The sequence below is a fragment of the Rosa chinensis genome, chromosome 2 (assembly GCF_002994745.2).
Source record: "Rosa chinensis cultivar Old Blush chromosome 2, RchiOBHm-V2, whole genome shotgun sequence".
In the NCBI taxonomy this organism is placed as follows: Eukaryota; Viridiplantae; Streptophyta; class Magnoliopsida; order Rosales; family Rosaceae; genus Rosa; species Rosa chinensis.
In genome coordinates this window covers 73052316-73121247 of record NC_037089.1, presented here as the reverse complement: position 1 = coordinate 73121247, position 68932 = coordinate 73052316, and the positions used below count along the sequence as shown (strand labels likewise).

At 37.9% G+C, this 68932-nt stretch overlaps 10 protein-coding genes, 1 long non-coding RNA gene and 1 pseudogene across 16 annotated transcripts; 3 read left to right on the top strand and 9 right to left on the bottom strand.

The window, feature by feature from the left end:
• The window catches only part of LOC112184962, a 738-nt pseudogene extending 692 nt beyond the window's left edge, over positions 1–46 (top strand).
• Positions 47–6590: 6544 nt separating this feature from the next.
• Positions 6591–9625, top strand: LOC112189670. 3 transcript variants are annotated; one of them, XM_024329017.2, is made up of 4 exons: positions 6591–6751; positions 6961–7043; positions 8220–8412; positions 9151–9614. In XM_024329017.2, exons 2-4 carry the CDS (start codon positions 6978–6980, stop codon positions 9279–9281), a joined length of 390 nt encoding a protein of 129 aa, XP_024184785.1. In that variant the 5' UTR covers positions 6591–6751; positions 6961–6977; the 3' UTR covers positions 9282–9614. The 3 variants fall into 3 exon arrangements, with proteins under 3 accessions (XP_024184785.1, XP_024184786.1, XP_040371433.1); XM_024329018.2 differs by having other exon boundaries at positions 6596–6751; positions 6903–7043; positions 9151–9625; XM_040515499.1 differs by lacking the exon at positions 6591–6751 and having other exon boundaries at positions 6762–7043; positions 9151–9625.
• A 1139-nt stretch (positions 9626–10764) lies between these two features.
• On the bottom strand, positions 10765–15427 carry LOC112185465 (vacuolar protein-sorting-associated protein 11 homolog). The gene is made up of 6 exons (XM_024323717.2): positions 15353–15427; positions 15044–15308; positions 14723–14893; positions 14308–14631; positions 12444–14219; positions 10765–11679 (listed from the first exon to the last, which is right to left on the bottom strand). The coding sequence occupies exons 2-6, from the start codon at positions 15260–15262 to the stop codon at positions 11320–11322; spliced, it is 2850 nt and encodes a 949-aa protein (XP_024179485.1). The 5' UTR covers positions 15263–15308; positions 15353–15427; the 3' UTR covers positions 10765–11319.
• A 4961-nt stretch (positions 15428–20388) lies between these two features.
• Positions 20389–25173, top strand: LOC112185467 (zinc finger CCCH domain-containing protein 18). 2 transcript variants are annotated; one of them, XM_040513283.1, is made up of 8 exons: positions 20389–20714; positions 21871–22792; positions 22876–23043; positions 23137–23316; positions 23723–23799; positions 23938–24114; positions 24219–24339; positions 24465–25173. In XM_040513283.1, the coding sequence occupies exons 2-8, from the start codon at positions 21885–21887 to the stop codon at positions 24520–24522; spliced, it is 1689 nt and encodes a 562-aa protein (XP_040369217.1). In that variant the 5' UTR covers positions 20389–20714; positions 21871–21884; the 3' UTR covers positions 24523–25173. The 2 variants fall into 2 exon arrangements, with proteins under 2 accessions (XP_040369217.1, XP_024179488.1); XM_024323720.2 differs by having other exon boundaries at positions 20392–20714; positions 24210–24339; positions 24465–25077.
• Positions 25174–32970: 7797 nt separating this feature from the next.
• Positions 32971–33770, bottom strand: LOC112185470. Its single transcript, XM_040513285.1, has 4 exons — positions 33694–33770; positions 33531–33600; positions 33326–33424; positions 32971–33241 (listed from the first exon to the last, which is right to left on the bottom strand). The coding sequence occupies exons 1-4, from the start codon at positions 33747–33749 to the stop codon at positions 33149–33151; spliced, it is 318 nt and encodes a 105-aa protein (XP_040369219.1). The 5' UTR covers positions 33750–33770; the 3' UTR covers positions 32971–33148.
• A 575-nt stretch (positions 33771–34345) lies between these two features.
• Positions 34346–42426, bottom strand: LOC112184961. 2 transcript variants are annotated; one of them, XM_040513282.1, is made up of 10 exons: positions 42398–42426; positions 42233–42272; positions 41971–42012; positions 36654–37070; positions 36280–36492; positions 36111–36203; positions 35912–36025; positions 35154–35822; positions 34587–34856; positions 34346–34471 (listed from the first exon to the last, which is right to left on the bottom strand). In XM_040513282.1, exons 4-10 carry the CDS (start codon positions 37065–37067, stop codon positions 34418–34420), a joined length of 1827 nt encoding a protein of 608 aa, XP_040369216.1. In that variant the 5' UTR covers positions 37068–37070; positions 41971–42012; positions 42233–42272; positions 42398–42426; the 3' UTR covers positions 34346–34417. The 2 variants fall into 2 exon arrangements, with proteins under 2 accessions (XP_040369216.1, XP_024178951.1); XM_024323183.2 differs by lacking the exons at positions 41971–42012; positions 42233–42272; positions 42398–42426 and adding an exon at positions 41837–41924.
• LOC121051185 lies at positions 37089–38243 on the bottom strand. The gene is made up of 2 exons (XM_040513284.1): positions 38138–38243; positions 37089–38057 (listed from the first exon to the last, which is right to left on the bottom strand). Exon 2 carries the CDS (start codon positions 37842–37844, stop codon positions 37407–37409), a length of 438 nt encoding a protein of 145 aa, XP_040369218.1. The 5' UTR covers positions 37845–38057; positions 38138–38243; the 3' UTR covers positions 37089–37406.
• On the bottom strand, positions 38345–40843 carry LOC112184960. Its single transcript, XM_024323182.2, has 2 exons — positions 39310–40843; positions 38345–39201 (listed from the first exon to the last, which is right to left on the bottom strand). Exons 1-2 carry the CDS (start codon positions 40841–40843, stop codon positions 38345–38347), a joined length of 2391 nt encoding a protein of 796 aa, XP_024178950.2.
• Positions 42427–42623: 197 nt separating the features above from the next.
• LOC121051187 lies at positions 42624–43077 on the bottom strand. The gene is made up of 3 exons (XR_005805333.1): positions 42995–43077; positions 42807–42899; positions 42624–42662 (listed from the first exon to the last, which is right to left on the bottom strand). It is a non-coding gene; the product is annotated as an uncharacterized LOC121051187 (long non-coding RNA).
• A 4087-nt stretch (positions 43078–47164) lies between these two features.
• LOC112185469 (transmembrane protein 256 homolog) lies at positions 47165–48921 on the bottom strand. Its single transcript, XM_024323722.2, has 5 exons — positions 48762–48921; positions 48515–48585; positions 48328–48408; positions 48005–48048; positions 47165–47474 (listed from the first exon to the last, which is right to left on the bottom strand). Exons 1-5 carry the CDS (start codon positions 48799–48801, stop codon positions 47375–47377), a joined length of 336 nt encoding a protein of 111 aa, XP_024179490.1. The 5' UTR covers positions 48802–48921; the 3' UTR covers positions 47165–47374.
• A 726-nt stretch (positions 48922–49647) lies between these two features.
• On the bottom strand, positions 49648–53406 carry LOC112185466. 2 transcript variants are annotated; one of them, XM_024323719.2, is made up of 2 exons: positions 53038–53406; positions 49648–52448 (listed from the first exon to the last, which is right to left on the bottom strand). In XM_024323719.2, the coding sequence occupies exon 2, from the start codon at positions 52323–52325 to the stop codon at positions 49956–49958; it is 2370 nt and encodes a 789-aa protein (XP_024179487.1). In that variant the 5' UTR covers positions 52326–52448; positions 53038–53406; the 3' UTR covers positions 49648–49955. The 2 variants fall into 2 exon arrangements, with proteins under 2 accessions (XP_024179487.1, XP_024179486.1); XM_024323718.2 differs by having other exon boundaries at positions 49648–52434.
• A 6837-nt stretch (positions 53407–60243) lies between these two features.
• On the bottom strand, positions 60244–61349 carry LOC112185468 (F-box protein SNE). Its single transcript, XM_024323721.2, has one exon. It carries the CDS (start codon positions 61040–61042, stop codon positions 60599–60601), a length of 444 nt encoding a protein of 147 aa, XP_024179489.1. The 5' UTR covers positions 61043–61349; the 3' UTR covers positions 60244–60598.
• Positions 61350–68932: the final 7583 nt, after the last annotated feature.

Here is a 68932-nt window from a genome sequence, read left to right as displayed (position 1 = left end):
TGTATTGTATGCAGTCGGAGGACTACCCTTTCTAGTTTGGGACTAGTACAAATACACCGCTGGTCTTCTCTTTTAATAGCGCGCAACTACTAATTAATCTTTACGTACCATTTGATCTGAGCAACTACTAATTGATCTTTACATCTTTTCGCTGGAAAATTCTACAATGTGTTAACTTATGATATGCATACAATTGCTTTAAAAGTGGTAAAATGAGTCATCAAAATAGTAATATTAGTCCTCAAAGTAGTAACATGAGTCCTTAATGTCACGCCCCTGATTTTACACACATGAAAATCGATATATAATCTCATAATTATACATGCGCGATCGTTCAGCCATCAATACAAAGTACATGGAGACATATTCCCTTTACAGCAAGTACATATTGATGACCTGAACCCACAATTTCAAATATTAACCCGCTCCACAGAGACATATATTACAAAACTTACGAATTAAATTGTCAACACAAAATAAAACGTAAATGCTCCTCAAAGCTTACTACATAGCAGAAGTCATACACTGACAAAGCCAACAAAATTTGCTTCCTACTCGTTCTGCTGCCAATAAGCTACCTCAGCTTCAGCCACGATTACCCTGACCTGCATGATTAACCCCTACACCATTTGAATGATGCACCGGGTTGCCACACAATAAATCCGGTAAGCTTTTGCAAGCCCGTATAAGTAACTCATGAACGTCAATCAACAACTCACACAAATCAGCATAAGGAAAACATGCAACCATGATTCCTTCTAACATTCCATAACCTTCCCACTGAAAGGACAACATAAATCACTGCTGTGATAATGTTCTATTTGCTAACTTAACCATCAAGAAGCAATTCAAGTCTCATCTCTAGACAATAAAAGAAGAATACTCAAGGAATTCTCCTTTAACTACATACTTATGAGTCTCCAGCAACCTCGACCGTTAACCCCATAATCTATAATGGCAGACAAACTATAGCTCTATTGAAATCGTAACCACTCGTCCGGCCACGGATGTGATTACCTATTTCCTGCCTTGGTCACCATCTGCGACCTGTCACCATCTGTGACATATGGTTTTCAGACCCCGTCTGGTCTCATAATCAACATTTAGATCACCATCTGCGACCTGTCACCATCTGTGACACATGATCTTCAAAATCGTCTGGTCATGAAATCATACATCAAGGTCATCGTCTGCAACCTATCACCATCTGTGACATATAATCTTTATAGACCCTGTCTGGTCTTAAAGTCAAACGTTAAGTAAGTCGCACCTGACCTAAAAACGTTACAAACATCTAGTTTCGGCTTTCCCAATCCTTGCTCACCATCTGTGACCCTTGGTACAAAGACCAATACATCTAAAATAAGTCACGCTTGACTCAAAATGTAACATCAAGCTCAATACTTTTCAAATAATAGAAAACATCTTTTTCCACAATATTGTTTTCTGAAAAAGTCACATTCAACAATAATATGAACACCATCATGCATATTATTCATCACAATCATCCACAAGGATATATATATTTCACGTAAATATATATATATATATATATATATATATATATATATACGTATTCATTCGCTCAGGAATGCCTACTAATACCATCTATAGTTTGCAGTTAAATAATTAACGCCAAAACAATAATGGTAATTCCGTTCATAATGAACCTTGTGAGATTACTCAACTCGAACTCCCACTGCGTCTTCAATAAAGCACAAAGCCACCAATCCACAAAATAACCGTCCAGAATACTTCTTCAAGTACCTAATCACATACGGTTCCAACTTAGTGACGATTCACATTTGATTTAAGTTTGAAACCCCTGTTTTGAACTAAAATTCCCAAAGTGGCGCCAATCGAGGCAAAACCACATCCGAGACCTCCCAAAGTCTTCAGAATACTTCCACGATCGATATGTCCAAACCACAAGTCGATCGGAAGCTCGAATCCTCAAGGATCGATAAATAGATCGGTATGAAACCGTAAAAATCATAACAAATCCATTCGAACTCCAAAATTTTCATATTATATATCAAAATGCTCGCATAAATGAGTAGAACATATATAATACCAAAAATAGTTCCTTAAGTGGTCGGAACTCAATATTTTCCAAAACTCAATATTTTCCAAAACTCCCAACATCAAAAAGCTTCACCTAAGCATGCTTGCGAATTCTCATAACTAGCTCGAAGTCAGAAAACAAGCATAAATGGTCGAAAACTATCTCACAAGGTTTGGATTATTGCTCAAACTGAGTTGACCCAATTTCCACGTAAATCGATCAAAACAAACACCATAGATCCATCAAGGAGCCTTCTCTGAATTCAACCAAGGAAGCATGAAGCCATGAAGTCGCCGAGTTGTGTTTTCCGGTCGGGTCTGAAATCACCCAACTGCACCACCTTGCTGCGTCGCACACGGTGGATATCGCCGCTAGAGAACACCACAGGGACGACCAGACGGAGGAGGCGAACCAACTGACCAAGTTTCACGGCCAGAGACCGCCGCAGTTCGCCTGAAAAGCAGGGTCGGGTCGTGTCAGACTGAAAACTCAGTCACTGAAGGTATCGACTGAGAGAGAAAAGAGAGAGAAAAAAAAAGGTTTCCGGAAATGGAAACTTGAAATTATGAAAGAATTTTTTATTTTTCTCTATTTATACTAAAACGGAAACTTCTTCTGATAGCCATAACTTTCTCATACAAACTCCGATTGACACGAACATATGTCCACGAACTCGTATCGTCGCGCTCTACAACTTTTGCGAAGGAAATTTTCCGACAATCCCAACATATAAAAAGTCAAACATCACACAACCCCCCTAAACTGTGAAATTCGAATAATTATACGTACGAAAACCATTCCACTTCACAAACAACCTACGAATAAAGCACAATAACAATTATTCATACAACTGGTCCATTTTTAATTACTAAAATTACATAACAGAAATCCAGGTCATCACACTTAAAGTGGTAAATTTTCTTAGTAATATGAGTCCTGAAAATAGTAATATTAGTCCTCAAAGTGGTAACATGAGTCCTTAAAGTAGTAAATTTTCTTAGTTTACAATATGAGTCCTGAAAATAGTAATATTAGTCCTCAAAGTGAGGAATAAAAATAGTTGATGTATGAGAAATGTTAACATAAGTAGGTTTTATGTATTTTTAGGGTGTGAGGATGGTATATGTTTACCACATAACTTTTTCAATAAATTCTATTTGCCACAAATGGAGAAAGCAAGTTTGGGAGAGTGGTGATTCGTCTAAAAACAATTGGTATGATTTCTAATTTATTCGCATATATTCTTTATATGCTAAAATTTGAGGGAAACTGGTTTCTGATTCAAGTATTTGGTAATGAATTTTAACTGCTAATATATAGGTTGTTTGGGTTGCTAGCTCATGGAGAAGGATGGCACAACAACCACCATGCATTTGAGTACTCAGCTCGGCAAGGCCTGGAGTGGTGGTAAATTGATGTTACATGGTATGTAATCAAAATTCTCGAAGTTGTTGGTTTGGCGCCGGACGTTAAGCTCCCAAGTGAAACTCAGAAGAAACAAAAAGCTTTATGCAACAGAGTGAAATGATGGAAACTCAAATTTAAGCTATATATGATCAATTTTATCCTACCCCTATATATTATAATTATTGTATTAGCTCTTCTGTGTAAGATGGTCGATTGATGCTACTTTTGTAGAATCAGGCGATAAATAAATCCTTCGAAAGATGATGCTAGTAAAGATCATCATTTAAAAACATACATGCACCAACCTATAAGGTCCAGTCTCTTTTTTTTTATTATTCTTGAAGAAGAAGAAGAAGGTGAAGTAAATTAGATGTTAAAACCTTTAGAACAACTAGAGTTTACATTAATTGTCAACAACAAAGCTTTCGAAGCCTCCATTGCAACCCTAGTGGTCCAAGTGTTTGTTGTTTTTGTATTTTCTTTATTGAAAAAAAAAAACCAGTGGTCCAAGAAGCATTTACAAAGATATTATGGCCTAAGTTTGCTATTGCATATGCTACTAAGTTTGCTATTGCATATGCTACAAATTTTGATTCTCTTCAAATATGCTTGAAAATAAATCGACTAGAACTGAGTAACAATCATCTTTATGTCTTCAATGATTTTGATTAATTTCCAAGGCGGTACTATTAGTATCCCTTTTTTTTTTTTTTTTAGTAAAGCCACAAGGGCGAAATAATATATTCATCACAAGCCAGAATAGATCATTACATACTCTTTCGCTGCCATTTATAGACAGACAAGAAGCTAGTGGTAGTACCCACAAGTGGTACGTACATATAGTCCTACTCATTATACATTTAAATACATAAATGTAGCGGATACCCTCTTTTGGTACTACTCCAGTAGCGCTAGAGGTACATACGGTGGACAAAAATTCATAAGTTCCTAAAAAAGAAATTATTGTAAATAGATAAATTAAAGCATCCCTAGCTTAAACATAATGTATGCTCGTATTTTCGGCCTTCCGGTTGCATTCAATCCCAACAACTCATATCCACGCATATTTGTAGCCCCGAAAGTTTCTAAGGGCATAGGGTGTAACTCAATATAGTGCAAACTAGCTATTATTAAAGACTATACACCTCTTTTTCTTTTTCTTTTTCTTTTCGATAAAGATAGTATATATACACTTTGTTATTGCTCATTTTCTCTTTTTGAGATTCACTGGCTAAACGTGTTAACTAACTTCAAGGTCAAGGTCTCTTTGGCTCCTAATCTCTAGCTACTTCATTCTTTGGCTAATCTTCAATGAACCTCCCATCATTTTGTTATTTAACCCATTTGCTTTTGATTGGTTTGAGGGTCAACAAAGCCATCCGTGTTAAACCCTATACATATTTGTCCAATTGCATCAGTCGGTCCTCTCCTCATATTGATTAGTGCAAATCTTAATGTGGATGGCAATTATGTGAAGGAGAATTAAACTTGATAAGAAAGTCATATACTGATCAATCTGCCAGTTTGGGTCTATATAGCTCGTATAGTTTGGGCCTTCCACGTTCAAGTCTCCTAATTTGTCCATTTTTTCTTATCAAATTCGACTCATGTCTTAGTCGTGTGAAATAAAAATATTACTCTTTTGAACTCGTACTTCTTACTAGTTATGAGTCACTCTCCCTCATTATGTGTCATCCACTCATAAATCATATTTACTTATCACCTAATTCACAAGTGAGTTTATTTTTATCGACTAATGTGTTAATCGAAACTGTGAAATTTAAGTAAAATGGGGCTAGCTACTCTCATTTGAAAAAATATTGCTACAAAATTGTAATCCTAAAGATAACATTGTGAATCACAACATCGCCTATTAATTTTTAAACAATGAGATTCTAAACCCGTAACACCGAGAATATAAAAAAAAGGTGGAAAGGTAAGAATTTTTTTTTCCCGTAATATTATTTTTATGTAACATAAAATAAAAGAACACCATAGTGTATGGGAGCGAGATCAAATGGGTGAACACATAACCCCAAAATAAAGAAAGGAGAAAAAAAACTAATTAGGTTAGAAAAATAAACCTAATTTATTCCAAAAAAAAAAAAAGAAGGAAAGAAAAATAAACCTAACTAGTGACCTAATTTAGGAATTCATGCTCATTATATCATATGTGGTCTGAGATAATGATAGTTAGGGAAGTAACAGTGATTTTCATGCGCTGCCCATGCAGGTATACACTTTGTGGTATCACTAAACTCTCATATTCATTGTTCGGTCATTATTAATGATGAGATGATTTTCATTCACCGAATTTCACAGTCATTTGATTATTGTAACGTTATAATATTTAATAATATTTATTATCGATTTAACAATGCATTAAAGTTAGATACTTAAATCAATATGTTAGAATCCGTTTCGTGTTAGATTTTTAGTTCATAAAACTTGATAACAGCGTTATAATATGTAATATTATTTTTTATGTTTGTGTTAAAGTTAAGATAAATAACTCAACATAGTTGGAATCGGTTTTCTGTTTGGTTATCAATTTTCGAATTGAAAAATTTGATAACAGCTTGCAAATGATTATGAACTGTTGAAGTTTGGTTTATGGTGCAACTCGTTAAGCTCTCTATAGGCGAAGCCAGGTTTGAACTTCAAAAATATCCTTTGGCTGAGCTAAGTTTAAGCTTAAAAATAATGATTTCAACTTCAGCCAAAACTATACACCTGATGAGCTTAACTCCAGCTCTTTAACCACTCTTTTTTTTTTTAAATATAATTTTATTTTCCCCTTAACTTACTTTTTTTCTTTTGCCCAATCCTAGGCATGACCTAGTTTACTTTCTTCTTTTAGTAACAAAATGTAGTTTACTGACGAAGTGACGTTAGCTCAATAGTTAAAGCACCCACTATTTATGTACGAAATCATAAGTTCGAGTCATGATGAGAGCAGAAGTGTAACATTTTGATCCTCTTTAAATAAAAGTTAAAGAAAAAAAAAGTAGTTTACGTTTTTGTTTAATGAAATTTGGTAAAACCAGACATAAAACAATAAAAGCAAATAGTAGAGAGAGAAAGCTGAGAGTGAGCTTGATGACCGATCAGTCCCATTAAAGGACAGAAAAAAGAGTGGGCAGAAAAGCAAATGAGCCATTGAAGTTCCAGAGGCTCTCTCTCTCTCCCCCTCCTCCTCACTTTCTCTCTCCTTCTCACTTTCTCTGAAACAAATGTAGAGAATTTATACCCTCTAAATTCTCACTCACCTTCTGCACGGTAAGTCCCAAATTCCAGTTTTCTCTTACTTTCTGTTTGGTCCTCCCAGAAATAAAATTGCAACACAAAAGAAAATAAAAATCGGATCTTGGTAACTGTCAGCCAGTGCCATACTCCCAAACTCATAGAAACTATTCTTTTGTTGATAAAGATTCAATCTTTGAGGTTATTGGTTTCTGGGGACTGAGAGTCTCTGTGAATCATTGAAGGTGTTACAAAGGGGGTAATGGTTAGGGAGATGAGCAGAGAGCAGCCACCGGAGCCTCTTGATTTCTTTATTTGGACTGTTGAGGTAAAAAGTTTTAAACTTTATCTGTTTCTCGTTTTGGGTTCTATTTTTTTTTTTTTCCTGTTGTTATCATTTCTCGTTTGATAAAGTAGATCTTGTTTTGACTTTTGCTGTTTAGTTCGTATTGTGAATTATGCATATGAACTTCTTAGATTTAGGCTTTGCAATTTTGGGGGTATGTGCTTGTATGGTTGAGTTATGTTATGATTTTACTTGTTTGGGAGTTGATTGATAGCTTGCAATTCTGTAGTTCTTGTTGATGGGTTTGCTAAATGGTACAGCTTTCAGTTTAGTTTTAATTTTTGTGCAATTCACCAACTTAATGAATCCAAGGGACATATAGTTTATCATGTAATATGTGCTGGAAAAATCTAGTTAGTTAGCAAGCCCTTGAGTCTGTGAAATTCATCAACAATTTCATGGAAGTTGCGTACCCATCTCATTCTGTTATTAACAGGAAATAATTGCCTTCTGGTCACTTATCAATTCGTCCTTCCCATATTATTCTTGTTAGCCTTTAGGTGTCATAGTTCTGACTCTTCATACTTTTGAGTTTTTATCTAACCAACCTGTGTAGCTATAGGCTACCAAATGTTGCTGGTGAGCTGGTGTGATACAACTAAGTATCCTACCCAATGGAAAAGAGCTTATGACCTAAAGCATGAATTTGGTTGCTCATTGTGGTGCTAAGGATGACTCCACCGAGTTGGTTAAACTAGAATTTACAATTGATACAGTGCAGCTGTTGCATAGGGTATAAATTAGAAAACGATTATTGTGATGAAAGTTGCTTAGTTGCATCATTTTGTTTTTCTTGGTGGTTTAGAATGTCATGTAATATTGGATGATATGGATTAAACATGTTTTGTGATTTACTCAATATTAAAAGTTGAATTGCTCTAAGTTTAAGGTAGGTACTGAACTTTTAAAATGATTCTAGGCCAGCTAATACTACATCTTAGATTCTTAGGTAACTCACTTGTTAGGCTTTAAAGTACATGATTATAAAGTATTCACACGCGCCCCCCCAGAGAGGGAGGGGGGAACAATGGTGATGTGATAACATGATTTTGTCTTGCTCCATGATGAAGATCTAATAATCCAGAATGTTTATCAATCAAAAGATAAAGTACATGACTCAATGACATGCATCTCATGTGTTCTTTCCCTTGTGAACAGGATGTTGGTTTATGGTTAGAAGAGATAAATCTGGGCAGTTACCGGCAAACTTTCAAGGAGAATGGTGTCAATGGAGAGTACCTAGAAGGCATGTCTATGTTCACTACTGAGCAGATTCTTCGCTTTATAAGACGATGCCACATGAAATGGGGAGATTTTATCACACTGTGTAAGGAGCTAAGGCGAATTAAAGGTCTGCATTTTCTTCCTTTCTAAGTTTCTATGCATTTGTATGGCTGTCTTCAAAAGACACCTTTTGACTTGTGATGAGACTAGGAATGTCATTTCGTGCATTCGTCACTGGCCTCTTTACACTTTTTGGGTAGCCTGTTCATTAGAAATTTCTCAAACAGTCTTTCCATGTGGTATTCAAGAAAAGAGGATTAAAAAATAAAAAACAAGAATGCCTGTGTTTCATTTTTATTTTAAAATATTTGTTTAATCCCTACCTTTTACATTATGCAAATGTCGAAGTAGTCCTCTTCTGAAGTGGGGCATGAACACTCATGAGGTGCATCATCTTTTGAGAGTAATGCTTTCTCTTGAGAAATGGATTTCAATTAAGCCATTAAGGCTTCCTACTGAGTCTGTATCTCATATTATTTATAACAGTATAATTAATATTGCAAATTGCAAATTCAAGAAGGAAAATGTGAAAGCATATATATGTAGAGTGACTTTCACGGGACACTGGGTGGCTTGCATGCTTCATTAGTCTCATGCATTAGTATAGTCTACTGATAGCACACGCTAACATTACAAAAGTGTTACTAAACGCTTATCAAACTCTTCTCTTAATATCATTACTCAGTTATGTTTGAACCTTTCTTGACCCATGTTCCCTAGAGCTGTATTTGTGCTTTTCTCCTGTGGAATTTGTATTGCATTTAGATACCATCTGTGTGTGTGCTGAAACCAATTTTGTATCCAGTCGCTTGCCTGAAAGGAGAGCAAAAAGTCCGCAGGCCATGGTGGGCTCCGTCTTGCCTCTCAATAGTATTTGTCAAGGTGGCAAAGCGTAACAGACAATCACGCGTTGTTTCCTTGAAGCTGGAACCATAAAGGAAGATCTTATATGTACCTACCTATATATATATTTATTTTTTTTGGCTTAGTGAACAGAGTAGGAAAGTATCTTTTTCTTTCTTCCTTGAATCGATCAAGTTACCTGTTTGTTCTTTGCTGGAGAACTCTGTTTTATAGTCTTTAATGTAAACTATTACTGGTCGTTTGATCTTTATTTACTTTGAGAGCCATGGGGCAATCAACTTCTTGTTGCAAATCATCCAGCCAATGTCTGTGAAGTTAGTTTTTCCTTGTACTTCTTTCCCATTACAGTAAAAACAAGAGAGTGATGATCTACTCTGGATAATAGATTTTGATCTTCATGTTGGAATGTCGGTTCATTTTTGCAGTGTAATGAGCATCAAGTATGTAGATATTTACAATTTGACTTCAAAGTTATTGGGTCATTATTGAACTCCTCAATTCACCATCTTGAGATCTTGGGGATTTTGGAGGAATCGAGGTTAACAGTATTAGGAGTATATTTAAGTTGAGGTTTTGTTACAGGTGCATCTGCATTCTGGTTATAATTGTTTAAGCAGTCCTTCGAGTATTGCACCACATATCATTTAGTTGCATTTATCAAAATGAGGTCAAATAAGACACATGGAAGACAAAGATGACTATGATTTGATTTGGCTGTCTTTGGCATTCAAAAAGTGAAGTTGAGAGACGTGTGGTGTACAGTGTGCCCAGTTTGTTGCTGAGGCCTAACGTACTTTATATGCTAAGAAGTCGGGAAAAGCCTTTTATAAAAAATAACATGGTTTTGGTCGGAAAAAGTTCTCCCCTCCCAAAATCTTCGCCGTTAAAGGCCTCTCCATAAAAGAGTAAAACTAAACAGGAAAGCAGCTTTTTGTTGTCCCTAGTTCAATTACGTATGATCAAATAATTTCACGATAAATAAACTATAAATATTAGTTCTGATTGAGAATCCGATAACATAATATGTAATTTAACAACATTAAAAGCTCCAGTAGTACAGAATATACGCCCGACCTCCTTCGTAACCGAAAAACAGAAAACATGAAACATTATTGGATGAACAGCATGGTAGGTGGGTGAGGACAGTGATGGTCTACCACTTCTACTGTGATAATACAATGACAGAAAACGAGTCATTATCAAACCTGATAAAGCGGCCTTTTTCTTCCGCAGGTGATATAGATGTGACTTTAGAGTAGGGGCTTCCCAATTTTTGATTGAGAGCATTTCTCAATTATAAGAAAGAGACACGATCTACCATCAAGCTTATCATCATATAAAAGAAAAACCATAGATTTGAATGTAATCATGTTTGATCAAGCCACAGATATTTTGTTAAAAAAAGGACTATTTATAGCTCTAAATTCTCACACAGCATATAGACAAGGGCAACATTCTACGGAGTAGGTCAAGCTTGAAAATCATTGCTACAAGCTTAGGATTCCCTAAGAAAGAATCCAAGTAGGCACGAAATGATTTCAAAAAATAGATAGCGTACCTTCCAATCTGGACCAATTGTTCCAGTCATTAAACAGCTTGAAATCTTGAATTCATGTGCATACAGACAGGAAAGTTAATCAACTGACTTTGCTGCTCAGCAAACTAAAACAAAACAAGAAGTTACAATACCCAGTAATTCTGGTCCATCGTATCTTCCAAACACTGATTTTGATTAATGAGAATCTAAGAACCTACATAAAATCTACGAAACCCAACTGTATGTAGCCAACTACACTTACAAACTTCAAACAATGCTCTTTTCACAAACTTCAGTTTATTCTCCGAATTAATGCATATCCACAAAACTGTTTCAGGACATATCATTTTGATCTGCAAATGAACACAGAGATATAACTACCTCCAAAACTTTGGGAAACAAAGCAAGAACAGTAAAGCCCGGTCGTCCAATGCTAAAGGAAGGAGCCCAAAGTCCGCTCAATTCCATCCCATAACTCTCCAATGTCAAGCTCACATAGAGCATGGACAAAACTGAAGAAGCCTAAGAGACCTGAACAACAGTCAACAAAGCCTCATAAGCTGTTGCTGCTGATCAAGAAGAAGCACCTGTGGGTCCATTACTGGTTTTGCTAATGACCCCCTTCCCGAAATACTCAGCGATTACAGAAAAACCATCCTTCGAATTTTTAACTTGCTGGAAGAACCGATCCTGATCTTTGGAGTTTTGCTCTAAACTTGTTTTCATTTCTAGAACAGATCTGTATTCAGGAGCACATACGGGGCATTCTTTCTCATTATCACCGAGGCAACGCTGATGGAATGAGTGGATACACATAAAATGTACAGCAGGGAGATCAAGAGTGAAAGTACATGCAGTGCACTTGCTGAGCTGAAAGATCCTTGCATTTGTCCTAAGATCCTGAATTTCTTTTCTCATTGTCAATGTTGCTTCCTGAACAATTAAAGGACTCATTAGATAATCTCTCTCACAGACGCACACACCCATGAGAGCAAACAATAGATTGAATCAAAACCTAGAATGGTGGTAAGGGTACTGTTTTTTTTTTCCAATATGCACACAAATCTATTTTTTAATCATTCACTGTAACATAGCTAAAGAATCATAGAAAACTAAAGATGCCTTGTCATTTCCTTTGTCTAAAGTAGTGCTCGTTGAAGTGCTTTCAAGATATAGTTTTTCACATGCTAAGAAATTCCTTTTAAGCAAGACTTCCACTTGTTAAGAAATTTTCCAATTGAATTTCCAAAAAACAAAAAAAAAAAAATAAATAAATAAACAAAAAAGAAGAAGAAGGAAAGAAAAGAAAAGAATGAAACTTTCCAATAGTCAAATTGTCAAATGCTACCAAAATATATTTGCAGTACAATGTAATAAACCCTAAAGAAAGTCCCTATCTGTTATGTACTTATGCTATTGCTTTTGAGACATTACTGATTTTATTTGTTTATTCTTTTATTATTATTATTATTATTATTTATTCATGTTTTCCATTTTTTTCAAATTATTTTATGTTTACCCAACTAAATGCGCATGCAACCTTATTTGATAACTATTTTGACAAGATCACCATGGTGTCACTAGAAATGCTTCCAACAAAGACTTCAAGAACTTAACAATCAAAGAAAGAGGTGGTTGAAATGAAAGAAAGACGTATTATAAATAAGTTACAAATGACAGCTGCAGTAATCACCAACCTGATACTTCTCAATAGCTCGACGGTCCTCTTCAATCAGTTTTGATTCTTGTTCAAGCTTTCGAGCAATGTACTCCTTAATGACAGAGAGTGTGAGGCATGGATTTCTAGACAGTGTTTGAAGAACAATAATAGGAGGCAAGATATCATCTCTTTCTATATACGTCAAAACTTCCTTCACTTCTTTCGAACAATCTTCTCCAAGTTCACCAAAATATTTCAGCAGATCTGCCCAAAGAGTTGGGTCCCCACCCTTACCTGAATCCCCTAATCGTTTGCAGCATGCAATCAAACCTTCATGGTCATGGGCTTGCATGTAGCAAGAAATAACCTCTTTATAGAGTTTCATTTTCTCATATATATAGAGAAGCCCTTCCTTAAATTCATTCATTTCGCAGAGGATTATGGCAAGATCAACATCATAAAGTGGATGTTCCAGCTCAGACGGCCATGCACTCTTTAGCAGTCTTAGCCCTTTCTCTTGCCTTTCCATACGGTCCATTTCCTGAGTCAAGTCTTTGCCATCAGCAACAAATTTCCCATTCGACTCAGCTTTTGACATTGTGGCTGCTCCCGGTCTAATAGCCCTAACACTTATATCTCCACCATTGCTAGCTTGCGACATCAACGGGAAGTTCAAGTCATTCGACAAATACAACTCCAAGAGTGTGTTATGGATTTCTACTTGAGCAGGAGAGTCTTTGACCTTGTTGGTATACTTTTCAAGGAAAACCATAAGTGACTGAAGATGATGGATGAAGATGTTCAGGAAATCAACAGGAGATGGTAACATAGTTAAGTATGCACCATTAGTGCGTCCTCTCTTGGCTGATTCTCCATCCTCAGTGCACAGCTTCATCAGTATCTCAATTGTCTCCTCAGGCTTGTGCTCTATCAGAATCTTACCGTACTCTTTGACTGTTACTCCAGCTTGGCTTGGCTCAAGGCTTGAAATATATTGCAAGGCTTCCTCATATCTACCAAGGTCTTCAAGTAAGATCTTCAAGTACCACTCATGCTTCCCTGCCTTCTTAGCAACATACATTGCATGCTCATAGTAGTTGGTAGCACGGCAGACCCGTATTGCCGTCTCCACATCAAACCTATGTTCCCCAAGACCATCCTCACTTTTAATGAACACATTTAGCTTGTCAACATCTTTCAATTTGGTGTAGCAGTTCAATAGAAGAGTGGTATGATCTTTAGAAGCAAGCCCCTTCTCATGTAATTTCTCCAAGTAATTCGTAAGATTGTAGATTCGTTGCGCATCTAGAAACTTTTGTATAACATAAGATGGCTCAAGGTGACCAATGGTATGGATATACTGGGCCATTGCCTCATCATAATCTTGCTTGCTATAAAGATGATCACCATACTTTCTTAGCACTTCAGCAGTTGCGGCAGCATCAGCTTGCTGACTCTGGACAAGGTTAATGGCAACCGTATATAGATTCTTCTTAAAAAGCATATCTAACTTGCTCTCCATATCCTTCTCCCCAATGCACAAAGCGGACTTGTCAGCCATTATAAGTATTATGCTACCCCATTCGCAGAGCATGTGAGAAACCTCTTTTACCACAAGGCTGTGGGCAATTAAATGGTTCTTCAGGTCATATATGTTGAAAGTGTGATTACCACTTCTCTGATCTTCTATAATACACAGAAGATATCCACGAAACCAGCCTAAAAATTTCTTTTCTCCTTCAAAAGCCCAACAAGGACCACGCCCATCAACTTCATAAAAATACACAGCCTCAGGTCGACCAATTATCAACTCCTGCTCACAGTAAAATAATAAAGAAATAAATAAAAATGGTAAGATATACAAGACAATACACAGACAAAGATAACACTGAATTGCATACCCCGCGATCACTCATGGCCACACTGTTAACATTGCCTCCAATCTGATCTAGGGTTTGCCCCCTTGATGGTTGATTCTGCAAGAAGAACAAGCTCACAGAAGACGGTGTCACAGCAAACAACTGAAGGGCCTGACCATCCACTCTGAACCCCAATCCCGTGATCGAGCACTGGCTCTTGTCAGAAACATTATTCACCTGGAGCTTGAACCGGGTGATACGCTCCCGTGCAATATCCCCTTTAATGCAGTAAATGCAGCCATTATCTAATCCAATAGCTATAAGTAGTATCGGCGGCGCTTCCTCTAGCACTAAAAACGATGTAATCTGCAGTAACAAAACAATGCCTCCATTCAAAAATTCTATTCTTTCCATCAAACAAAACTCATACTGAAAAAAATTCAGTACTCAGCAGTACCTTTGCTTCAGGAAATTGGTTGGTAAAAATCCTCAAGATGCCAATGCAATCGGGGCTCGTCGAGCTCGAACCCTCGGGCTGTATCCTATCTAGGTCAAAGACCTTGAGGCACCTTGATTGCTGCGCCGAGATTTGTTCATCGTCTCCGATTGTCACCAAAAAGTTTCTTTGCTGAATTAACCAAAAATAAATTTAAAAAATTCAACATGCTAGTCCTCTCCTACCAATGAAACTAAACCGAAAAGCATCCGAAAATCGAAAGTTCAAGATTTCAATCGAGAGAAACTAAAGGATTTGAAATGATGAGGGAGAAGAAGAAACCTTGAGCTGCTGAAGGAAGAGAACGGAGGAGTGAGCTTGGAAGCCGTAGCTGAAGTGGAGGCTGCGGTCGAGGAAGCTGACGGTGCCGTCGTCGCAGCCGATCACCACCTTGCCTCGCCCGCTCGAACAGCACTCGATCTTGCCCGTTACTTCCTCGGGAATCGCGCACTTTCCCGCCAATTTCTCCTCGAAGAACTCGAATTTCCTCCACTGGTACATCGCGGCCTAGAGAGAGATCGGACGGCTCTGATTTCCGAGAGCGGAGATCGGCGGCGGCCAACTACTTGGCGCCAAAATTCTCGAGAGGAAATCAATCTCTCTCTCTCTCTCTCTCTCTGTGATCGGGTCGGGTTTACGGGAGTTACAGGAAGCAAGACGAGTGCCAAAACAGTGTTTTGGATTAGAAACAAGAGCTTCAGGACGACGCCGTTTCACTTTGAGGCAGCTTCCTTTTCCGACAATAGAGCTTGAAGACGACAACGAGTATATCGTTGAATGGAATTGGGCTCAATGTTGGACCAAGGCCCAAGACTAAACGGTGGGTATTCCACATCTTTAGGATTGGGTTTTGATACAATTGCTAATCGAGCTGATTCAAAGTTGAAATAATGTACAGCCTTGAGAACGAAGCTTGGCATAACCCATCCCAGTGATCCCACTCTTACATATATGAGAATTAAACTCATGACCTTTGGTTTACATATATTATTATGTTGGAATTATAATTTACTAATAGATCACAGCTCACCGATACTGATGATTTTATTGAATCAAATTTCGATTAGTTTCAACCGCGTTGTGTACAACTGTACATGTTGAAAATAAAGAGCCTCATATTAAAAAAATAAATAAATTAATATATAGTAAATTTAAATGTCGGTGGTTCACTGTAATTATTTATTAGCAACGAAGTCTTTTAAATAAAATCTCACATCTTCAAATGGTGGTTGAGTTGAGAACAATATCAGTGCCCCTAAGTCTTTTGAATAAATTTCACATTGATTTCTCAGTATGTTGTCTATAATCATCTCTATTTATCAATTCTTCAACCTACAATCATTCTCGACGAAACATGCTAGCACACACCTTATTTTTAAGAGACATTAATCCGAAACTTGAATGGGTCCGTGCGCCATTTTTCCTCGTAACCTAAGGTTAATAGAAATGGAAAGGCCATGGCCAAATTATAACTTTTGCTTATACAGCACAACAAGTCTAAAATACAGCACAACAAGTGTACGACGTACATTGTCGTTCATCGTGACCCAGTACGAATCTAGCATCATGATACATGCAGTCATGCACATGCCTAGTCCTTCCTGGGTCAGTACCTATAGCTTCTGCATTCTCTTTGCTTCTCCAGCCATGCCAGTTGCCTATAACAACCCCCGACACTACTGGGTCAGCACCTACGTACGTTTTTTCAGCTCACCAATTCCACCATGCATATAACAAATTAACGTACTTTACCACATTCTTCCCTTAAAAACCTTCCAAATCAGGAACCCTAATAATTAACTCAGACACCCGTCAATTTTTTATTTTTCACACACATCTCGCTTTCAACAACCGTTTTCAGATCGAGTCGTGTTTTTAGTGTCGAAGATCTCGACAGAAACGTCGCAAGAAAATCCGAAAAACCATATCCGGAGAGTGGATTTTCTCCATTTGCTGTTGGGTCCTCGATCAGCAAGCTGATGAACAGATAGATGGGTAACCTGGAAATAAGCCAGTAAGATCCCGATAAGGTTCCCTTCACTGCTGCCACTCAATTACTTGATGCTTCTGATGGGCCATGAACATATTAACAAGGCTAGAAACATCACACTCAACCGTCATATATATCGATCATGACAATGTAACATATATGGTAAAATGCAGATACAGATTAATAGTTCAATGTTCTAAATGATCTGATTAATTAGAGTGGGCCAAATATATTAATTTCTGCTTTCTGCCTTTCTGCAAAGCTTTTACCTCCCTTTTTTGAACCACATGTTGCCTGGAAAAAAGGCCAGAGGTGATTAGGTGAACGCATGTGAAGCAACTATCATTTCATTTCTATGTCTTTTGTGATTTCTTTTTCTTTTTTATATGGTAGAAGACCGAATGAATGACGAGATTGAATTCTTAATCTCAATTCAAATGTTCACTTTCCTTCAATATTTGGGCTAATTCCAAGAGCACCTTTTCAGATATAATTTCTTTTTCTACATCGATCCTAGCCTGCTGGCCAAAAAATTAAATCTTATTAGTACCAAATATACAGCTGGGAATTACTAACAAAATGTTTGTAAAGTTGATTCATTTGGACGGTCTAAATTTGATGATGGTCTTAGTGTAGATACTATATGCTAATCAATGATTGCAATGGTTTTAATATCAATTTAGTGGGGTTTACTGGATAGTCTGGATTAGAACAAATACCAAATAAAGCTGAGAGAACGTCAACTTGGTTTGTTTTTAAAACTGTTTGCCTGATCATGACAAGGGTGTCGAAATCACATTCCTTGATCTGTTAATTGTATAAGCCATTAGGTATACATGTACTTATCACCCTTGATATATTACTCTCGGGTCTTTATTAGGATCAGGTCAAACCTCTCTTATTCACAAACTTGTGTATCATGTTAAGTAATTTCTCTAGATATGGATTTTCAACAGTCAAATATATTAGACTAGATAACGATCCATTTTAACGATTGAGAATTTACACATGTCCAGTACCATATCAGCTAAAATGACTCTAAATAAGCACACGTACCCTAAGTTATTTAGCTATAGCGTCCATCCCCAACAATATATCTATATGTGTGTAGGATTTTTAGTTAACTTTTTTTTTTTTTAGAATAAAAGAAATTTCATTGATTCAAAATATTACAACGATGGGGATGACACTGTAAAATCCTAAGTCAAGGACATACTCATACCCCAAATATATATAGAACTGTTGGTTACAGATACCATGAGCTGATAGGGGTCTAACTCTAACCATAAACATCAACTTATCCCAGGAGTTCTGATACATCCTTAAAATCAACCTCAAGAAGAGACTAACCCCTTCGGACACCATATACCAATACCGCCAGTATATGTGTAGGGGCAGCTCCCCATTACATTGACTACAAGAACACAGCGAAATTAGAACAATTAGTCCCTGGAGATGACACCATAAAATGGCACACCACTTGTCCAAACCACTAACACCGTCACTCAAAGGAGGAGAGACTGATAAAACCTAAACAAGAACCTAAAAAACCAAAACAAAACTCTAAAGAAACCACCAACACCCTCACTCAAGGGAGGAAGGACTGATTAAACCTAAACAAAAACCTAGAAAACAAAACAAAAACCCTAATAATAACAATGACGAGCCCTCGCGAACCACCTTACTTCTCAACCAGTAATCGACTGTCGAAAGCAATCATCGGAGATTCAGGCTAGATCCAAGCATACACAAATAATCTGAAATTCACCAACCGCAATCAACTAGCATTCCACAATTCCCACCCAGACCGCATCCAACATCCACGTCTCCGCCACAAGTCCACCGCGCACCACCACCCCCTCCGATCCCACAAATCCCAAACTCCAGCGAGTAACCCGATCAGGAATAACAAAATGAAAGAAAAGATCTATGGTCAGAACTCGGAAGTAGCTTTGAAGCAGCAACCAACTCAGGTAGAAGAAGGAAGAAAAAGCGACTCACCAACCATCAGAGAAAACATAGAAGCCCGTCCGGCAACCCCCAAACCACACCGATGAGGCCGGAGGCTGGCGCAGGTGGGGCGGCATCGCCGGACAAGCCAAGAAACCGAAACTGTTTACTTCCGAACTCTAGATCCTTTTTTTTGCGGAGCGTTGAGAGAGAAAAAACCATACAACAATTAAAAAACAAAAAAACAGGATTCAAGGGTGCGTGACAAGATTCTAAGGAAGTTGCAATTGACTCGCATAATGAATGTAAAGTGGTTAACTGGATAAAAAAAAGAAGAATGCATGTTACATAGGTTATGGATAATGTTTGTGCAATTTGTAGCTCACTCATGCTTAACGCACTGTTTAGCTTAGGTTAAGATTGTCTAGGTAGTAATGTTTTTTAATTAGTGTGAGCGCTTCCTATTTTCTTCATGTTACTTCGCATATGCATCTTACATAAGTACATACATTCTCATTTGACACGTTTATGGTCGCACATGCTTAATAATCATGTGGTGGGATATACTTGTGTACCTATGCATATGTGAAAATGCGAGCGGATGTGCTCGTATACCAAACCAAAATGTGTGTGACCACAATTTTTCAAACCACTTTCAATTAATGAGTTTTTTTTTTAACATGTTGTTTAACACAACATGATTGTTAACGTTAATATATTTCTAAAATTCAAAACTAAATTCCTCAATAAATTAAAATGCATTTTAAAAACCATGATTTTTTTTTTTTAAATTCAACAACAACCATAATTATTGAACAAACTTATACAAAAAAAGAAAAATCGGAAATTATTCTTCTTTAATCCAAAATATAATGTAACCAAATTTTTTTTCTTTTTTCTTTTATAAAGCTCAGAAGGAAACATTCAAGTTCAACCACCAATCACGGAGAACCGAACCGCGTCCCCTCTACCCTAGACCCCCAATTGCCAGATAGGATTTGCGGTACGGATTGGGTCATGGGTCCCAAACCTCTCAAAAAAAAAATGAAATAGTTTTAATATCCTAAAGTACACCAACAACTTGCGGTTGCGATTCTCTGTGTCTCCCCCTGCAGGAAAAAACCCGCAACTCGCTGCAACCGCCACGTGGCGGCCATGCATATGCCACCTTAGATTTTGCGCCCAGAACACCCACCGCAAACTTCTAGAACAAATCGCAACCGCACATCTCGTTCCGCGTGGGCCCCCCTCCCCACTGCATGTCAAACCAAAAAAACCGAAACGACTGGTCCAACGATTTCACATAGGAATTTACAAAATTTAATTTTTGTTTGGAAAAAAAAAAAAAAAAAAAAAAAAAAAAAGGGTTACTACTTGTTCTTGATGTTGTTGAGTAGGAAGAAACAGATAACTGGGTATGACTGATTCAAAAATAAAAGGTGGAGGCTGTTTCGAAAATCCAGGCTCAGTTTCCATAAATTTCTGTAACCACAAAGTACACCCTGTAATTTTGAATAAACCGTAAGTCAGCAAAACAGGGAAACAAACAAAAAGACCACAAGGATAAGAGTGACAGAGAGTGAGAGACAGAGCGGAGTGGATTATTACCCTTTTTTAATAAAATTTAATTTAGTTTAATGACCTTTTATAATAGTGATTTTGAGTGAGTGTTTTGTATATATATATATTTATGCAAGTTGTAGGTTTGTGTGTTTGATTTTTGAACTAAAGACAAGGGCGCTCTCTTCTTCTTCTCCTTCTCCTCTAAAGCTCTCTATCCTTTCTGTCAGTTTGCTTTTTTGTTTGTTTGAGAGAGAAAATGTGTCTTCCTTTCTGTTTGAGAGAATTGGGATATAAGAGGAGGAGGAGATAAAATTATAAAAGCAGCAAAACAAAAAACAGAGAGAGAGAGAGAGAGGGGGAAAGCAATCATGGGTATGGAGGAGTTTGAAGGGTTGGATTGTTGGCTCCTTTGACTTTGGCTGCATATTCTTCTGGCTCTGAAAACTAGAGGTGTGTTGTGTGTCAGATCTTTGCCCACGTTGTTTTTTATACTCCTTTTATGTGCTTAATTGTGACCAAAGGTTTGGTCTTGACTGTGATTTCTGAGTTCAGAAATGGTTGGGAACTCAGAAGACATGTACTTTTTGTTTGTGTTGCTTCAACTGCTTGTAGTTGTTTGTGTTTCTGTTTTGCCTCAGAGGTTTGTGTCTGATTTATTGTAGAGGTTAATTAAAAATGAAAACACTATTTTTTTTTCTTTCTCTGTTTGCTGATCTTAGACATGTGTTTGTTCTGGCAAATGTTAATTGTAAACAAGTGGCTGTGTTTATGATCATGGTGGTATTTCACTAAAGCTCTGTAATTTTTCTTGATGAAATGAAAGTGTTTTTATTTCCTTTTTCTTTTTGGAGAAAAATTAAAATGGTTCAGCTTTCTGAAGAATTGTTTCCCAGGGAAGAATATGTCTTCTGGTTTTCATTTGCCCTTGAAATATGACCAAAATTCACCGGAATCATTTTTTGTTTTCCTAAATTTAAAACCCCTCTCTCTGTCTCTCTCTTAAAAGAAATTTATTTTAAGCAGGTCACAGTTTTTTAGTTGTTAATTTATTTCTTTATTGTTGTGCTGATGCTTCTGTATTTTCTTTTTGGCTGGTACTGCTGCTTAGATTCTAGATTGTGATGAGTTTGCTGCTTTTCTTCTTGTTGGGAGTTATATTCATCTACCTATTTTTGGGTTCAAATGTCATTGAATTTCTTCATCTTCTGAGCTCTGACCATGGAGTTGCAGAATTTTTTTTAATTTTTTTTTTCTTGTTGCAAAATATTGAGGGTATTAATGGTACCCAGAATGTGGCGTCAGTCTGACTCATGTAGATATAGACTATGCATGTGGTACCCTTTCTGAAGATAATTTTTAACCAGAAATAGCCTTCTGAACTGGTGCTAAAAAGATTACATGAATTTATTCGTGTTGGTTCATTGCTTCACTAGATCCGCATCATTTTCGATTATTTTGATAAGGAAATTTATCTTCTTTTACCTCATTAATCCCTATTTGGAACATAGCTGGATTACTTTACTTATCTACTTTATATATACATAGTTTGGTATTAGGCTATTCCTCCCTTCATTGTAATACCTTTGGTTGTACTTGTGCTATTCAGGGTTGCAATCTGAAATGGATTTTTCAGAGTCCACAAAAGTAGTGTACAATAGGATCCAGAAGCTAGAGCCTGAAAATGTCTCTAAGATAATTGGCTATCTTCTGTTGCAAGACAATGGGGAGCGTGACATGATCCGGCTGGCTTTCAGCCCCGATAATTTGATCCAGTCTTTGATTAATAAGGCGAAAACCGAGCTATGCAAACATGCAGTGTCGTCTCCAATCTCACCTTCTCAGATGAACCAAGTGGCTGTCTCGGACCTGCCTTTGCAATTCACTCCCTACTCTCCGAGTTTAACAAGACCGATTTCATGTCCCACAACTCTTGGAGCGGCAAATCCATTCAGTAGGGAGGCCCAAGTGCCTGGTGATCAGCAACCACTGCAAGCTGTAGACTTTATTCCACCAGGGTACTCAGATTCCGCTGCTGAAGATTATTGCCTCCAGAGTCAACAAATGCAGTTTCTGCCAGACTTTTCAAGCAATTTCTGCTATCATGAACCTGCATTGGGTGTGAGGAGTCGAAGGTCTCCGAGCTTGCCTGAGTTTCCTCTTAAGGTTTGCCATTACTTCAGTAAGGGCTTTTGCAAGCATGGAAACAACTGCAGATACTTCCATGGCCACCCCATGCCAGAGAGCTTTTCACAGTTTTTCTGCCCAAATTCAAATGTGCTTCAAAGCGATGACCATGTTGTCTCTCCTGGATCCCTTGAGAAGCTAGAGTATGAAATAATTGAGCTTCTGAAATCTCGAAGAGGGTTTCCAATATCTATTGCCTCTTTGCCAATGATGTATTATGAGAAATATGGGAGGACTCTTCAGGCCGAAGGGTACCTTACTGAGAGCCAGAGACATGGTAAGGCTGGCTATAGCCTCACAAAGCTTCTTGCTAGATTGAAAAACAGCATTCGTCTCATTGATCGGTAACACTTCGTTACTTTAGTAATATGTAAACACAAATCATATTTGCTTTTGCTTGAAGCTTGACTACAGTTGTGTTATATAGGCCTCATGGACAGCACTCGGTTATATTGGCTGAAGATATTCCAAAATACTTGGAGTATACTGGCGAGAAAACTGAACCTGGTGGAATTATTGCTGGTTCTCGACAGATTTATCTCACTTTTCCAGCTGAGAGTAATTTCACTGAGCAAGATGTTTCCAACTATTTCAAGTAAGGATGCATAAGAATTGTTGTTGAAACTCTTATTTTGAATACTTTGTCTCTTGATTTACAAACTTTGGATCTGTAATATTTGTTTTGTAGCAAATATGGGCCAGTTCAAGATGTGCGCATCCCATGCCAGCAGAAGAGGATGTTTGGGTTTGTCACCTTTCTTTATGCAGACACGGTGAGACATATTTTGTCGAAAGGGAATCCTCATTTTGTATGCGGGGCTCGAGTTCTGGTGAAACCTTACAGGGAGAAGTCTAGGCTTGTTGACAGGTAATGATTTTCTAATTTGTTTGAAGTCAAAGCAACGTTTTGATCTACCACTGTGCTTTGATCCTTGCAGTATTGGTCGTTCTTGGCCTCTTTTCCTTCTAGTATCATCTTATTGAATCATGTATCATGTTAAGTAGGTTCTAAGCTATATTCTTACAGGTGACAACAGCTGCTAGCATATCTAAACTTTTCCTAGTTGGAATGCTCTTGTTGCATTATGAATTATCTATAAGCATTCAAGAGTTAGCTATCAGTCATGACCATGCAGGAAGTTTTTGCTTGCAAACTTTGTGTGTATTCAGTTTTCCTGCACATTTTGTGGGAGGTTTTCATTTCCATGTCTCATCCTTTTGTGGTTTTAAACTAGTTCATAAAGTTCTAAAGTTTCAAGCTACTATATATACAGGAAGTTTTCAGACAAGATGCAGCATTCTCCATGCTACAATTCACATTACATTGATGCGGATGCAGAGCTTCACTCAAGTAAGCAAAGTCTTCATAAATGCAGTAATTGTCTACTTTTGCTATAGAGTTGCAACGAGATTACTCAAGTAATCTACTTTTGCCTTAGATTTGCAGAAAGATCACCTTTACCTAATAATCTATTCTTGTTTCTTACAGTGCCAAGAGTTTGTGACAGTTCAAGATTGCTAAGAAAGCAATTCATAGAAGAGCATGAGCAGGCACTTGAGTGTGAGAGAAGACGTCGCTCGGAAATGCACTTAGCAGCCAAGCCCTTGTCCCATCATCATCATCTCTATTATGGCTACTCCATGGATGAATTCAATCATCCAGAAGGTATGTTAATCTCATAAAACTAGAAGGGTACAAACAACTTTGTTTTTTTTTCACTTCTCAGTTAATAATTTAATTTTGTTATTCAACGGATGTAGCTCATGCAGAACATGCTGAGTTCCCATCTGCGAAGGAATTTAACATTTTGCTGGATGCTTGGAATAATGGTTCCACCAGTGAGGACAAAATTCGACACATAAACACTAATTACATTGACCACCAGGATAGGTATATTACTTTCATATGCTTCTCAAGGTTTAAGTAGTCATAATATATTTACCATTCTTCTTTCTTTATCATCTGGGTTGTTTTTGTAACCTCTCTTTTTTTCTTTTATTCTTGGTTCTTGGCAGCCAAGGTATTATCCTCCCAGAGAGCCCATTCGCATCTGCAATATCAACAGTTATATAAGGATTCAAACAAACAGTAATTATAGAGGTAGAGGTACCGGCTTGCTAGACTAAGAGACTACTAATTCATGCTTTGGATACAACAGGAAAGACCTTCATATTCTTCTATTTCATTTTCACTTTACCTCAAGTTCATGGGTCTGTTCATTTAAATAGAGTTCGTTCATACCAACTGAAGAAGAGAGAGAGAGAGAGAGACAGTAGAAGTACTTCCATTCCCCCCTGATATGCGGAGGAGAAGAATTCCAAGGAAGAAAGATACAGAAAGCTAATATGTCACAGGTTTTAAGCCTCTTTTTTTTTTCCTCATTACTTCTTTTAATGTAATCACAGAGGCTGCAAGTGAGGCTAGAGGCCCTAGAGAGCTTGTGGGTTCTTTACTGAAATATAAGTAGTTTGCTTTTAGTTGAAGAAGAAAGTAAGTGGTAGTGAAAAATATGCTGGAAGTGCAGAGTAAAGAAGAATGGTGTAGTGTGATATCTGCAACACCAAGAAACAAATTTCAATAAATATGAAGTTATACAAAGTTTCTATTTACCGTATTACATATTTAAAATGCTTATGCCATGCATTATGTGAATTACCTATTCAAAAGATGTTGGTTTTCTAAACCTTCTGAAATAAAAGATAGAGAATATCATTTGGGCCACAAGTAGTGGAATGTCTAAAGGTGCCTGACTACTGCATTAGTGGTTTTGTACCATTTTGTTGGTCAACTATTACTATCCTTATTGTTATATGATCTTTACCTCATTTTGATGAGAGATTAACAATTGCATGTCCTAAAAGTATGGGGCTTTGATGTTGGTGTTTTGATGAATTCAATGACTAGGAGACCCTTTTCTTTTCAGATTAAAGGACAAAACTGGGCCTGAATTAGATTTTATTTTAGATTTGTGGAGCCTATATGACCTTTCACTGTATGAGAGGGTAACAAAAGATGCTGAACTTGGCGATTTGATATTATCCTGAAGTCATGATACATCTAAGCTTTAGAAACCAGATAGGGATTTAAGATTGTGAAAGATGTGATCTTTTAGGTGCTGTGGCATCACCTCAGCTACAAAAATTGTGTATAAATCCCTAATAACCTTCCTGTTGTAACATGCATCTAGGTCTCATGTACATGTTACGGTAAAGATATATATTTGAGTTCAAGTGGCACAAGACCTTTGCTTTATCGCAGGGCGTATTCTACCCTTAATCGAATTCAGTCTATTGAAGCGTAACATAAAAAGATCTTGTCATGTTCCATTTCTTTGGTTTGGAAGTATGAAAATGTTGTCTGTGAATTATGCCATTTGATTAATTAAAGTTCAGTGCTGTTCGCCACTCCCTAAGTCCCTGAGGCCGAGGTCAAGCCGTAATTCTAGGATTTGCAGTCCATACATGTTCATTATGTTGCCTAGTCAAACCATGAATACATCAGTTTTAAGGGAGCAAGCAGAATTTCATACTCGATCAGTATCTGTACGACTGTACCCAACAGAACATAGGATTTTGTCAATGGCACTGATTAGTTCCACTAGGATTGACCCAGTGGAAGTTGGATTGTTATCTTTTTTATAATTTTTATAATTCTTTTTCTCATTTATAAACAAAAGAAAGCCCAAGCACCCATTAAAGCAAAGTAACCAGTACATTACCTTAAGTACTACCGCATGCACTAGACAAACTGCAAAAACACAGCATTTCATTCCCAGGCAAGCAAAGATTTTATTCGTAGCATTGCAATAAACTCGATCTAGGGGTTGAAACCATTCAATTACACACACAAAAAAAAAAAAAAAAAACAAAGCGAAGAAGAAAGGCACCAATCTGGAAACTAATAATAAAGTGAGCAGTTGTACTTAAATACATGCATATATGTATATGCCTGCATTTCTCAAACATTATGGATCCAGTAACAAACTGCACAGAATGTCAATACCACTAGGAACTGGTTGTTTGTGGTCATTTTTAATTCTAGGAACTGGTGTCGGCCACCATGGGAGCACAAATGGGAAGGCTCCAAATGAATCCCGAAAGCCAAGACCAGGGCATCGCTTCACTGTATTGTACTTTATCACTCCGGTCCTCATGTTGCCCTTGCCGAAGTATCCAGATTTGTGAGAAGCAATCCTCATTGAATGAGTCCAAAGATAGCAGCCAAGGCCTCCCAGTATCGTGGTTAAGAGGTATGCACCGCCGTGTAGTAAGTGTAAAACACCATTTGCCTCCATCCAACTGATCATCATCTCCTAATTCCAACTCGCAAATTTCAAAGTCACTATCCCGAAACCACACGAGGCACATACACCCTCGGCATACACTTAGGCGAATCTTTTCAAAGATAGGGTTTCCGAAAACTTGAAATTGAATGAAACGACAATACCCCTGATTGATGAGATTACTATAACTAGTATTACTGTCAAATGCCAAGGGATCCAACTCCATCATGCCACCTTCGCCTAACCAATGCAACTTTCCATGTACACAAGGCCTCCACTATTATTGTAAGAGTTTTTCTCAGTAATGTCGATACTGTAATATTCAATAGCTCTTTCCGGGCATAATACAACAAATTCTCTCCATTCACCGGTCTCAGAGAAAAAGATGTCCATGCAGAGTCCGAACGAATTCTCTGGAAATTCATAAATTAGCACAACACGACACCTATACTCATTATCGAGGATCATAGTTCTACTAGTAGTATCATTTTGTTCTTTATAATAGGGTTCACAGATAAATAACACTTCTGCAATGTCAAGGTCGTCGTGGTGGGGAAGGGTGGGAGGAAGAGCAACCCGTTGCGTGGTATGTAGATTGCAAATGTTGTAGTAGTTATCCGGAAAGCGCAAAACTATGTCATTGTACGTCGCCAGCACCGTGCAGCACCCTTTCCTTCCCAACTTGTGTTTCAAAGATTTCGGAAGCTCGGACATTATGGTAAATGAAAAGTATTTTTCACAGTCATAGTCTGTGAAAATCACACCACTTTCAAGGGGGGTATTCATTTCACTTTGGAGGCATAAAAAACGAGTGACAAACTTAGGGTCCGAGATGAGAGTGTACCAACACTTGGACAAACACTTGCTCCGAACAACAGAGTTACTAGGGAGTCGAACAAGGATTTCAAGTATTATTTCTTCAGGGAGATGAGGAAGTTTGTTGACCTTTGTTGATCTTGACGGTAGTCTTTTACCTGATCTCATGGTGCCGGAAACTTGGAGAACTGACTAATAGCTAGGGTTGCAATCCAAAACAACCAAGGTTGGAGTTAGTTTTCAAATTGGATGAGCCGAATATGTTGATTCTTTTTGTCAATGAAAACAGATTCTAGTGAAATGAAAATTTAGATAATTAGAAATTATGCCCTAGACGAGAACAGTGATCGGAAAAAAAGAAGAGTTAGAACAACACAAGAATCCGAACCAAAGAGAATTACAACCAGGGAAAAAAAAAGAAGGACCAGACATTAAAGAATTAGAACTAAACTGTAACTTGAAGAAAAAAAAAATGAAAAAACAGAATTAAAGAATAAGATCTAACCTGGGATTAGTATGGAAGGATTGGAAGCCGATTGAAGAAGGTTAGAACAAAAAGATTGGGCAGAGGATTTTGTTTCGACTCTTTGGGGCTTAGGGGTTTTTGGGTCTGAGCTTAGGTCCAGTGGGCTAGGACACCAGAAGTAACATTTCTTAGTTTCTTTTTTTAGAAAATCTGAACACCTAATAATTACACTATATAATCTAAAATATACTAACATAGATATAGAAAGATACTATGACATATGTAGAAGGCTACTGGACCAGTAATAAAAAGCTACTGACATAGATATTAATTGCAACAAAACCAATTGATTATCCATGTTAATAGTGTAACACAAATCTCAAACAAGAAATGCTACTAATATGAAATCACAACAAAAAGAAAACTGAATTTAATACAAAATCATGATTTTCCAATTTGATAAGCTATTGACAAAAGACAACTTGGAGTCAATCAAAATGCAAACAGAAAAGCTACTGACATCAGTTTTAAAAGATACTAACAGACATAAAAAGCCACTATCACTATGTTGCAAAGCCATTATAACAATTATAGAAAACTACTGATTTGTAATCAATCAAAATGTAAACTGAAAATCTACTGACATCAGCTTGAAAATATACTAACATAGTCATAGAAAGCTACTACCACAATGTTGAAAAGCAAGCCACCCAAAACAGAGAGCGAGCAATTCTTACCAAGCACACTTGACTCATCTCACTCGACATACTGCACAACACTACATGCCTCCCAAGATGCCTCAAAATTTCTCATTGTACCTGTAAGATTATATGACACACTCCCACCTGAAAGATCCCTTGCCATCACCGCCATCCTCCCACTTCCAACTGAGCAAACCATCAAGACTTGTATAACCTATAATATAACCGGTTCCTCCAACTGTGAGTTTTAACCATGTTTTTTCAAATTAATAAAAAATGACCATATTGAGGCATGAAAAGTCATAACTATCCTTGTCAAATTTCTAATTTCTATCAAACTCTATAGCTTCTAAATTCAATTGCTTTTTTTTCTTCTACTAAACTTTCAAGGTAGTCAGCCAAAAAAAAAAAAACTTTCAAGGTAGGACAAAGAGCTTGTCCTGACCTTGCTTTAAAAAAATAAAATAAATTGCAACACTATGTTTTTTTTTTCTTTGCAACTCAAAACAAAAATACATATTTACAAAAATTGCATGTCTTGGCTATGTGCAAGAATGGAATCTATTCAAAGTTCTTGGTTATTGTTCTATCTACCATACAAATGCAGTAATCTACATGATTAAATGGTACGAAACCACACATATTTAAGAAGAATATATAATGAAGGCACATGCTTGCCCTAAACTCATACCACAATATATTTCACAGGTCGAAGATTATCCATATTTTCAATATTTCAATACCCATCAAACTCCCACAAACGTGTCCCCCCACGCCGGGTTAGGAATTCACAATAACCATCTTTTTAGTGTAAAAAATCTTCTCCTCTGCATGTATGAGTATGTTGTTTGGCTCATCATACATGCACACTTTCATAACCAATCTTTCGTCAACATGAAGGGTGGTGAAGTTTTCCAGAGGCATGTCCCTATCAACTCTGGCCTCGTTTGGTTCGTGGAAAAGAAAGTAATTCCTTTGTCTTTCCCATGGGAAGGGAAATGACATTTTCGGAGAACTTTCCATTCTGATGTTTGGTAACATTAGGAAAGTTATCAGGAAAGTTTTAAAAAATTTGTAATCAATAGAATAAAATAATATATTGTAAGTAATAAATGTAAGGAAAGAAACGGGGAAAGTGATTCATTTGGTGTTTGGAATGAACCACTTTCCCCCTTATTTTCCCTCCCTTCAGGAAAGTATTTCCTTTCCTTTTGTATTCCAAATGCAGAAAAGGAACAAATTTCCTTTCTTGAGGCTTACTTTCCGTGAACCAAACGTGGCCTCTATGTTTTCATTCTTCCTAGTGACAAAAGCCACTTCTTAATTCGCCTTATTTAGCGTCATTTTTTGCTTCTTGTTTTCAACCAATGCAAAAGATCTCTAGTCATCTTCATCTTCCTTTTTCATTCTGTTTGTATTCTTGAATCAATTCTAGGTCCGGAATATATCCTTTCATAATCACAACATGGGTTATGAATTAACTTCTCCAATTGAATTTGGATAAGATAACCATTTCCTAAACCATATGATTCTTTACTGATCCTTCATCATTATCAAAGCTCAATTGCAAGGGAACAGAAATTAAGTAAGAAAGAAAAACTAATAATAAAGCTGCTACTCATTAGACCCCTTTATATAGGAGTAGTGTTTACATCATAAGGACATAACTAATGAGTATTTACAGTGGACAGCCACATTTATATAATATTTATAACACTCCCCCTTGGATGTCCACCACTAAATGATATGGTGTTGGACGCGCTTAGTGTTACCTCGTCAAAAACCTTGCCAGGTAACAAAAACTCAGTGGGACAAAAACAACCCTGGTCGAAGGAGAAAAAGAGTACAACGCGCATATGTCCTAGGTAGCATAATTTTGAATGCTCCCCCTGATGAGAATCTCCCCCTAATTGATGCATGCTTCAATAATGTATATAATAAAATACATGCACCATGTATATTAGATATGGTGTGTCGATCACATAGGTGAAACTATGTGTGATTTGCATAAAGGGGACTCATCATGAATTGCAATTCCTGCAAAAGGTTAGGGTAATACCAATAAAACTATGATAATAAATCTTACCTCAAGTAGAACCAATTTCATATGCTCAAATTATAGATAAAGATATTAGCAAAGAATAACAATATAAAGGAACAACAATTGACACATTTACCTTTATATAATATTCCGAGCATTGAAATTTATGTATGGCATACTTAGCCATAAATATCAATTAGTGTAATTGATAATTTCATATAGGCTCAATATGAGCTTTAGACAAATTCATAATTTCGCGAAAGTTAGAATATGTTGCAACATTATGAGTATGATTCGAATTTGATTTCTTAGTTTTGTCATAGTACTCATTGACGCAATAAGTCACTTTGACCATAATTGAATGAGTATGTATGAGCTTTAGATTTTTGATTCCATGAGTGAGCTTTAAGCTCATTCATTTATGGACTTGCCTTTGGCAATATGAATCAGTCAAGGATTTGATTAAGCAATATGCTTATAATGACACATAGGATTTGGGGATTTGCTTTTAGCAATTTTCCTTTAAGATCTTCATATTAGCCAAGACAACATGCCATAAGTCTCTCGTCAATATAACACTGTACTTATAGAAAAGTTGTGGCTTGGAGAAGAATGATAAGCCCATGTCTCTATAAAGAGACTTGTGTCATAGTGATTTCAATTCACTTTAGTACACCCTTTGTAATTTTTATGGTAGATAAAGTCCAAGTATATCATCACGTTTACAATATTTAAATTCATTGGAATTGCCTCTTTCCAATTTGGCCAATAGTATAATTTGTCGATACAATGAAACGTGGTAGTATACAGCCCTTGATGATATTTAGTTGCTACAACAGATGAGATATCATCAATGATCATCAATTAAAGATCTATCACACATTCAAAATATATGCATGCATTAGCTATAATAAGCTTTGTTGATATCAGGTACCCATGCATCTTTTAGCATTTGTTGTCTCTCAAGGACAAATTAATTCAAGAATGTGGATCTCTGTATAACCTCATGCAGGGCTTGTATAATCTTCCCTTATAGGGAGCTTGAAACATTGGACTTGGTGGCTATATTTCACATAAATTCACGCCGTTACAATAGCGTTTCCTCCCCCTAATGGCGGGAAGACTATCTAGTTTGACCATTCACAAAATATGTGTGATAATGTGTTATAAACTAGAGAATATGAGAGAGATCACTACTACAAAAAGGTCATCAGACGACGGTGAATTTCTGTTGTCTGATGACCAAACTCACCGTGGTCTAAGTGAGTATTGTGTGATTAAAAAATCAGACAACGGTGATTTCACCGTTGTGTGATATCACTTTGCTCAACAGAATACTAGTTTCCGTTGTGTGAATGTTGCGCAGGCATGTGCCTGCCATGGCATGCGCGGGGATGCCGCGGCACAGTCAGACAACAGAAAATGAAATTTACCGTTGTCTGAGGTTCATAACACACAACATATATAACTCATTTTTTGTTGTCTGATATTCATAACACACGACGGATATAACTCATTATTTGTTGTCTGAAACTAATAACAGACAACGGATATAACTGATTATTTGTTGTCTGAAACTAATAACAAACAACGGATGTAATTTAATATTTGTTGTCTGAGGTAAGTAACACACAACTAAAGTAAAATTATCTCCCTTGTATGTTGATTACTCAGACAACAGTGATCATTTTATTTTTGTTGTGTGTTATGAATCTCACACAACAGAATTTTGTTTTCTTTTGTTGTTGGTTGTTAGTTCACACAACAGCTATATTTGGTTATCCGTTGTGTGAATATTGTAATCAAATTGGGTACCAACCAGTGACTGTTGTAGGAGAAGCCTCAATTTTGAACTCTTTTATCATCACACAACACATGGTTTTGTCTTGTGTTGTATAACTTAACCTTAGACAACTTGGATTGCCTTAACAAATTGTATGAGGTTCTCTCAGACAACATATTCTTTTTATCAACTGTTGTGTGAACATTATAAACCAATTGTGTGATTATTTGAGGTTGTGTTGTCTGAGCTTGCTTCTCACAACTTCTTGTGAACTGTTGTTTGTTCATTCATTACCTAGCTAGCTTGGAACCATTTTCCAGAAACAATCCAGCATATATTTTACCACAAAAACACTACATATATTACCAAATGAACAGTACATATAAATTCACATTGATCCATATAATTAGTGTAACTATATAGTTGCATTTGTCAAGTACAACCAAACATCTAACTAGATAATTAAACTACTAGACAAACAAAAAAAGCATTCCTAGTCTAGTAGACCGATGCATGAATGAATCAAATGCTGATAATTGTTTCATCTTATATCTATCAGCACAAGCAAAATTTCATCATGCTTTACAAAAACATCAGCTAGTGATGGCTCCTACACGTATCTATTAACCACAAACCTAGCCCACTCATTCCTTATCTCATCAATATCCACTTGGGTATAAACAAGGCTGCTTCTTCTCTCCCACCGAAAATAATTCAAGTAACCCATGTCAAAATTACCATAAAAAGCTCACTGGAACACAAATAGAATAAACAATCTTTATGGTACCTTGTTAACAAATGAAAAGTCTTTATCCTCAATGATGTCTCTCATGTATCGCATGACAAAGTAGCCGCACTCCTTGTTGTTCGGTTGAGGAGGAATACCCTAAAAGCAGTAAATCCAACATAGCGAAAACAAAAGAATCCAAAATAAATCATGGAACCTAATACAAATTTGCTTCCAGAATCCTCTATAGGAAAAACATACATACCGACAAATTTTTCCATATAGGTGAACTTCGGCCTTTCCTACCCTTGTGTGCATTATACATAGATATTGCACTAAAACATAATAGATGCACAAACTATCAGGTTTCAAGAAATAGTCATTGTACTCAACATTTCATTATTCAAACTTGTATGACTGTAACTTACCTATCAACAATGGAAACCCATTCTCCGGTGGGTAACCGCCTCTTCATGGGATCCATAAAATAAACAATTTCTTGTTCGGGATCTACAACAGTCAGTACCCAATGTTTACTATATAACAATACAATATGATTTTAATTATCAGTCCACATGTATCACTACAAGCAAGTTATTACATATATAACAGTTGCTAGCATTCAGTTATCAAATTACTTACTCTGAGTTATACGGCAGCATGAAAATCTGTCCAGGTTTTGCAGATACCAGCCTCTCCTTTATATGTTGGGACCTTTCTTGACCTTTCCCACACCCAATTGCACCAATCATCGCAGGGTCAACAAAAGCAACCATATCCAACATTTTATATTGACTCAGGACATCATAGAGGTACCTAATTACAAGCATATACACCAATTTGAATTCAGCAATAGATTATTCACATTGATACACCAATGAGATAACACGTGGTACTTGCAAGAAATAAATCAAAATTTTTTTTTTTTACCTCTGGTATATCACTATGCAGTTCCCAGTTAATTCGTTCATGGTTGCAATTCTGTGCACATCTTGCCGTAGTATAAATGTTTTCCGTGCACGGCCAAACACTTTAGCCTCAATTTGAATGGTGATAGCCTTCCTATCTTTGAATCCGACCTCACCCCACATGCACAACATGCTCAATGAATTTGGTAAGGAAGCTGCCAATGATTGTAGGCTCAACTCATCCTCAGAGAGTTCGTCTTCCTGCACCACTTTCTTTTTTTCTCCTCCTCTCAGGTTTCTACACATACAAGATTGATGATTTTATTTTCTAATCTTATAGGCTGCAATCTTAAGCAAATAGGAATATGGACAAATCAAGATTTGGATATATTACAATTATTATGAGTACTTACCTTCACAGGTGACATTATGACAAGCTCTTTCGGCCATGGTACCCAACTCCCCATGGCCTGCCTAACAGTTCGTATTTCATCACCCACAGAAAACTGAACTAAGGCGTTCTCCTCAATTGCAACAGAGACTGAAACACGCAAATTATTATCCCCTAGTGGATAACCATGACAAAGTTGGGAGGGGTCATTGTGTTCCATCACAGTGCCAAGAGCTACAATATGATCAACTGAACCTAATGCGAACTTGGCACTAGTCTCAACTCCTTGTACCTGAAACACACAAAAAAGCTGGAATTTTATCTTCAAATACAGATTTCTATATACTGTGTGTGTGTGTGAAACACACAAAAAAGCTGGAATTTTATCTTCAAATACAGATTTCTATATACTGTGTGTGTGTGAAACACACAAAAAAGCTGGAATTTTATCTTCAAATACAGATTTCTATATACTGTGTGTGTGTGTGTGTGTGTGTGTGTGTGTGTGTGTGTGTGTGTGTGTGTAGTCCACAATCAATAAAAACTATACTACATTGCAATAATATAGATATCTGTTTTAAGTAACTACCACTTTCTCTCCAGCTAATTGTCCCTCAACTCCATGGTCAGCCACTTGTTTCTTTTCATGCTCACTCAACTTGCTTAGCTCATCCTTTTTATTGGAGTTGAAAACAAATTTTCCATCACACTCCTTCCTCTTTGAAACTTTGTTTTTACATTCCATTGCTTTCTCCTCAATTACAACCAAAGCTTTCTGAATTGCTTTCCCATCCACAACATTCAGTACCTCGTCTTGCACTTGAGCATATCGATCTTCATCACATGTTGGACCTGCAGTTTGTGAACAACTGCCTTGCCCAGATCCATGCAGAATGTATTTCTCTAGCATTGCTGGAGAACTAGCTACTTTCCCAACCTCCCTTGCGTCTACCTTTGCTTCCAGCTGTGCAAGCTTATGAACCCAAAATGCCCTCTCTTCTTTAATTGCCTGTTGCTTGGCCTCTTCAATGATCTTATCTTTTTGTTCTTCAAGTATTTTTTGCACACTGATTCGAATAGTCTCTTGGATGCTCTCCCTTCTACGTTTAGGGGTGTGAAAATAAGATGAGGGATTCACATAAGCTCCCACCCCTCGCACTCTACCACCATGCTCAGGAGTGCCCAAAGCCAAGGTTAACACATCATTACTTCCACTAGTGCTTAATTCTCCACTAGCAACCTTCTCCTTCAAGTCCCTCTTGTCACATTTACAAAAATAGTAAATAAGCATAGACATAATTTTAAAAGGTCAGCTGTAGACATTGAACTTCACAAAATTATACTCACAATTTTTTCAGCGCACTGCTTCGTCCCTTCATCCTTGAAGGTTCCCTGCTTGGTCTGTCGTCCAGCGATCCATAGTGTCGCTCTATCAATTTCATCCTCCTCCATTGTTGTAGACTACCAAAAATAGATGGTTACTAAATTTGTGGTGATAAATTAATAGCCACGTTAACAAATTACCTAACAATTACCCATAACTTACCAGCTCTTCCTCCAACCCAGCATATCCCTTACGGGACATTCGGTGGGGATACTTATTCTTCGCACGCCTAGCTTGTGCCAACCTACGCACTTCCTGAAAAACAGGCCACACAATTGATATACCTCTTTAATATAACAACTTAACACAACAACCTTAATGTAAAACTTACAATAAATTGTGGGTTTGTCCGTTCAGCCACAAATTGGGTCCAATGATCCTTATTGATGAATCTATAATCATCCGGAGGAAACTTCAAGGATTCAGGGTCATCCAAGTAAGGCATAATGTAATGCCTTGTGAGCCGGGACTTGAATTCCCTCCATTTTGATGCAGCTGATTCCAATACGATTTTCCTTTTTTCAGGACCAATCTCAAATGCTCCCTGTGTATAGAAACACAGTTCTTGTAAGTGATAGGAAAACAAACAAAAGGGCCAAATTGTATTATCATTCATAATATAAGGCAGAAACTTTGATGTCAGAAGGTAAAAGTTATAGGAATATGATCTGCTACTAATAACTTCATGAATAGACAAATGTATACCTGCACACGTAACCAGATTTTCTCTTTCTCCTCAGCTGTGACACCTCCAATATGGTTCTTGATAGTTCTCCAAGTAGTCCTTATGATTGGTATCTTTCTACGAGCTAAGACACCAATATATGATTGCATTTCCTTTGCTACCTTCCCGCATGGAGTCCCTTTTGCGTTGAAGAGAACCACTTTCTTCTGCCTCAAGCTCTTGCGCCTTGAAATACGTGACATTGTCACACAATGCCGCTTAAGTAGCTTCAGACCTCCGGTCTCTTCATCCTTCCTATTAGATTTCCCATTTTTATCAGAAATGGATGCATCAGTTGATGTCGAATTTGACTTTTTTGATGACTTAGTTTTCTTCCGCTTCACTCCCTTATCCTTTGACTTCTTCGGTATTGAGGCAGATTTTGTTGGGCCCATTATCTACAAAAAAGACTTGATAGACATTAATTAGCCACTTATAGTAAAGAATAAACACATCTGTTTCAGTAATCATGTAAAGAACAATACAATGAGCCCACACAATAAAGACCAGACTAAATACAGAAAGAAACCAAAAACCATGCCATTTTAGTAATCACATGACATGTAGAAAGCTTCAATCAGTTTCATTCAACAAGTTGACAACAACATATCTGGTTTGTACCAAATTACATGGCTAAAGCAAAAATGAAAGGTGCTGATCAACCAATACATAACAAACCACAAGGAATTGAAGTGGGATAACAAATTATCATAATAGAAATTAAACTGCCTATATTATCCATCAACAACTATATCTTCCTCCCCTTCCCGCATGTAACCCACTTCTTCCTCATTTGCTAAGTTACCAGGTAATTCAATAGATGGCATCATGGTGGTGATAGGATGGTGAGCAACAATAGTGTCCCCAAGCTCATCTTCAACCTCAAAATCACTGTAATCCCTACTAGAAATTCTTAGCACTACTGACCACATTGGATCTACAGGGTCTTGAACATAAAAGATTGGCTGAACACAGTTTCCCAACACAAAAGTATCATTTAAATGACCTTTCTTATTCAAATTCACCAATGTGAACCCCAGCTCATCTACCTTCACACCCCTTTTATTCTCTACCCAATCACACTTAAAGATAGGGATCCTAAACTTTTCATAATCAAGCTCCCATATTTCAGTAATCACCCCATAGAAGCTCATGTCATCAATAACTAGCATTTTATCCCTAGCAGTAGCTACTTGCGGTGTCTTAGCAAGTAAGTAGACACCACTGTTTTGCGTTGATCTAACATCATCACGCTTCTTTGTGTTATACTGAATTCCAGCAATTCTATACCCACTGAATGTTGGTACTTCATTGCTCGGTTTATCTGAAAGCCATCTGACAATCTCTGGAACGTGAGAATCTGGTTCACTTAGTTGAACAGCAACCTGCGATTGAACAAAGAAAATAAGTATATGGAATATCAACCAAAAATATTCCCATAAATGTCGTTACTGTTCAGACTTACCCTCTCCTTCAACTAATCTGCAAATGTCTTGTTTTGCTTGTCTGTAAGCCACTTTTTATTCTTTTTGAATCTTGGAAACTCCCTCTTCAAGTATTGTAGGTGTTCACTACAATTACCAATAAAGCAGTGATACAGTGACTGAAGATTAGTGTACAAAATTACATGAAATATTAACAGAAATCACAATCTTAGATAAAGGGATGGCACTTACACAAAATAGCTTCTGAATTCATCCGTGTTTTGAAGAGCGCAAAGATGAGCTTGGTCAAATAACTTGCCGTAAACACTAATAACTGTAGCACCTGAGGTAGGCTTGTCCTCTATGTGAGGGTCAGATGGAATCCCAACAGTCTTGTCATCAATGAAAAGCTCTGCTAAAAACTCAACCGCCTCTTCAGCAATATAACACTCAGCAATGCAACCTTCTGGCCGATTTCTATTTCGAACATATCCTTTGCAAATCTTCATGTACCTCTCAAATGGATACATCCATCGAAAGCAAACTGGTCCACATAACTCCACCTCTCTAACTAGGTGAACTGTTAGATGAACCATTATGTCAAAAAATGATGGGGGAAAGTACTTTTCCAGCTCACACAATGTTTCAACAAGTTCACTTTGGATATTCGGCAGCCTTGACACATCAATAGTCTTGCTGCAGATTTCATTAAAAAACAGGCATAACCTGATCAAGGCAATTCTGACCGGCTTTTCAAGCACACCTCGTATGGCAACAGGGAGGAGTTGTTGCATTAAGGCATGACAATCATGGGATTTAAGTCCACTAAGCCTTAAATCATCCATGGAAACCAGGTTTGATATGTTAGAAGAATAGTCTTCAGGAACCTTCATGCCAAAAAAAGACCCACACATGCATCTTTTTTCATTTGTCTTTAGGTTCCAGCTTGCCAATAGCAAGCGCTCCTTTTTCGGACCTTCAAGATCATGCCTTAATCCTAATCTAATACCCATCTCCACTAGATCCAACCGAGTTTTCACTCCATCCTTTGTTTTTCCAGGAATATTGAGCAAGGTACCTATGAGACTATCACATACATTTTTCTCTATATGCATCACATCAAGGCAATGTCGAACAGGGAGAAACTTCCAGTATTCAAGTTAAAAAAAAATAGACTTTTTTTTCCAGCAAGGCCTGGTTTCATCGTCCCCACCCTTGTAAGGAGGGGGCTGATTTTTTTTCCCAAAACGGTACTTTGGAACTTCCTGCTCCACCCTGTGCAGTACTTCTTCCCCACTCAAAGGAACAGGAGGGGGAGAATGTTCTGGAAGGTTGTTGAAAGCAGCCTTTTGCCTTCTATAAGGATGGTTTCTTCCTAAAAACCTTCGATGCCCGATGTAAGCCATTTTCCCTCCATTAACTAGTCTTGTTGGTTTTGTATTTTCAAGGCAAATAGGGCATGCATTATACCCTTTAACTATACTCCCAGATAGGTTACCATAAGCTGGAAAATCGTTGATTGTCCAGAATAGTAAACCTCTAAGAGTAAAGTATTCACTTTGTCTTGCATCGTAGACACCACTAACTCCTTCCCATAGCAGTTTCAAGTCCTCTATCAAAGGTTCCAAGTAGACATCAATGTCATTTCCTGGTTGTTTAGGCCCAGAAATCAATAGAGTTAACAACATGTGTTTTCTCTTCATTATGAGCCATGGAGGCAGATTATATGCGACCAGAATAACAGGCCAACAGCTGTACTTGCTGTTTAATGAACTATGGGGATTGAACCCGTCTGATGATAATGCAAGTCTTAGGTTTCTAGGGTCAGAACCAAAATCTGGCCATTTTTCATCTACTAACTTCCATGAAGTTGCAGCAGCTGGATGACGCATCAAGCCATCGCGTTTTCTGTCAGTAGCATGCCAAGTCAGACTCTTACATGTACCCTCTGACTGAAACATTTTTTTGAATCTAGGAATAGGAGGAAAGTACCATAGTACCTTTGCAGGTACGCCTTCCCTTTCTTTCAAGTTTTTACCTACTTTCCACCTTGAAATACCACATGTAGGGCACTTAATTGCATCAATATACTCTTTTCTATACAAAACACAATCATTTGGGCGGGCATGAATTTTAGTGTAATCCATTCCTAGAGAACTTAATGTCTTCTTTGCCTCATAGACAGAGGCAGGTATCTCATTGCCTACTGGAAGAAACTCCGCAAACGCAATCAACCACTCAGAGAAAGCAACATCACTCATACCGTGCTTTGCTTTCAAGTTGTAAAGCCTCACCAGAACATTCAGCCTTGTGTGCCTATCACAACCAGGGTATAACGGTTTATTAGCGTCATCTACAAACTGTCTAAACTCGTTACACTCATCACTTTCCATGTCTGCATCACTACCTAATCCTAATTCATATTCAGGTATCTCATTGTCGTTCACAGAGTAAGAACTATGTGAATCTGAATCTACTGCTGCATCATCAGTAGATTCATCAGCTGCTGAATCCAATATGGCATCCCCATGCTCATTCCATTTATCATAACTCGCATCAATACCATTTACAAATAGATGGTCCCTTATTACAGAAGCGGAAAAGTAGTCAACCTTTCCACATTTTGTACAAGGACAACAAATATGGTTAGGGTCTTTAGCATTTTCGAAGGCAAATTTACAGAACTGTGTCACCCCTAATTTATATTGCCGAGATCTCCTATCCGCAACCATCCATGTTCTATCCATTTATACTACGCACAAACAGAAAAACCAAACAGGAAGACAAACTTAATTGCAGATATATCAACACGAACTCATATATATTTGTTGGTTTCTTTTAAACTGATAGGTACTGGAACAGGGAATCTCGGTGTGCAATGGACTGAAACAGCTACCAATCTAAGATTATGTTTTACCCTATATACCTTCAGCATACAGTAATATGCAATCGCACCCAAATAGGAAGACAAATTTTAATTTAGTTTTTCTCATTACAAAGTGGAAAATTTTTGAAATATGTGTACTGAAAAAGCAAGCAAGAAAAATATCATTATCTGCAAGTAACATAAATAATCAAAAGCAAGCAACCAATCCGCAACCATCCATGTTCCATCCATTTATACTACGCACAAACAGAAAAACCAAATAGGAAGACAAACTTAATTGCAGATATATCAACACGAACTCATATATATTTGTTGGTTTCTTTTAAATTGATAGGTACTGGAACAGGGAATCTCGGTGTGCAATGGACTGAAACAGCTACCAATCCAAGATTATGTTTTACCCTATATACCTTCAGCATACAGAAATATGCAATCGCACCCAAATAGGAAGACAAATTTTAATTCAGTTTTTCTCATTACAAAGTGGAAATTTTTTGAAATATGTGTACTGAAAAAGCAAGCAAGAAAAATATCATTATCTGCAAGTAACATAAATAATCAAAAGCAAGCAACCAATCCGCAACCATCCATGTTCTATCCATTTATACTACGCACAAACAGAAAAACCAAACAGGAAGACAAACTTAATTGCAGATATATCAACAAGAACTCATATATATTTGTTGGTTTCTTTTAAACTGATAGGTACTGGAACAGGGAATCTCGGTGTGCAATGGACTGAAACAGCTACCAATCCAAGATTATGTTTTACCCTATATACCTTCAGCATACAGTAATATGCAATTGCACCCAAATAGGAAGACAAATTTTAAAAAATAACAAAAAAAAATACCCAGGTGAGAATTGATGGTGTTGTTGACGCTGCAAACAGGACAGTGTTCTGTTGTTCTCAAAGTAGCAGGCACCTAGCTAGCTCCCAATATACAACCATCAGCCATTTCAGAGATGGATTGAAAGTTCAATTACCTAGTACTCCCACCACCAAAGCTACACACCCATTATCATCATCTGCACCAAAAAAAAATGTGAGAGAAAATAAAAGCATACTTCGAATTGATTATTTAGATGTCAACCTAAAGAACAAATAGAATATGCAAAACACAAAAACTGACATCAGTCGTAAATGAAGAACAGCAAATCATATAATAGAAGTTATGGTATATAAAAATAGAGTGAACAGCAGGAGAAGCAAACTTTCATTAGAAATAAAATTTGTTTTCAGTCTAACCTTGTTTTACCAGATTAGTAACAGAGCCTGAACTTCGGAACTGTTGAAAAACAAAAACATGTATTATGATTGAGAACATAATTACAGATATGGATTATACAAATCGAAAAATTGAGTAATTAAAGTACAAAGATAAAACTGAAGAATATGAAAGTGAAATTTTACCAAGCTTTTGCTGAGATTGATTGTGATGAATAAGGTTGAAATTACCTTTTGCACACAACCTAAAGAATAAAAACATAACAACCATCACTATTCCAACACAAAGAAAACACCCAAAAATTCAAACCCATATCAATTGAAAGCCAAAGTTTTGAAATTCAGATAAAATAAGACCACAATAAAAGAAAAGAAACCCAACTTCTCTTGCTTTCGCAGAAAATAAGACCACAATCACTCAAAACCCCAAACTGCAGCAGGAACAATACCCCTACAAAATCCAAACCCAGGTCAATTGAAAACTACTTAGATTGGTTGTTGAACAGCAAAAACCAAAATGCTGATGTATGATGATGGAAAAGCTGAGAGACTGACAAAAAAAAAATCAAACAAATTCGAACCCATCGCAGAGTACCTGGGATCGTTTCTGTTCGAATCGAGCATCAAGTTGTTCCCGTCTAACTCTTCTTCTTCTTCTCCCTCCTCCTCTTCCTCTTTTTCTTTTTGTCTGTTCCAACAAAATCCCAAAGCAAAAACAGATTTTATTACGCGTAATCAAACAGACACCCACCACCATAGACTGAAAATAGAACCGAAAACCACCTTGATGTCGGTGTAAATCAGATACTTCCAAAAAGAAGTAGAACCGAGAATTATGAATTATAGCCATACTTCACAGGCAAAATGTCATTCATCAAAATACCAAGGGCAGAACTATCACTCCACCACTTTATAGCCAAATACCAAAAAGAACTCTATCTATTGACAAACAAACATTTTGCTTTTCTATTGGCTATAGCCTAGTACAGATTAGAGTTCATTTTTGTTTTTTCTTTTATCAACCACCTAGTTCTCAAAAACAAAGAACTACATAGACTTTCCTCAAATTAATAAAATACGATGGAAGCCAACAAAAGGAGAAGCAAGTCAACAAAGTGCAGTTCACTTCAATCATTTCTTTCATCCTCATTCCTAGAGAATCCATAATCAGAAATTGAAAACTTTCCTCCTTTTTCCATTATTCCCACATCTTCTGAGCAAACCTAAAGCAAAGCATTCAACTTTTGCTAAAAATTTCTTTGCCCCAAGTTGTGAAATACAACAAAAGAGCTTGACACGGATCTAGCATTCACAACCAATTTCTGACTCAATCATTCTCAAGTCATAAAGCTCCCACACATTGACTTCCTAAAGAACAGGTTATCAAAGATTCAAAGTTCCAATCATTTTGGCAAGATGGTTTCTGGGTATTCACAAAAGAAGACCACACAACTCGAAAATGAACAATAAGAATTTTCTTATCAAACATCCAAAAGAGAGCGACGGAGGAAGAGAGGAGAAGCACCTAGTAGTCAAAATTACGAGCAATACACACTGGGTATATTGCAATTAGGAGCAATACACCCAAAACACCAAACATCATGATTCACAAATCTGGACAACCCATTCACAAATCTGGGTAATCGATGTTTACCTAAGATTCAGGGATTGAAGCCTTGAAGGAGTCGCAGAGATATAGACTTACAGTGAAGGTGACTCGGTGGCAGAGGAGGTGGCTCAGGCAGACTGAAAGGAGAGGTGGCTCGGTGGCTGGAGCCTGGAACTCTGGAAGGCGGAACCAAAATGGATCCGAACGGGGAGAGAAATCGCGACCGGTGGCAGATCGAGAGAGAGAAATCGCGAACGGTGGCAGATCGAGTCGGGACAGGCCAGATCGAGAGAGAGAGAGAGAGAGAGAGAGAGAGAGAGCTAAGTGTCGAGAGAGGGAGAGAGAGCTGAGAGCTGAGTGTCGAGAGAGGGAGAGAGGGCTGAGTGTCGATAGTGTCGAGAGAGACCTAAGTGAGTGTCGATGCAGTCGAGAGAGAGGCCTAAGTGAGTGTCGATAGTGCCAAGTGTTTATTGTTCCTTTCTTTCTTTTAGACACGATGTAATCAAAACCCTAAATTTTTTTTAAGTTATTCACACAACTGATATATATCTCACCGTCGTCTGAATGTATAAAATGTAAAATCATGGAGGGAAACATGGCGCCTTCAACATTTTTGATTAAAATGTTACCGCCATTTTCATGTTCACACAACAGAAAATCTTAAATCTGTTGTGTGATTATTGTAGCTTGCACTAAGCCCTATCTCGGTGAAGACATTCAAGCAAGCATCCTTCAACTTTGGTGCTTAGTTTTTCAATCACACAACGGCAATAATAAAACCCGTTGTCCTAGTAGCCCAAATTTCAGCTTTTCAACATCCAACCAAAACTCCGAAGTGGAGGGAAATCTGCCGCTAAATTTTTAAGGCTCAGACGACGGACCATGCTTAATTTCCGTTGTGCAATGTAGTTCCTATAAAAAAGTTATCACTTTGTTGGCATTCACACAACAGAATTCAACCAGCACCGTTGTATGATTAAACTGACTTCAACACACAACAGAAGATTTTTGTTCCGTTGTGTGATTAGTGTTGTGTGATTAACTTTTTGTACTAGTGGATAGAATAGAGAAACAAAATGTAGGAGGAGGTAGAAGTGTGTATTTCATTCTCATTAGACCCCTTTATATAGGAGTAGTGTTTACATCATAAAGACATAACTAATTAGTATTTACAGTGGACAGCCACATTTATATAATATTTATAACATTTATTTTATTTTTTTAATTATTGAAGTTGGAATTTAACAAGGAGAGTTGTGACTTTTCATCCCTTTACATGGTTATTTTTCAATGGTTTGAAACAACATGGTTAAAATTCAATTTTAATGCTTAAAAAAAATCACACTTCAAAATTTCTCTTTATTTTTTTGTCGTACAAAAAAATAGAACATCACGAATAATCTTTGCTCTTAATATAACATCGTCTTCCCATTAAAAAAAGAAAACATCATGTCTGAATATGGATGTGAATATATAAACCCTTAATTTTTCTATATTTTATTTCCTGGAGAAAAACTCTCTGCGCTAGGGTTTCTCTAGGGTTGAGAAGTTTTGGCATAGCCATCGTACGTCCATGATGGTGAAGGAGGTCTCAGCCCGTATGGCTGCTGCGCTCGCAATCAAGGAGAATGGCAGGGTGTCCTTCGGGTCTGTTGGTTCGTCTGCGATATCTAGCCAATCCTATGCAATTGGGAGGCTTTTGTCTCAGAAGAAGAACTTTGATCCACATCCGTTCATGGCTACCATGGCCAATGTGTAGGGGTTGAAACAACGACTCTCTATCCGGAATCAAGGCCATCGATTCATTTTGCGGTTTAACAAGACGGAGGAACGAGACAAGATCCTATTCGGAGGGCCATGGTTCTACAGTAGCTCTATGTTTGCTTTGGCCTTGTATGATGGCCGCTATGAGGTAGAGTCAGTGCCCATCCCAGCGATCCCGGTCTAGGTGGAAGTGTTTGGACTTCCTCCTATACTGATGACCATTGATGCGGTCTCCATGATCGGTGCGTCTCTGGGTCAGATCCTTCAGTTGGACAAAGCGAATATCCGTCGTGGCTTGAAGGCTAGGGTTCGCATCTCCCATCTGATCACAACTCTAGTGAAGTAAGCCTACTCTCCCATGCTCTTCGAGTTCGGTACAGGGAAGGACATGGTTTCTGCTAGGGTGACTTTCAGGTATGAGAAGATGGTTGGTTTCTGCCGGGTATGTGGCTTACTGGAACATTTGGAATCTGGTTGCGCAAGGTCGCCGGATATGTCTGGAACCGACGTCGTGCCTGGGGCGCAGCATCAGGCCAGGCGTTTGGAGGTGGGTGGCTCTAACCCTAGGTCGAACCCGCCCCCTGTGTTTGGTTTTGTGGGGTTGGGTTCCACGTTAGGGCCGATGCCTCAGACTACTGCAGGATCTCTGAGCAATAGCGTGGCTACTCCTACTGTTATTCGATCCCCTTATGGTTTGCTTCTTTCTGCACCTGGTACTGCTACAGAGGAGCTAGCTAAGAAAGTGGAGCCTCCTCGTCCCCAAGCGGCACTTCCGGTACTCCCTTCCCCAAGTCGGCAACTGGTGGAGAAACCTCTGGTCAATGGGACTAAAAGGTCGGCTGAGGCTAGGGAGTTGGTGACGTACAGTAAGAAAGAACGAGCAGTGGTTCCTGTTCCCATCACTGAACAGGTGAGTATTGGTTTTGTCCCTGAGCTAGCTTTACCTCACCAGGCCGTGATCTTGATTGTCTCTCCCCCAAAGAAGTGTAAGGTGGGTAGGCCTTTAGGTGCAAAGAATAAGCTCCGGGTGGAGGATATTACCCCTGGAAGTTGGGGACTGCTTTAACTAAGAAAGGTAAGAAGCGTCAATTTCATACTGCTAAGAAAGCTCTGGTTATGGAGGAAGATAAGGCAGTGTGGGAGGTTCCTGTGGGGAAGGATGCTGTGGAGGAGATTGCTCCAATGGCAACAGTTAATTCTGAGAAGACCACGGTGGCGGAGGAGACCACCGTAGGGGAGGCTACTCCCATGAGTGTGGTTACTGTGGATCCTGGGGATGCCTCATCTGCGTAGGGTGGTCCTGGGTTCCGTCGAATAAGTTGGGGTTTTTTTTGGTTTTCTTTTCCTGCCCTAACATTGTCTGGGTTTGATTCTTGGTCCTATTACCATAGTGATTTCATTTGGTTGCTTTAGGGTAATCTGCATGGCTTGATATTGACGTGGCCCTCTCGAGGGTAGGTCATGTTGTGTAATCACTTATATTCGAATATATGAAAGGCTTGACGTCCTATTTGGAAAAAAAAAATTCCAGTTATTTATATATGAATTTTGTGGGCTTTCATTTCCACTACACATGAAAATTGAAAAGAATTCTACAAGTTTGTAACACAAGACTAATTGACTACCTGTAGTGACAGAAGCGAATAACACTTAAAGAGCACACGGTCATCAATTTAACATAAACTGGGAATTGACATTTATGGTTTCAAATTCAGTAAAAAAGCACAATGTGTTCACTAAGATAAGTAGATGACATTGTGTTGTACAGGGACTAGGAGAAGCTGGAGTTCTTAGAATAGTAAGCTAGCCCAAGCAGCGATGAAAGCAACGCCACCAAAAGGAGCCAACCTATTGTACTTCCTATCTTCGAGTAATGCCACAGTATAACACCTGAAAAAAATAAATAACAAAGGTATATCAATCAAGACCACTTCTGATATAAGGTGAACACGAAAATGATAATTAGTATAAGGACTTCAGTGAATATTGTTCCCTCAAAGCAAACTGGACTTTTAAATATACCACATAAGAAAAGGATTCATTGTCATGAAACAAGATACAGCCACCCAACAATTACAACTGCAAGTATCCTTGTGTCATTAAATTGACAATTTCTGAGGCACTTATCACTTTAACCATACCAACAGACAACTCTTGCATTAATAATCTAAAGATCTGTCCCTCAGAAGAGTAAAATACACTTTGCAAAACCTAACATTGTGACTTCTTTGCATCCTAACAAGTGAGTGCTTTTACTCAATTTGCAAAACCTTTCAAATTTAGATTTAAGGAGCTTCAGAGTTTTCAAGTAACTTGAACTCCAGAATAATCTAACATGAAAATATGCTGCTTTGCAAACAAAATTAAAAGTTGAAACAATCTAACATGTTAAAGAGGAGGCACAGAAGAATAGCACTTACGTCCCCGAGAATGCGAGTATACCGGTAGTTAAAAGGCCTCCAAACTGAAAAACAATGACAGAATTAGCAAAGACCAGTAGACTACCTAAATCCACCAACATAACAAAGTATGAACTGTGCCTGATCTGCATCACATTAACAATTGTCCTTACAAAAGCAAATCAATTTTACAGCTCCAAAATTCTATTATTGCTTAAATTTACTTCATAGCAGCAAGAAAAACACTACCACAATAGAAGAGCTACAAAAATATGCTTCCGAAATGCTAAAAAAACCAAAAAAAGGTAGCTGAAAATCGATAAAGGTTTCAACTTTGAACTCACAATATTGGGGTTTTTTGTGAGAGGGGCAGCAAGCAGAGCTGCTGTGTGAACCAAATGGTACAGAGAAGCCGTTTGCCAAACCTACCCATGATCAATCAAATGCATAAACTTCAAGAACTCAGATACCAAACAATCAAACATAATGACTGAAAAATCAAATGGGCAAAGACTAAAACAGAAAATATACCTCTTTGTAAACTGGGTTTTGGGGTTTAAAGCCATGGGCACCGTATGCGCCCAACCCAAGAGCTGCCATTCCTGTATATCACAAAATCACGAATTGGGTTTTCTCAGATTGATACAAAATCACCAGCCAAACACAATTTGAAACAAAAGTCTTCACACAACTACATCTAAACAGGTATATGACATTTGTGATCAAACAGAGAATAAAAATGATATCTTTTATTGTATGAGCGAAGATGAGGAAGTACCAGAGACTGCAGCTACTTTTTGCCATAATATAGGATTCATTGCTGTTTCTTCCCTTGCTTGGTTTCCTTTCGGTCTCTCTCACCTTCTTCTCGGCCTCCGGTGGTGGTTGATTCGTTATATTATATGTGTTCTAGAACGACGGACTTTTTGTTAAACAATTTTCTTGTGTAGGTGATATTTTCTCTCTCTTTTTTTTTTTTTTTTTCTTTTTTAATAATTAATTTGGTTTTATTCTTCCAAGCAAGACCTAAAGAAAATTGGAAATTAGTAACTCATTCCCAAACGAGAATAAATTTGTAAATCTAGTAACTACACAATTGTTTTGAGAACAAGATTCTCGTTAGAACGTTGAATGACGTATAAACTCTTCTAGGTCATGTAATTAGTAAATTTGTGTTGATATAAAGTTTTTTATTTCGGCTCTTTAGGGTACTTAGAGAGAATATCAAGAAAAACAATCTCCAACATTTTTCTTAAGCGACTCTCTACTATGTTTTACTAAACTTAAAATGCTCATCTTTGGTTTCTTTTTGTTCTTATAAGGATAATTATGATTTTATTTAAAACTTTCTTGCTAAAATATTTTTTGACTACTTTAGTTAAAAATTTGACTCCTTGTTCAAAGTGCACATAGTCGGGACTTGTACAAACTACAAAGCAAGAAAATTATTGGCAAAACTGTTAAGAATTGCTCTTAAAACACTTAATTTAGGGTTTAAATATCTTATTTGAATGGATGTTTAGACTTTTCTATTGGTGATTCGAAGTAATAGTTATGAGTAAAAAACTAAAAACAATAACAATACAAAACTATAGTGTATGCAGGGAAACACAATACATTGGAGCAATCAGCAATGCAATAGATCGGCAACAATGAAGGAACTTAAAAAAAAAAAACCATTGCATTAATGCAATAGTGTTCATTTTCCAATCTCTCCTGAATAGTATTACAACTCTCCTGGACAAGTCATAACTGTGGGGTAATGGTGTAAACAAACAGTCACTAGAATCGAAATTGTTGTCACAAGTTTTGCTGGGTAAACATAGCACCCCCTAAATCATATCAGATGGGGTTAATGCTAGCCAGGTGTGACATATTTGTACAGTTAAACCTAATTTTGTCTAAAGAATGCTAAAAACGAACTCCCAAGCAACCAAATCTTTTGTTCCCTAGCTGCTTTAGTATGTTGTGCTTAGGCCTCAGCTTCCATAGCAGCATGAATCATCTCATCTGGAGTTGCAGCAGCATGAAGCAGCTCGTCTCTTGTTGCAGCATGAAGCAGCTCGTCTCTTTTTGCAGCATGAAGCAGCTTGTCTCTTGTTGCAGCATGAGGTAGCTCGTCTGGCGCTGCAGCATGAAGCTGCTCGTCTGGCGCTGCAGCATGAAGCTGCTCGTCTGGAGTTGCAGCATTAAGCAGTCCTTCTGGAGTTGCAGCAGGATCCAGATCCCAACACTTACCAGGTAGGTTAGTCCCTTCTCCGTCGAGTAACCATGCGGGCACCTGGTGAGAAAAGCGTAACATCTCTCTTCTTGGAATCCATAGAATGGCGCTTCTATCCGTATCAGTCTGGTATACTGACCTAAATCCAGCCAGCTTCACAAGGGGAGAGACACAAACACCAATCTCTTCCGAGTAATCATCAAGAACCTCCACCATTTGATATTGGTGCCTCTCTTCATCTGGAGTCGAACTATCCCAATCTTTTGACCAATTCCGATACAGAGCCCAGATATCCCCACTTTTTGGGTATATCTGAACAATACCTCCTCTAGCTGCTTTCGTGCGGCTCAAAATATGAGAGAATATGTTAACATGCTCAACGACATCAAGGTGTCGAGCTCTGAAATTTCCACAAGACTTGGTGAACCCGCTATCCAGCCAGTTCACGGGCCCGAATTCACTATCAGTTTTAGAGCTCAAGTAAGTAATGAGCAACTTAAATGGTTTGACTGAGACCACTTCACGTACCAGACAGTACAACCGAGGCATGCCATCTTCATCATATAAAGCCCATATTTGCTTTGGCTTAAAACATTCCTCTGACCTATCTTCGTCAAAATTGTGGAAGTCAGAGTCAGGGACTGGCATGTTTTGGGGCTCAGGGTCTCTATGGAAGTGTGGCTCACTTTTCTTTGTCTCTAATTGATGCCCTGGAGCTCCTCCAGATTGACCCACTCCAACACGTCTTTTTGTTTTCTTTAGTGAAGCAGCAGCCACTTCAACTTCAGCATGCCTTTTTGTTTTCTTTAGTGAAGCAGCAGCGACTACAACTTCAACATGCTTTTTTGTGTTCTTTACTGCAGCAGCAGCTTCTGTAGCCAACTTCATCTCTTCTAATTTCTTCGAGATTTCCATTCTCGCCTTCTTGATCAACATCTTCCTAGCATCAAAGGCTGGTGCCGTGGGGCATCGTCTGGTTGGAACGTCTGCTGAACTAGGAACTTTCTGATCATGCCCAATGCTGCCATTTCCATTTGCTAGGATTGCTTCTGAAGCAGATTTTGATACTCTGTCCTGATCCCCAACTCGAAAAGTTGCTCCAACAACAAGTTTCCTTTTTTTCTCAGGTCCATTTCGCTTGATTTTGGGATGTTCATCATAGCTAGCAGACACATTCAAATCCACATTAACCACAGCATTTTTTATGGAACGTTTTCCATTCACTCTCAATTTGGGTTTTGCTCCAGCTTTCTTAACCTTTCCATTTGCCTGATAAACAACATCAGAGGTTACAGCTGATGAGGACCCGTGAGGGCTGACAACTCCAGCAGAAGTTCCAGAATATGAGCTCCACTGAAATGACACATTTGAAATATAGTCATATGCATGTCCAGTATGAAATCCAGGGGCACCATTTGCTGGGAACAAGGTACCATTGTTTGGAACATAGGTAACCCCATGATTTGAATGCCCATTATTAGGATATGGCCATGGAGTATAGGGGAAGGAACCATTTGCTGGGGCTGCCCCAGATTCCACAGCAATGAAAACACCTCGACAGTTCTTACACGAAAGTCTTTTGTTGACATATTTCCGGAGATACTCATACTGAACCTTGCAAGAAGTGCAAACGGTCCAGAAAGTGTCAAGTCTACCATGAGATGTCATAACCCCACCAGCATGAACTGTAGAGTAATTTGGTTGATTAACTGCAGTTGCCAAGTGCTTGTTTCTTTGAAGATCATAAAAGCCTCTCTTGGTAGTGTCAGACAACAAGGTCCATGCTTCAGAGACAAGTTTGAAAGCGCCATCAGCTCCCACACATTTGTTCTTATCAGGGTGGAGCAACACAGCCATCTTCTTATACTGCTTCTTCACTGCATCTTTACTTGAGGTGGGCTTCAACCCAAGAATCGAATAGTGATCTATTTCACCACAGAATCTGTACTCGGTAGCGGCATAAACTTCAAATGTGGCAACCATTTGAGCTATGCCCTCCAATTCCGGATTGAGTGATTTCGCCTTCACTGCAAAATTCTTAGCATTTATATAGTCCTTGTCAGCAAATCGCTTCTCAGCGATCTCCTTCGCCTTAAGGGCCTCCTCTTTGTTAACTTCCATGTAGGAACTCAGATCACTTCAAAACCAAAATCTCGAAACAAAATCTACAACGAAAATGTGCTTAACCGCGGAAACAGCCCAATTCTCATGCATAACCACATTTCCAATTCTGCAACAACACAACTAAGAACATTTAGGATATTACCACGTAAAGCTACAATAATTCCTGCTCACACCCATAACTGGGCTATAAATGATAATAAATGCAGAATTCATCATCTAATCAAAACCGGAAAAAATATAATCCAAATCTCACCCACCGATCAAATTTGATCACCGCAAATCAATCCAATTACGCAAACAACCGGTAATAACCAGAAAGATTTGATCTTCATGTCAAGCAAACAAAACGAAAAGATTTGATCTTTATCACAATATGAGAATTGGGATTTCTGCATCAATGAAAAACTAGAAAAAAGAATTTACTGTTTAATCTCCTTTCATTATCCTCAGTGTTCCAAAGCAAACCAAACACTTCCAGGTATCAAAATAAACAATCCATTTCTCCACACCCACTAACAAACAACCATGAAATCAGCTCAATTTTTCAAATCCAGCCCCAAATTCCACTAAATCCCCAGCTTAAAAAATGCACAGAGATCGAAAATCCAAAGCCAAAGTACTAAACACCAAACTCCCAATTCACCGCAACAAAATCAAAGCACACAGTACAGATTGCTACACAAAGCCCAACTTAAAAAAAGGGACTCACTGAAATTCCCGCAGCAACGGAGGTGGAGAAGACCCAGATCGCCACGTGTGCTTGGGAGCTCGAGCAAAATCAAGCTCTCAGCTTTAGCTCCGAATCTCAGTCACTGTATCCAAAGCGGAGGGCAGTAAAGTTTGCATCTTTAGGGTTGGGTACTGTAGAATCGCGGGGGGTTTGGGGAGGCGGTGGATTTGGGGGAAGGACGGCGATCGACGGCCAAGAAATCTGGCGATTCCGTCGGAAATGGGGGACAAGATTTATTAGGTAATAAAATGGTATGAAATTTTTTTAATTTTCAGTGAGAAGTAAACAGTGTGTTAATACTATTTAATGGTGGAGGAAGCTATTTTGCGCTGCCGTGCGTTATGGGCGTTTTGGGTTACTTTTTTTTTCTTCTCTCGATTATGTTTGGTAGTGGGTAGAAGTGGACTTTGGGTTATGGTATTTGTTTAATTACAATTTGGTTGGCTAAGATTGGCTAATATATTAATTTATTGATTTATTAGCTAATAATTACATTATGTGGATTATTTTGAAAACTAATGACACGATTTTGTTCATTTATGATTGAGATTTTTAAATTTCAAATAATGGCATGGAAATGTAGTTCTCGTCTAAAGTCCGATGAAATGGGAGATATGCATGATAACAAGAAGATTTCATATAATGGCATGGAATGATTGTTCATATCTGAAGTCTGGTAAATTGGGAGATACGCACAGTAATGAAAAGATTTGGATTCACTTGCTGTTTTTGAGTTTAAGATTTGTCGTTTTTCGATTAGCTCGTCTTTCGTATAATGGGAGTAACCGTTTTTTTTTTTTTTTTTTTTCCTGAGAAAATAGATAATTTCATTAATTTATCCATGACTAGAAGGCACGTACATCAGATGTTGTCTCATACCAAAATCATAAATGGCACAAGCTACCGAGCAAAGGACAGGTGACCCTCATTGTTAACACATACGCTCACATATTTGAGCCTAACTACAAGAAAACAAATCCTCATTACTAACCTTTCTTTGAAAAGTAAACCTAGTCACCTAGAAATCTCAATTGGTGTACAACTAGAGAAAACTAAGATGAAAGTAATAGAAGACCGTTGTTCTAGTAATAGGCAAGAAGACCAGGAAAACCTAAAGCTTTCCCTTGCCCTTTTCTCGAGCCTCCAGCTGTAGGGTAATGATCCTCCGGGAACCCAAATACGAAACCCTGAAGAAAAGGGGCCTATTCGCAAGGTCCACCAAAGAGCCCAATGCCAAAAGGTACTCAGAGCAGATTTGGACACTCCAGGCCCATTTGATTTTAGCCTCAAAACTGATTTGGGCCACCACCATCTTTTGGGCTTCCAAAATGATTTGAGCACCCAAACTGATTTGGGCCCCCAAAACGATCTAGCCACCCCACTTGTCTCTCCACTGCCAAGCACGTCCGACGCCGTCGCTACCACTCCAGATGCAACCACCGCCATCGTCTCATACACCCCATCGGCGTGCTTTGTAGACTCCAAAACCTGATTCGCTTCACGGTGCACTACTACAATCTCTGCCACTTCCAAAAGTTGGAGTGCAAAAGCCAGCGCCGCCATCAATCGGAGTTTGGCCGTTTTGATCCGGGTCTAGAGGTCGCACGTCCGCCACACATGACCTCTCATCTCGTGGCTTCCAAACTGTATGCGTTGGTCGTTCCCGACTGTGAACCACCCAGACTTGAGCCGGCCTCGCCTCGGCCTGATCCAACACGGCCATTCTTCCACCCAATCACCATTGAATCTGATCGGACCGGAGCACCGATCCATAACCCTCACATCACCTATTTCCTTCCGGCAAGAGATGATGAGTAACCTAGGACAAGGTTGTGTGGTCGCCGCACAAGGTCGGCTTCGGAGTGTCATCAGCAGATGACGTAGATGGGAGGCCGATACCGGCCGCCATGACTGAGGGCTAGGGTTGAGGTTTTGCCAGAGCCCCATTAGTTTTTTTTTAACAATATTCAGTGCTAGGGTGTCCTATAATGGGAGTAACCGTTACTAGTAGATTCGTTTGGAATATTTCGAATCATAGCATGAAATGATTGTTCCTATCTGAAGTCCTATAAATTAGGAGATTGTTTTTATCTGAAGTCCCCGATAAATTGTGAGATACATATACTAACGAGAAGGTTTGGATTTGTTTGCTTTTGTGAGTTTAAGGTCAGTCGTTTTCGATTTGATTATCTTTCATATAATGGAAGAAACCGTTACTAGTAGCTCCATACTTGTAATTAACTGCACGTATTCTATTTAGGATGTTTATTTGGAGATCCGTACTGTAGGATAATGAAAAGATTTATATCCATTCTCTATTTTGAATTCAACCTTTATCGTTTTGTACATAGTCGACAGTTTTTCTTATAATTTCTATATCTAACGAAAAGACAGTTACAAGTAGCTTTGTACATATAATTAACAACATGTGTACTGATCTATGTCTAATTAGGAGATCAGTACTGTATTAAAAATAGTTGGATTTACTCGCTCTTTTGGAGTCAAATCTTTTCCTTCTAAATAAGGTTGTGGTTAACAATTTATCTTATAATTTATTTTATCCAATGAAAAAAACGGTTGCATGTAGTTATCTATACTATTATTAAGAGAAGAGGTTTTGTTAGCCAAAATGCATATGAAATTACATATGGATCCTTACATTATATATTAATTTGAAATTATATTTAATAACTAAGGGATAAGAAGGTAAATAACAAAATCAAAATTGAAAAAAAATAAGAAAAAAATAATTTACTTATCTGCAGATAACTTCCCACTATCTAAGACAAAACTTCCACAATTTGTAATAACTCTCCACTTATTTTGAAAAAAGCTTTTCCATATCTATTTAATTAATAATTATCCACACCCATCGGGTGTGTTTTGTTCTAGTGTATTTTAAATTAACTGCTCGTGTGCTATTAAGTATGTCTCACAAGTGAATTTTGTGACAATCCCTAGTCAAGTACTTAAATCTAGGTTTCGATCTTTTTGATGATCCTATTATTTTTCACAGCCTCATGTAGACCTCTTGCTAAGAGATGTGATCTTTAGCAAGAGAGAAACCTATTATTATTATTTTTCTTAAAAAGACATATAATATGCTACATCATTATATGGACAACATTATCTTGAGAGACCGGCCTTATCATTTTAAAAAATTATTAGTTTTCTTAAAATGACATATCATCTGCTACACTATTGATAGGAGCATTTTAATGCGACGTTTTAACTGCATTTCCCTACATTTCTTACGTTATTTCCTTATTAAAATCCTGTTTAGGAAAGTTTCCATTCTTTGATTGGGAAAGTTCCTATTTGTAGAAAGTTTATATTTTTGTAGTTTCTATTTATCATTTTTAGTAAGTTGCCATTTTTCATTTTAGGAAAGTTTCTATTTTTCTTATTAGTTTCTATTTTTAGGACCTCCAAGCAAGTGGAAAATCTTGAGGAGGAAAATCAAAGTTGCAACCAAGTGGAAAATCTTGAGGAGGAGAATCAAAGTTGCAACCAAGTGGAAAATCTTGAGGAGGAGAATCAAAGTTGCAACCAAGTGGAAAATCTTGAGGAGGAAAATCAAAGTTGCAAGCAAGTGGAAAATCTTGAGGAGGAAAATCAAAGTTGCAACCAAGTGGAAAATCTTGAGGAGGAAAATCAATTCAAGTTGAACAAGTGATAAACATGTGGGAAGATATTTTTTACAAATTTGTCTAACATATCTAGCCCTTCATTTATGTTCATCTCCACCCTCCATTCATCATTTTTTGGGCTATAAATACACTTCTCCTCTCACTCTCAAAACACATTCCTTCATCCATCTCATCTTATTTGTCTCTCCATTTCCTTTCCATTTTCCCAAACCAATTCCTTCATCCATTTCATCTCCTTGTCTCACCATTTCCTCTCCATTTTCCTTAGTTTTCATTTTCCCACACATTCCTTCATCCATTTCATCTCCTTGTCTCACCATTTCCTCTCCATTTTCCTTAGTCACCATTTCCTATACAAATTCCTTCATCCATTTCATCTTCTTTGTCTCTCCATTTCCTTTCCATTTTCCTTCTCCATTCTCTAGTTGCAAAGTTCTGCGTTTTCAAGCAAGGAGAGGAAGAAGAAGAAGGAGCCGTGAAGATCATATCCTCCATCATCCACCTTGAAGGCTTGCTTCAAAGATTCAAGATCCAACCATCTAGCTCTCCATCTCCATCTCCCCTCACGGTGTAATTCATTCTTTTTCCTTGTAATGATCTTTTGTTTTCCTTGTTTGAATTCATATGAACTTGTTTCTAGTTAACAATAATGTTTAGGGTAAAGTTTAAACCCAACTTCTATGTTTAAATAAAGTTTTCGAATTCCATAATTGTGATTCTAAGTTGCTTATGTGAGTTTGTTCGATTGAATTTGCTTGATAGAAAACTTTTATATGTTTATCTTATTTGGGTCGACACTTATAGGATTTGCATGTAATTGGTGCTAGGTTTAAGAACATGAAATCGACTTTTCGTTTTGTGTAAACTTGAATCAAAGTAGTAAAGGTTTTGGACAAAAATCGAATTCAATTGAAGAGGATTGCAATTAGGTGAACTTATTCATACTAAGTTGTACACTTGAGTTGATAGCCTTTCTCTATGTGTAATGCGTTAAACATGACATGATTGACTAGCTTTCTAGGGTTTGATTGCATGTTTGATAGGATTAATCTAGGTGCTTTCGATTAGGTTAATTAGCATTGAAAAGTAAAATATGGGAAATCATTTGCTTTCGAATGTTTTACATGATCAACTCCTCTCTCATGACTTGGAAGAACAATTATAGGGTTTGAATCGAATTTGATTACATGGAATTGATTTTGATCTTTGTTCCTTGCGTTCCACCCCTGTATATATGTTTTTATGTTTTCTTTATTTTATTTATTTTAATTTTAATTTTAAGAATCATAATCCCCCCCTTATTTGTGTTTACTTGTATATATTTATTCTTTATTTTATTTTTGTAAATAATACTTTATTATTTTAATTCTTTATTTGTTTATACAATTGTATATATTTATATTCTTTATTTTATTTCTGTAAATAATACTTTTCTTTATTTGTTACACAATTACAGGTGTACCCTCAATCCCCGGAATAGAACGATCCCTATTTGCTTATACTACTAACGATATTTCAGGGTTAAATTGCGCGCTTGCTTTAGGCGCGTCAACTATTCTGGAGAGTATTATCTCGAAAGATCTGTTTTATCGTTTAAAAAAATTATTGTTTTCTCTTAAAATGACATATAGTCTGTTACCCTATTATCTGGAGAGGGTTATCTCACAGAGATCCGCCTTATCATTTTCAAAAAATACCTAATCAGATTTTTCTGCTAGAGTTTCATTTATCATGTTTCGTCACTTAAAATTGCATGCATCATTAGTCATTCTTTATTTATGGTTGGTAGGTAATTTGTTCCCTAATTTTCTCTTTGCCATCACTACTTCTTGTCTTATGTAATTACTTCAATTTACCTATAAGCCTGTAACCGGCCTTCTCCTCCATAACTCAAAACTCTACCCCTTCACATGTATGGTGTGATTTGGAATACTTCCAAATGTGACTGCCTCTACTTCCTCTTTTCCTTGTCTGCCTTGCAAAGGCAAACTTGTTGAGATTTTGAATCCCACCACCAAATTGGGTTTTAGCCTCACATTAGTACTAAATCACGAACTTCATTTAATCTGCTGAACTAAGTTGAGCTAATGGAAAAATGAAGTACCAAAACATGAATGGATATCCACCAAGAAAGTCAGGCTCATCATAGAGAATAGGACCGAGTGTTTATTGAATTCTGGAGGACTGATTGTACTTCCACAATAGTATTACCATTACACATATTTTGGATAATATCGGATAGGTGATAGGTCTACAGCATAATTTGTCTGCTGCTCTTTTGCTTTTTCCAATTGAGATATTCTTCTTTTGGCCCAGAAATTTTTGTCTGCTATTAAGATTCAAAGCTTCATCTTTTGGTACAGATACTGCACATTACAATCTTATTCTTTCATCCATGAAAAAACAAGAATATAAAAAAAAAAGTTTTATTTTCTTGATTACATGGGGACAATGAATTCGAACTTGAGACTTTTACAAACGTTTTATTGAAGAGAAATGTTTTATTAACTATGCGGAATGCTAATTGGTGAAATAGTTTTCTTTAAAGTTCCGCATTAACCATATTTAAAATGACATCTAAAATGGCCACTTACAAAAATGATACCGTCTTGGTGTTTTGATTCTCAAAATATCTCTTTTATTCATGACTTTGATTCAGATGCATTTTAGGTAATTTCTGATAAATTTAGTGTACTCTAATAATATTCGTAAATCAATTCAACTAACATTTTTGTATGAAATTATGAGTCGGTTGCATTATTAGGTGATCAGTCATGAGTTGACTAATAAAAACTTAATCGTTGGTCTCACGTCAATCAATGGTTGAGAATCGTCCACATACAAAGGTGGCAGATTTCACTGTAAAAAGCTAGAAGATGTCTTGATCCAGATGAGGGTGGTCGGAACTAGGGACTGTGAAGCGCTGTAAATTCTTAAAGATGCATAATGATTCAATTATCATGAGCTACTTGTTGGACCACCCAGTTCTAGTAGATCAGGCTGGCTTAATTGTCCAGTCCCAATCAAACATTTTAGTGGCCCATATCTCACTTTCATAACAGACAACCAAATGCCCAAGAGAGAATTGCTTCTTTGTTTGGCCTATACTCCTCCATACACTGGCATTAATAAACCTAATGTTCTCTCGTGAGCTCTTGTCTCTCTGGGACTCTAGGCCAAGCCCTCTGACTCTCTTAGCATTTTCCACTATTTGCCTATCTGGGTTTTGTTTTTCAACTTGTATACCCCTACTAGATCTTACTTTCACTACAAATTTCGACTACAATTTAATTCTAATCAATTAAAACGAGAAAGTATCACTAAATTCGCTCACAAACAACTAATCGATCAATGTTTCTTGGCCTAGATTCAACACAAGATAGTGAAAAGAAAAATATGTAAACTAACTGCTAATCATATATGTTTGCTGAATATGACAAACAAATGTCAATTATTGATTTTTTTGGGGGAAAAAATGTTTAAGAACCTTGAGCTTCAGTGGGAATTTCTCGGGGGTATATAGAAACAAAAGGAAAAGAGAATCCACTAAACTTTTGTCACTACCCACCTAATCTTCACTGTTCATGCCTGCTTTACTAAAGATTCTAAGTTCCACAAGGTAATTAAAAATGAACAAATAAACATATTTTTCTTCAATTTCCTCAAAAGAAAATTACAATAAATTTAATAATGCTAGACATGAAAAGCACCACCATATCTCCTTTTCTCCCCCACCTAAAATGACAATTATTTAAGGGATACCCATAAATCTATAAAAATTAAATAAATAAAAAACTAATTATTTTTTCTTAAATAAATAAATTGATATGTATACTAAGTAATACTATTACCATTAAACTACAGTTAACGCCTCTCATAAGTCAAACCAATCAGACGTTCACCGGGTTGCAGAGGAACATGAGCGACGAAGCCGACGCATCGCCGCCGCCGAGTCTCCTCTCGTAGTAGTCAACACAGAACAACGAGAGCGAGAGCTGCACCTCGTCCCTAGTCCACACCCTTCTGACCAGGGTCGAGTCGCTGAGTCGACTCAGCACTGGCCGCACGCACACCATGTAGAGACGCTTGTAGCCTCCCAGGGCCAGCACGATGGGCCGAACGGAGGAGGGCGGCGGGGACGACACGTGGCGGAAGCAGAGGTGTTCCCAGAGCGAGTCGTTGCGGGCCACGGAGCACCAGAGCCGGCAGACGCAAGCGGCGACGCCGAGGGAGGGCCCATCGAGGCGTTTGAGGACCTCTACGACGATGTCAATGTGGTCGTTGATGCAGAACTGGTGGAGTCTCTCGTTCTCTTCCGGTGAGTTTTGCTGCATGGCTAGATGGGATGCTCGAGACTTTGCAGTGTTGGTGTTTGTGTGTTTAGGTCTGAGAGAGAGGAGTGAAAGAGTTGAAAATGGTGAGGACTGAAGAGTGAGTGTAATGGAGCGTGTGTATATTTATATAGGGTTGTGCATGCAGTCATAAAGTGGGGTTTAGCCGTTTAGGGGTTTTGACTTGCACAACATGAGAGAGAAACAAAGTTCCTTTGGATATCTGGTTACAGTAGTGCTAGACTCGTTAGATTTTTTCACCAAATAATAGATGTCGAGAATGATTAGAATTTCGAATACTGCTCTGTTAATCATATTTTTAGTTTGTCATTCTACACTATATTAATTTTATTATTTCTAACAGACAAATTCGTAGTAAGTGTAAGTAGGACGACAAACTGAGGCTGTGAAGATTGTTCTAAGTTATGGGGTTTGGTTAGTGAGAAAGTTACATTCAAAAGAGAAGAAAAATGTAGCTGTAGAGGGTATCGAGGGGAGAGGAGGAAGTGGCCAAAGGAAAAGGTCCAAGGCCAATAACTGGAATCGATGCTGAATGCTGTGCTTTTTTCTCCTTTCACTGATTTTAAATAATGTTTTTGGGGTTGAGCAGATTTGTTGTTTGTTGTTCTTGTTGTTTTTTTATATTTGTGATTGTGTGTGTAGCTGGGAATACTTCAAGACTTTGGTTTGGGGCCGTTGGGAAATAACTTTGGAAGAACATCTCTATAGTTTGGGGAGGGTCTGCAAAGTCTATATAATTGCTAGCTGTGGACGTGTGTTTGTATTAAGGTGTAGGACCATGGACTCTGTTGATGCTAGGGTTCTGTAGCTGTGGGGAGTGTGACTTCTCTAAGGGCTAAAGAACCCTTTAGTTAGGGTCATCCGGTCATGTGTGTGTCTCATTCAATTTCACGTCCTAGCCTCTAAATCTTAGAACAACGGGCCCTTTAGAGTACTCTCAATTCGAACACAACTTGATGGAACTAACTTAGTCTTGCTTGTCTCAGTATGCGTAGGTTGGGATTTGGGGTTTGATGGAATTGATATTATAAAATTATATTAATTGAGTGACAATTTGTGACACGATGATACAACTAAAACTTGACAATAAGTTTTGTTATTTTATGTGTAGATATTGTACGAGTGATTGTATGACATTAGGGTTCTACATAGTTGCAAATACAATATTAAAAATGTCTAAATTTGAAGATCTAACTCGATCACAATTGGATGTTAAAAGAGTCTAAACTTTGACACAAATTATTACTCTTTGAAGTTCAATGATTGTCTTTATAGTTTGAAGCTATGTTTTTGTATGTACTTTCCACTACCACTATAATAAGCTTCTGGGTTGAATTCAAAAGCTAAAGGAAACTTTTTACATGTTGTATCAGATTCAGACCAGGAACTTCTTCTCCTTCTTCTTTCTTCCCAATGGACAGAGAGAAGTCATATCATAGGAGGTTGTGTTCCAACCTTCCTCTGCAGAAAATAATGTGACATTGGATACCGGCCACAGCAATAAAAGACTTTATAAGCTGATGAGTAGTCAAGGAGTAGCTATTTGTTTGTCTCATGGGGTTGGAATGTGGCCCAGAAAGGAAACCCCCCAATCCCTTTTAGACAAAAAGCATATAACCAAAATAATATCAATAAAAATACAGGTCTTGGATTTGAGCCTTTGAGATTGACATTAGATTTTGTACAGAAAATGAATCTTACCCCACAGTGACCCCTTCAATATTTTTAGAGGTGAGTGTTGTTTTGTATTGTGTTGGACTTGTTTGTTGGACATATTTGAGATAGAGAGCACTGTTCCCTATTCTTTGCAGTGAAAAGAATTTGATAATTGCAAAACTACAAGCAGATCAAACCTTGTGAAGCACATGAAAATTTCACAATTTATTTTACTTACTTCCGTGAAGACTTGTGATTTGGTACCATGTTGTTTGTAAAGTATGTGCCACATTAATAGGTCAACATGTATATTATTGTTCGATACAGTCTGATTGGATTTTACATGGATGAATGAACATTATTGTCAGAACCCTTTTGAGATTTTCACATCTGTACTTGGATAATGCATGAAATTTAGGATCAATATGTATAGAAGAATCCATTCAAGTAGTTTAATATTTACTTTGTTTTTAAAATGACAACTCAAGGAGATTAAATAAGAATCTATTTGATCACAAGGTTAAGGATGATGTATAGATTCAGAGTCTGCCTGCCCAAACACATAGAGATAAGAAGTTGGAAACAATGTGATCCAAACAAAGAACCAGGAGGGAAATGGTGAACAGAAAAAGACTTGGAAAAGAAACAATGAATTTACAGCAAGGGTTCTGAATCAATGCAATAGATGACATAGACACATAGTAGGCTAACTGCTCTCTTATCTAGAAGTGAACCAGTATGGAATGATTGGAATCTAAGGTCTCATTGCTTGGGAAGTTTAGCTTCAAATGCTTGTTGGTTTTCTGTATGGCATTGTTCTAGAGGTATGGGGTTGAGGGTGTGTTTCATTCAACTTTTTAATAGGTACTTATTGGGGGGAAATTTCCTAGTTCATGTTGCAAAGTAATTGCAGCAAAATTTGACTTGGTTAGGCATGTAAAAATGAGCAAAATTTATTCACTGACTACTGCTTGTGTTGAGACAGAAGGAAACAGAATAGCCTCAGAAGAGTTTGGATTCATACAGCTGGCACAAACTCTGGTATGGATAACTATTTCTTGGACATTAGTAATAGATAGATACTGGCAAAATAACTTTTGGCATCTTAATTAGTGAATAACTGTTTGCAGATATTTTCTCAATTTTATCGGATATCCTTGATGACACTATTCCTATACATTTTTTTTGAGTAAAATGAGGTCAGTTTTTTATTAAAATTGAAATATTACACCGATACGATGCTAAAAAGCATCAAAAAAGAAAATAAACAAAGCGAAAGAAAAAGATGCAAAAATTGCATCAGAATTACAAAGAAATAATAAAAGTGCTGCAATAACGTCTAAACGCAACATTGATTTTACACTACGGATTGCAGCAGTGTATAGTTGGTGGCTTGACTACCCATGCCATTCCAACGCACAAATTGACAATAGCCAATTTGGTCTCAGAATGAGGGCACTCTCTCACCTAAAGAATGAAGCCGGTCAATGTTGTCAGAACATGGCCATGTTGGCAAGCGATCTTTCACGAACAGATACCATAAACTTGGGCCCCAAATCCAATACCAGTAACAAGCAGAGGCCCCAAGCCACTCCAAAAATTGAAGAACTGCCCAATGAACAGAGTGGGCTGGAACCCAAGCCAACAATTAAAGTGGGCCAGAAATCCAACCCAACATCAAGAATAGATTGAAGCCCAATTCCACGGCCCGCTCGGATCCTGAATCCGGATTCTCTTGCCTTGGTCCTAGACCTGATGCGTCTAGTGCACCACCCAACTCCACCACAAGCAAGACGAGCCTGACACCAACACTGCCTCAATTGCATCTCCACCACAATCAAGCCAAAACACAACCTGGCAATCGAGGATCTCATTCCTAATCTTCCAAAACCTTAGATGTGACGCTCCCTGAAGAATACCGCCACCGCAATGTTTACCACCACCGGGATCAGCCTCATGCCGATGCCAGAAGCCACCTGACGTCAGTCCGTCCACTATAGCAGAACCTTCAACAAATCTCGTTCACACCAACAACGGGCAAAACGAATCACCAACCCTAACGAGAGGAAGCAGAAAGGAGAATAACAGGCCAAGACATGTAGATTTATCCATAAATAGGAAGAGGTATAAGAGTTGCATCCACTAGGGCTAGTACAGCTAGGTCATACTATCCGTGTCACTATTCCTGGACATTGTCATATGGTATCTACATTATATATATTTTTAAATTTATATTTTCCTTCCTATCCTCAATACATTAAATTGTACTAAAGCATTTAACAAAAAAAGATGATTCATGGATTTTCTTTTCAAAAAAAAAAAAGTTAACCAGGATATAACTTTTGTACTAGTCAATAGTTATGCGTCAAGGTTTTTGTTAATGGTTTAATGCCAACAGTTGCAATATTAATTTGTCTGCCTCATACTTCTGATTGTGTTTACGATGCAATTCTTGGTTCTTTGCTTCAACAAAGTGAATGAATTTAACCAAAGATTTCTTTGTCGAAAAAAAAAAATAAACCAAAGATTTGTCCACTAGATTTGTACTTTTGTGGAAGATTAATTTGGAGAAGATTAAATAGAAAGAAAAGGCCCAAAATGAAACGATCAGTCCAAACAGAACACAGAAAATGCCAGACAAACAGTAATCAGAGGCCCAACTATGAGCTTAATTTATGATACATAGAAAAAACAGAAAATGATTTATGAACTAAAGTTGTGAACTGCCAAGCTAATCAGATCAAAACTTGGTTTTAATGATTTAATAAGTGCCTCAATACTTCAAACAATTTCAAAATCCATCAAAATTAATCAAATCAACTTTATCTATGCAGTGAAGCAGAGTCAGAGCTCATTCTGTGCCAGTCTTCAAATTTTTCTACTTGTTACTTGATGCTTTCAGACCAAACAGAACCAACCCTGTTCTTATTCTATATGGTGCAATACAGTAGGAAAGCGTGAATAAATTCACATTTGTTCAATTTTCAGTCGTGCTCAGTTCTAATGAAAGAGAAGCAATAAGCCTGCAACTATAGGGAGTTTGACGGAGCAGTGCAAGTATTAAAAGCAATGTTAACAGAAAGACCTCTTGTTCTATCTGTTAAAGGAAAATCAAGTTTAGTGTGCCTTATCAAACTAGGAATAGGAATAGGAGAGAAGGTTCTAGATTTCCCAATCCTACACGGATTGGTATTCCTTGTAACATTAGAACTAGCACTTTGTAATCCCTATATATAGGGCTCTTATTCTCAATAATAAGAACACATCTCTCTCATCAATCTCTCTCAAATACATTATACTTAAACACGTTATCAGCACGACTCTAACCACAAAACAGAAAACCAAAACTCATTCACAAAGCAGCCCCTAGCCCGAGCTAGCCGAGCCTTCGCTGCAGCCCGAGCGCCCGTGTGCTTGCAACCTTGCACAGCAGCCCCTGCTGCCCCCTTCCTGCAGCCCTGCGTTCCAGCCTGCTGCCACCGAAGCATCCCTGCTGCGCAAACAAGCCAACGCACACCCACTGCATCTTTTTTCAGTTCCTGTGCACATCCGTCTTCTTGCAAGCCTCGAAACGTCTAGTTCGGAAGCTCAGATCGAAAAACTTTATTCATCAAAGTTGTTCGTCTCTGTCTCTTCCATCTAACCTCAGAATTTCAGCCTTATCGGAGTCATATTGAGATCTGTACACCAATCGAGGTACAAGCTGTTCAGAACAGAATCTGCTCCGAATTTTCACCAAGTAAGTATTCAAAAGAGTAAGTTTTAAAGTTCCTAAAATTTGAAATTTGAATATTTCTTCTTTTTCTCGGGGACTTAAAAACCTCCCTTCTTCTTCATCCCACCTTTCTTATAACGTGGGTTCGATCTTGAAAAGCGGAATCGTGGGAATTCACGCAATTAACGAACTAAGAGCGTTCGTAAGACTTCGGACTAAGAGCGTCCGTAAGCATCGATTTAACGAACTAAGAGCGTTCGTATGCTACGAACTAAGAGCGTTCGTGAGCATCTATTTTGACCATACAAACATCATTGTTTCGGTCTAATCCAATTATTCTTGGAAATAGATTTCTTGGTAGCATAGCTCGGAAATCTTATTTATATTAGTTTTCGTGGAAGCATTGACTCTGAAACTAACTTGTTCTTGTTTCATCTTTCAGGATGTCAAACATGAACAAACTCGATTTTGTTCCATTGGATTATGCAGGCAAAATGTACTTATTTTGGGTCACTGATGTCGAGACCCACCTTATTGCCCGGGATTTATTGCATACTATCCAAGAGCTTTGTCCTATAGAAACAGCTCCAGACCCTCAAAACTGAGAAAGATAATTCCAAGGGACTTGCCTTCATGAAACGTCACATGGATAGTGACCTACAGTTTGAGTTCATAAATGAGGATAGCGCCATAAAGCTTTGGCATGCGCTTCGCGAACGATATGGCAATGTTCGTGACTCCATACTTCCAAATACAGAAGCAGAATGGAAAGATCTTCGCTTCTCTAAATTTGACACTGTCATGCAATTTTATTCAGAAGCTCTCAGCATCAGAGCAATGATGCGTCTCTGTGGAAAAACAATCACAGAAGACCAATTGATTGAGAAAACCCTCAATACCTTCCCCGTCTATGCTATGAGGTCCTCTGACTTATTCCGGACTCATATAAATGCAAGACGGATCACAAGTTTCCAACAGCTTATTGAAGCTATGGCCACTGCTGAAAGACATGGCAATGAACTTGTGCAAAGAAGATTTGATAGGCTTCAAGATAGCTATCAAGAGCATCGTCCTATGGCTAGAGAAAGTCGCCATCGACGTCATGATCCATACGATCGAAATGCTCAAGAAGGTAATCGCTCAAGGCGACAATCCCACGACCGTAGGAGGCGTGATTTTAAGGGAAATAGGGTTGGAAACCATGGAGCCAACGTTGGCCATGGGCACCACTTTCCAACGCCACCAGTCCTAGGGACTATGCATATTGCGCCAATGCGCCTCAATCAAGGGAGAATCCTCTTTATGGTGTCTATTTCTGATATGGAACGTCTGATCAATGGACCTGAATTTGCAATGTACCTACGGAGGTAGTCGCATCATGGTGATCAAGACTTTGAGATCACAAAGACTTTAAATCTGGCGATGAAGACAAAATGCCGCAGATTTTTATTTATAGTCTTTTATTTTGTCCAAGAATTATGTAATGGCAATTATGCCTTAAATCAATAAAATGACTTATTGTATTAACTCTTTCCCTCTAGGCGTACTCAAGAGTACTTGTGATGTCTAGGCAAGGTTTGATCTGAGAGAACGGTTTTAAAAGTGAGCAACGCTCCACCAAAATCTCGCCTTACCTTACCTGGTCACAACTAAATTGAAATTACCAAACGGATTGAGTGACTACGATTTGTCTACGGTTTGATTTTTATATTGGATTAGATTTTGGTCAAGAAACTTTGATGTAATCATTGGCTATTATTAATAAAGTATCGATTGATTTTATCTCATGTCATGGACATATTTTTCGAACTTTATTAACTTACAAGATGTAAGAGCCAATGGTTTTCATGTGGAAACACATTGTGAGAATGGACAAGAGTTCCTTTGCATCACCTCTAATGACTACGGACATAAACGAGTCTTAGAGAAACTTATGTGTCGCTCTAGTGGGTTGTATGCAACCACTATTCGAGTCATTGAATCCAACCATGTCATGAGAGATGATTTATGGGATTCCGACACATATAGGCTTTGGCACGACCGTTTGGGACACCCAGGTCATGACATGATGATCCGTATATTAAAGACTTCACACGGACATCCCTTTTTCCGAACGAAAAGAAGTAAAACTCGGTTTTTGGACACCGAATGAGCCCCTGCGCCTCACGGCGCCGTTCACCCCCAAATCCGGCCATCCTTGGCCGGCGCCGCCTTCCCCCTGCGGCCTCAGGGTGGCATTGACGCCACCAAGGCTCCTTTGTCTCCAACTTTTACTTCTAAAGTCACTTGTGCCTTTGTGGCTCAACCAAAATCCTCATTGGTTGTTTATAAAGCCCATCATTCGTTCTGCAAAGCCTGCTCTTTAGCAAAGTTAGGATCGAGACCATCCTATGCAAAGGTCACCAAAGAAAATATACCATTCTTGCAAAGAATCCAAGGTGATATTTGTGGACCTATTCAACCATCATGCGGACCATTTCGATATTTTATGGTATTGGTTG

Coding starts and splice junctions, on each gene's coding strand:
- LOC112189670 (XM_024329018.2), top strand. CDS start 6,978: ATGGTTAGGGAGATGAGCAGAGAGCAGCCACCGGAGCCTCTTGATTTC. Junction 7,044..8,219: donor TCTTTATTTGGACTGTTGAG/GTAAAAAGTTTT, acceptor CCTTGTGAACAG/GATGTTGGTTTATGGTTAGA. Junction 8,413..9,150: donor GGAGCTAAGGCGAATTAAAG/GTCTGCATTTTC, acceptor TTTTGTATCCAG/TCGCTTGCCTGAAAGGAGAG.
- LOC112185465 (XM_024323717.2), bottom strand. CDS start 15,262: ATGTACCAGTGGAGGAAATTCGAGTTCTTCGAGGAGAAATTGGCGGGA. Junction 14,220..14,307: donor TGGCCATGAGTGATCGCGGG/GTATGCAATTCA, acceptor TACTGTGAGCAG/GAGTTGATAATTGGTCGACC. Junction 11,680..12,443: donor GAGCTATTGAGAAGTATCAG/GTTGGTGATTAC, acceptor TTAATTGTTCAG/GAAGCAACATTGACAATGAG.
- LOC112185467 (XM_024323720.2), top strand. CDS start 21,885: ATGGATTTTTCAGAGTCCACAAAAGTAGTGTACAATAGGATCCAGAAG. Junction 23,800..23,937: donor GGATGCAGAGCTTCACTCAA/GTAAGCAAAGTC, acceptor TGTTTCTTACAG/TGCCAAGAGTTTGTGACAGT. Junction 24,115..24,209: donor TGAATTCAATCATCCAGAAG/GTATGTTAATCT, acceptor CAACGGATGTAG/CTCATGCAGAACATGCTGAG.
- LOC112185470 (XM_040513285.1), bottom strand. CDS start 33,749: ATGGATCCCATGAAGAGGCGGTTACCCACCGGAGAATGGGTTTCCATT. Junction 33,425..33,530: donor CTATATGGAAAAATTTGTCG/GTATGTATGTTT, acceptor TACTGCTTTTAG/GGTATTCCTCCTCAACCGAA. Junction 33,242..33,325: donor ACTTTTCATTTGTTAACAAG/GTACCATAAAGA, acceptor AATTATTTTCGG/TGGGAGAGAAGAAGCAGCCT.
- LOC112184961 (XM_040513282.1), bottom strand. CDS start 37,067: ATGGGCCCAACAAAATCTGCCTCAATACCGAAGAAGTCAAAGGATAAG. Junction 36,493..36,653: donor AAATCTGGTTACGTGTGCAG/GTATACATTTGT, acceptor TTCTATACACAG/GGAGCATTTGAGATTGGTCC. Junction 34,472..34,586: donor TCATAATGTCACCTGTGAAG/GTAAGTACTCAT, acceptor TTGTATGTGTAG/AAACCTGAGAGGAGGAGAAA.
- LOC121051185 (XM_040513284.1), bottom strand. CDS start 37,844: ATGCTAGTTATTGATGACATGAGCTTCTATGGGGTGATTACTGAAATA.
- LOC112184960 (XM_024323182.2), bottom strand. CDS start 40,843: ATGGATAGAACATGGATGGTTGCGGATAGGAGATCTCGGCAATATAAA. Junction 39,202..39,309: donor TCAGCCCCCTCCTTACAAGG/GTGGGGACGATG, acceptor TGATGCATATAG/AGAAAAATGTATGTGATAGT.
- LOC112185469 (XM_024323722.2), bottom strand. CDS start 48,801: ATGAATCCTATATTATGGCAAAAAGTAGCTGCAGTCTCTG. Junction 48,586..48,761: donor AAAAGTAGCTGCAGTCTCTG/GTACTTCCTCAT, acceptor TGTGATATACAG/GAATGGCAGCTCTTGGGTTG. Junction 47,475..48,004: donor ATACTCGCATTCTCGGGGAC/GTAAGTGCTATT, acceptor TATTTTTTTCAG/GTGTTATACTGTGGCATTAC.
- LOC112185466 (XM_024323719.2), bottom strand. CDS start 52,325: ATGGAAGTTAACAAAGAGGAGGCCCTTAAGGCGAAGGAGATCGCTGAG.
- LOC112185468 (XM_024323721.2), bottom strand. CDS start 61,042: ATGCAGCAAAACTCACCGGAAGAGAACGAGAGACTCCACCAGTTCTGC.